The following is a 72,089-nucleotide window of genomic DNA, read 5'->3' on the forward strand; positions in this document are numbered from 1 at the left end:
TACTTCACCTCTTTCAGGAGGTAAACCCTTCAACAAATCATAGGAAAAACATCTAGAAAGACTTTCAAATTAATTTCACAATCACTGCGAGAAGACAAAGACAAGTAGGAAACATGATCTTTCATTTCCACATCAAAGTCCTTTAACACAGACCGACACCAAAGCATATATACATCACAAGACTTTTTATTTACAAGCTTTTGCAACTCAAGAGAACATATCAAAAGACTATTTTGTACATCGTGCTCACCTTGTATAACAAACTTGTTTTTAATATTCTAGTGAGTTTTGTTGGTAACTACGTTTCAAAGAATGTCCTAGTTCCCATAACCATTCCTCTTCCAAAACCAAGTCTCCATACTCCATATTCCTTATTTGGAAAAACATTTCTTTATGCCCTTGTGTTCCGGCTTCCAAAGTGGATACCAATGTATCCCATATCTTCTTGTCTTCATCATGAATCATGGAGACGATATATTGGTGACCTCTTGGCTATTGAGAAAGTTTTAATTTCTTGAAAAGCGCATACTTTACAAAATTATGTGGGGCACAGTTATCGAAAGTGTTTGGACCACATGGATTTGCCTGTCTTTATGATTCTTGTCAGGGCCTTTACCTTTTTCATCATCATTTTTTCTTTTTTTATTTGGACAATTGCATTGAGAATGGTCGAGTGACAAACAAGTAAAGCACAAGTTTCCTTTTTTGCCTTTGCAAAGTCCTCTTGGTTCAACCTAGGCCCTGTTACAACCCTTTTTCTAAATAGTGTCTTACCCTCAATGGCAAATTCCTTTTTCCTTTTAGAAAGGGTCCTAATATTCTCGTATCTGTGGATTTGGGCTCAGTCTGAGTGGGATTAAGAGCCATCAAGGTCATGTCACTGCTAACTACTTGTATCGCCATCTATACCTTCCTACAGAAATGGCAAGACCTTCATAGGTTATATCAACCACTCGATGCTAGTCTGTCATTGGGAACAAAAGCCTATAAATAGTGGATGAGTCTCAAGAAATGAGGAAAATTTCCATGGGATTGGGCTCAATTCAATAACATTTTTGTGAAAGAATTCCTCCCTGAAAATGAACTAGAAAGAAACTGGGAAGATTGGGATAAGCTTTGCAATGGGGTAGGCCTTTGCTTACTTACATTGCATAGTACAGAGAAATAATCATGAAGCTTCAAGGAATAGATTACTTTCACAAAACAAGAGGTTTTCTACGGGGAGTAGATAGACACTTCAAGTGACGGGTGAAAAGAAGTGCACCTAAAGTTTAGGAGGAAGCAATTAAATTTGCACAAATTTATGAAGATAATATTGGAGAAGTTTTTCAACACTAGGGAGCTCCATAGCTTCCCTATCCTCTCAAATGCTTAAATTTATTTGTATTTTTTTCCTCTCACATGCTCCTTTATGCGTATTTCTCTTTGTGAAATGTGTTTTGAAGTAGCTAATCAAGTAAGTTTACTAATTAAAAAGCTTAATCCTTGTGTTGTGCTCTTTGAATCTCCTATTGTTCTTTGGGTTATGCATAATAGTAGGTGTAGGATAGGAAGCATGCTTGGTAATCCACTCTAGCACACACATTGTCTCCCTTTGTGCACACATGGAGTAGATACTTCATTCTATGTTGCATTAGGTGAGTGCATTAAGCATTTGAGCTAACAAGCATAGTATATTGGCAAGAAAGAGCATTCATTGTGTTCCAAGTAGTGTAGGTCATTGATTAGGAATGGTAGAGATTACCATGCACACACAGTGCATTTCTTGAGACCACCAATGTAGTGGTAGGTGTAGATAGTGTTTGCGCTCTAAGTTAGGTTAACTTCCTTATTTTTGGAATTAAAAAGTGCAAACACTATATACAACAGTGGCCGCAAAACCTTCTTTTGGCACCGTTGTCAAGGAATGAGATACGAACAAAGCCTAAGAGAAGCATCATTGTTTGCATCGTGTGTTCCTTGGGCCTCATTTTCACTCACCGTATCAACATTAGATTAGGCATTATCCTCATAATCACTTCTCTGAGTTGGGGGAGGCTCAAAAACCCTCGTTTACATTTGTGATTGAGACACTCGTGCTGATTCGTTTTAGAGCAAGTAGGATTAGGAGTAAGTTTAAGAGTAGAATAGAGTTTTAAGGACAGTTAGTAGTTTAGGAAAGTGTGTATCAAGTGCCTTTTCAACATTTTGGCTTTGTTCTTACAAAACCCTAATTTTTATTTGTTTTTTTTGCATTCTCAACTTCCAATGTAGGTGGATAAGAGTTTACATCATCCTTAGAAAGAATTTTTAAACCAAAAGTAGACTACCAAAGCTTGAGAATCACTCTCAGATTATTTATGACCCCTTAGAATGTTATTTTCTTTGAGGAGTTCTTGAAATCTACAGTGTGCTAAAGGGTCTAAAAACCCTTGGGGACACGTAGAGCACCCTAGAACTCCATTTAGGCACTAGTGACAAAAAAAGATTTGAGAAATTTTTGGGGTCAAAGCCTCGATATTGCCAGTCAAATCGGTTGTCGAAGCCTTAGGGAGGCGCAACCTTGTCGAATTTGGCCAAAAGTTGCCACTAGAACTTTTTTTTTTTAGTTTTGTGATTTTTGGGGTGTTTACCACTCAAGTCTATCCTTTCAAGGCCACAGTCTCTAGTCTTGATAAAAATTTGATTGTGACAAAGAACAATCTAATTAGAAGACTGAACAAAAATGATCTGAGCCTCTGTCTGCAACACAAAATGACGAGTCACAAGGGTATTTTGCCATTATACAAGGGGGTTGTAACTTGCATGCCTTCACCAAAAGTAAATATACGCTTCATTGCCCTTATAAAACAAAAAAACTCCAAAAAACTAGAAAGGTTTAAAATCCCAACCTTGGGGAGTAATTTGGAAAAGAAAGATCCTTGATCTCTTCCTGCGGTTACGATTTGGTACCACACTAGATTTTAGATATGAAGTACCGTCTAGAGCTCTACTCATCGTAGCCGGACGGGAACTTCCAAGGATCCCTTAGAAATAATTTTTGAAGAGGGATTGGTGTCCAATTTAGAGGAAACCATCTCTTGTGATATCATTTTGATGGCTTCAATAACCAAACCCCTAGAGGAAGTTAGGCAAGTCCACTATGAGCATATCAGATATTCTCATACTAACCTTTTGGAAGCAGATGTGTATGTGACAATGATAAGGTCAAAGTTGTAAATATGGGAGGAAGAAACCATAACTTCCCTCTACCATTGGTGGTGGTAGAAGAAAAAATAGATTTTTTGGTCAAGCACGAGAAAGGCACCATCTTTCTCAAAAGCCACTTTTTCAAAGCCATGGACTCCTGGGGAGATTTCCCCATAGAAATGCTCCAACCCAAAGTGAGCCTACCCCTCTTGTCAACACTTCTTTTGTGTTTCCTAGAGAGTTCAACAAATTACAACCAACTCCATCTGCAACTATATGGATGCCTGACCTATTCGATACTCCTACTCAAAAAGATTCGGTTGATGGAGAGCCTACCCAATGTTATCTCCACTTCACCACATGGGCACCACATCCACCTCCAATTCTAGTTTTTCCTAGAGATGTGAGAGGCGAAGAGAAAATGGCTTTTCATTTGTGGAGCCAGCCCCCATTGTTCAACTTAATGAATCACAATACCAAGGCCCATGAAATCTAAGGGAGGACTAGGATGGGGGCTAAAAGACAAGAAAGAATAAAACACCCATGTTTCTTTTCTACCTGAAACACCTAAATGCTCACGGATCCTAAGGAGCCTCACTACCACAATGAGGAAAACTGCAAGTACTATCTAAGCATTATAACGGGACCATGGATAGGGAGACCATTTAATATAGGGGAGCTATTTGAGAGCTCAACCTCAACTTCTCGAGGCTACGACTTTAAGATATGTAGATTTCCATTTAGATGAGAAGGTTAGTGAACAAATGGACCTTGTGCTAGTTACAAATTATTACAAGGGGGAGATTATGTCAAAGTCGACGATGCAAAAGCGTAGAATCAAGGAGAGAGTGCATGAGAGACAAAGAGAAAGAGAGAGATACTTTTGAACCAACCAACTCAGCAATGAATTAGTGATTTACAATTGGGGCATGGGGTCTCCTTAAATACTAGCTTTGGGGGTGTTAAGTACCCCCCTAAACAAATTGCCCTACTATAACTTTTAACACCTTCTCTGGAGCTCATAGTGGACACAGGTAGTGAGACCAAGTCGATGAAGAAGCTACCATGGACACTCTAGAAATATCTATCTACTGCGGATTTACTATTATCAACGTGTCATCTAAGAAGAATGCAATCTTGAGCACCAGCTGTCTCATAGCAATTATCAATGTGTCACTTGAGAAGACTGCAATCTTAAGCTCCAATTGTCTCATAGAAAATTGAACTGCCGACCACACTACGTCCCCGAAGAATCCCCATTCGTGAATTGTGAACACATCACGTCCAAACTTTCCTAGACAATTAGCTTTGAAACACATCCGTGAAACACATCCGGCCCATAATCCAGCCAGCAACATTGGATTGGTGTACACATTCATAGTGTTTTTATATGTTGCCACTCACAAGCCTCTCCCTGGTTGAAGCTAGTGGCAACAGCATCCACCTGACTAGAAGGTTGGACTCCCTCGTGTCCTTCCTTGATGAGTCATTTATTACTTTCCTCATCATGCTTGCCTTTACCTTTGTCGAATTTTTTCTTTGCCTTTGGATCTGCAATCTCTAGACAAATGACCACACTTTCCACAATTGTAACAACGGCTAGTGTGGACTTCCTTTTGGAGTCTAAAGAAGCAAGTGCTTCACCACCTTTGTCAAAAATTCAAATTTTGCCTGGAGTGATTAACACCACTTCCTCCTCAATGAGAAAAGAATCGAGATCATCAAATTCCAGTTTTTCCTTTGTGATTCGCAAGTGTAGTGTCCTAGGCACCATTTCATACACCTTAAGAAATTTCTAGAGTACCAAAGTAGCTAAGTACTAGTCAATGCACTTTTCATAGCCAATAGTTGATCATGAATAAGTACTGGTCAATGCACTTTTCATAGCCAATAGTTGATCATGAATAACCTTTGCCTTCATAAGAAAAGACTGCACGGAACTTCCAGTAGAAAATTTGATAGTAAATAATTATTCAAGGGTGACCACTCTTATCATAGAATCTTGATCAAAAATTATGACGATCTTGGACCACACAACATTGGCAGTCTTCAAAGTCTGTATGGATGGAGAAAGAAAGAGATTTCGCAATGGGCGACATTGCCTTCAAAACCATAACCCCGAGAGAGAGCCGCATCATATCCAAGTACAAGTTTTATGATGTGACTAGCCTTCCAAAATGGTGGCTCATAAAAGCTAGGATTCTCATTTGACCAGCCAAAACCAACACGGATAAATAAAGATGAGATAATTACAACCTTATTTTCTTTATTGATGTTCTTGTGATTATAAATGTTCTTCACTTTGACGTTTGTTTCCTTGTTTGGACATAGACGTGGTTAGACTTGTTTAGATTGAACACAAAAACTACAGATTTGGGAAAGCTTGTATGCTCTGTAAACTTAAATATCCAACTCGTGATAATTAATAGAGCCTTTTGTTTCCAATGCCTCCTTTCTGGCTCGTGTCTGCCTTTGAGAGATCACAATGACAAATTATTTGAACAAACAATTATCTCCAGGCACCTACACACTACGAGCGTCGCTCCATTAGCACTCCAAGGCTATCCCGGTTTGTAGTGTAAATTCATGGAAAGTCATGGTTGTATTTCCATTGGATCTTGAATTTCAAGCTTAAAAATTGGGCATTTTTTAGTTATAAATCTTGGCAAATACCCTAGGTTTTGGCATAAATCCCTGTTGTTTCGACTAGTTTTCCCTTGAAAAACAAGGCCAAAAAGTGGGTTTTATTTTAGCAATGCTTCAAGGCAATCATTAGCAATGAACCAGAACTCCATGTTGCAATGGTCATTAGATGAAACAATATGGTCAGGTAGAGATGCTTGAAAAGAAGAACAAACAATGCACAAAGTAAAATGTCAAGCACTTTGTTCCCTTTCTTTGTGTCCCTCCTAAGCTAATGCTCAATAAAACATTCACAAGAACGAACCCATTTCGTCCCCATCTCTGAAAGAGAGAGAGAGAGAGAGAGAGAGACTTACTGACAAAAGACTGTAAAAAGCTTATGTTGCACTTTACAACAATATTTGAGTCAAAAGCCAGATTTTATGTACAAACCAGCTTCATATAGCTGAGACTTGAAAGCATCTAACGTCCAGACGTATGCACACGCTCTTTATTTAGTAGAACTCACGTTCAGGAAGTATCAAAGGCGCTATGAGGGACCATATGAAAAGACCAGCAGTGACCCATTGTGTGATCATACGCACCCAGACCGACGGCCAACCGACATCAATCAGCTCTGACCCATCACTCCTTGCATTTGTCCAGCCAGTCAAAAGCATTGCAGAGTACATGCTGGCAAGTGCAAAAATGAGATGAAAAAATGAATACACGTATGTCACCGGCTTGTGCTCGTCCTTCTCATCATTTTCCTCCTCTCCATCTCCTTCTTGCATTGGCAGCAAAGGTTTTTGAGTACCTGTTTGAGAAGATGTTAGAAAACACTCCAGCCAGAAGAAGAAATGCGGTACTCAGCAAATACATGGATTGGCCACATTCCCCTACAATGGAAAATGCGATATAGATACACGCACGCACGTGCACACACATATGTGAATGTATGTGCGCACGTTCTTTTTTTTTTTCTTTTTTTTGGGGGGGGGGGGGGGGGGGGGGGGGCAAGCAAGTACCTGCTCGAGGAGAAGCTGGAGCTGACAGAAGAGCTGTCGAAGATCCTGCTCGTACTGCAGAATACACAACTGACAGAACAGTTGTAAGCAAGCCAAGGACGAGGGTGCCTGACGACACAGCTTTCACATGATTATGCAGACCATTGCACTCATAATCACGGGGCTCGCTTGATAAGCCACTGTAGCCTAAGTAAGCACAATAGAGGGAAATGACCGAGGCTGGTAGCAAGCTTCCACCCACCTGTACAAGACATAAATCGAACAAAAACTTGAGCAACAGCCAAAACAGACAAGCCCAATCTACCAACGTAGAGAATTCTAGCATGCAGTACACACAGTATCCTTCCTGCATTTCCAGCACGCAGTTTTGTAGATGTTAATGAATATGATTGCTCTTTGTACAGGTTAGCTTGTTTCTCTTTTTGTTTACACACCAGCACAATATGGCCATTTCTTTGAGAAACACCATGAATTGCGGTAGGCTAATCATAAACACCAATCTAAAAAATCAAGTAGAAGTTACATAAAGAAAACGACGGACCTTTGGATGCAGAGAGATGACTGTAAACGCCAAAGCAAGAAACAGTGTCATAACAATGAAGAACAGGTTTAGCTGACAATCCTGCCCGGAAACGGTGAACCAATGAAAGAGGAGCCCAACCAGTGTGAAACTGGCCATATAGCAAAATAAGGATGCAATAAGTAAGGCGATATACCTGCAGAGTGAAAAAATTTAACAGCAAGTATTAGCCCGGATTGCTCTAAGCATACCAATCAAGCATAACCCTGCCCCTCTTCCCACCAGTCAGGTGTGGGCTCTACTGCATATTACTAAAACGATGAGTCAAACTACAACATGAACCCCCTCACTATACAGTATACAAATCCTGTTGTATTCCTTTGGGCCTTGCATAAGGCACCACAACAGTGAGGAATCAGGATCAACTAGATTTCTACCCTAACCAATCAAAATACATTGTTCTTGTTGAAAGAGGATGTCCAGATGAAACACGGGAAGATGCTATGAAGACTTTGAAATCCATGACTACTTGTAAATAAGAATTGGATGACACAAGAAGGGAACAATGCTACACTCAACTGATTTCTGAGGACAGCAAACAATTAAAGGCAGCTATCAAGAGCCTGAAGAACAACATTACCTAACTAGGGGGTTGGAATCAGGGTAATCAGCGTATATACATATACACATACACAGTTTTGTGTGTGTGTGTGTGTGTGCGCGCGCGCACGCGCGTGTGTGTAAAAGCACGCATGCACACCCCTATCTATGATCTATATACATACATAAGTGGGTGCACATGTGTACACATATACATATACATATATTTGTGTATAACAGATGTGGGGTAAACCTGGAACTCCTAGAGCATTTCCTTTCATACACACCCTTTCCCATTAGCCAGTTTCAAAAACGTACCAAAACTTCTCATCTTTCTGTACCCATGCTGCATTCCAGCTGTGCGTAAAATCCAGTAATAGAATGACTTGGATCAGAAGAAAGATACCCGCGCCAAATTTTGACATGCTCTCTGTAACAATCATAATTAATCAGTGCATTCACAATCACCGTTCAAATATTGCACTCACCTGTAAGAACAAAAAGCATACCATAAGCATAGATGACGCCATTAGGCAAGAAGAACATGAGGGCTATTAGGACAGCCCACATTATAAACTTCATCAGCCATCCACCATGGTGCCATGAATCCCGCACATCTTTCTGATCCTTCACTCCCACCATAAGCACAGCAAAGAGTAGGAAAAACATGAAGTTGCCAAGGCTCACGCGCACAACTGCCTGGGTTTCAAACCATTCCTTATCAGGAACATGAGTAAATGTGTTGATCCCTGTCAAACATGAGGAGCTGTTTGTAAAGTTTTTAAGAATAACATGTTTTCGCGACGATCTTTCAAGGTAAAATAAAAAGAATAGGCAGCTTCTAGCTGGAAGGCCAACAAGGGCATCTGCATGGCAAAGCCTCTGTGCAGAGTTTGCAGCTTGCATGTGGAATATACCCACCACAATCCAAGTATTAAACCTTGAAACTAAGCAGATGAAACTTGAACGCACTAATAATCTTCCACGATGTCCACATGATTTCAGGTACCCAATGCTATATCAAGCTTCAACCACTTCACAGGTGGTGAAGACTGCTAGAAATTAAACATGGATGAGAACTACCAAAACTAGAATAACGGTAAGAGAAGGGAATAGAAGGGGGAGAGAATAGCACAAAGGAACTAGATGCTGCTGCAGTTGGTGGAAAGTCATCGCCCCCATACATATCTCTTTTTACACAGCAGCAGAATACAGGAAATTCATAGTAAAATCTAGATACAACTAGGAATTTAATACCAGCAAGGCCCCCCTTCTTTGTGATCTGCAGACTTGCAAGAGACCACTGTATAAGCTCACAGCTGCTTCGTAAGAATAACAGCCAGCCCAAAAACTAGGCCCTCCAAAAAAAAGCAGCAAAAATAGTGTTGTTCCAGCGCTTTCAGCCAAGAAAAAAAAAGCAGGATACATGGAGACAGGAAAATCAGATGCAGCAACATTTGGAGAGAAAATTAGCTCTAGAAAATCATTTGGAGAAAAATAGAGTGTTAGGCTGAGGGGCTGACAATTCATGAGAATGATCAAGTGAAAATATACACACAAAAGATAACTTGTGGCAGGAGCGCTCGCTGCCTGCTGTGTCGCCCACCCTCCATCCTCCTCGCGCTGCCCCCCCTTCAGCCCCCGGCCTGCCCTGCCCGCTCTCGTCCGACCCCTGCACTGCATCCCCCTCACCCGCTGTCCCCCCATGCTCTCTCCCATCCCTCCCGCTGCTGCCCGCTGGCCAGCGCTCTACCCTGCTGGTCCCCCCCCCCAAGCCCCCCTGCCCGCTCACCCCCTTTGCGCACCATTCATTGTTCATTGCCCCCCCCAAACCCCTTAGGCCACACTCTGTTTTCGCCTCGACAGTGGTGATTCTTGGACATTACTCGCAGACGCTTCTCAACGGGTTGTTTTCACTCTGCCCCTTTCCACCACAGCAACAGACTCAGATGGAGGCTCATGCTCCATCCACCCACCATCCGACTTGCTCTCTCCCCGACAGAGCAAGCAAACCTCGCAGCAGAGGTGGAGCACCTCCAGGCAACCGCAAGATCATCGGCATCCGACCTAGCCGAGGGGAGGTGCGTGATCTCCTCCTGGCACTTTTCGCAAAGGTGGGCAAGATCAATGACATTCAGCTTCTCGGACGCGGCTACTATCAGATAGAGTTTGAGACCCCCAAGATGGCGTCCAAGGTCATTGCGATGAGCCCCCTAGCCATATGAGCAATTCGAGCTCATTTTCAACAGTGGCGCCATGGATTTGACCCAGCTACCGATGTTCTAGTCAAAGAGGCAGACCTCCCCATCTCAGTCTGCTTCCCCGCCCTAAGGAGAGAGTACCTCCCGCTTCTGATCCAAGATTGGCTCAGAGATTGGGATTGTCCTGGAGACACCTCGCACCAAGGCAATTGGCATACCTTCAGTACGCGTTCTGGTTCGAGACACCCACACCCTCCCGAAGGTCATTTTGCTACCTCAGATGGTGGTTGGCTTCGCCAGAGTGTGGAGTATTCGGGCCTCCCAAATCAGTGCTTCATTTGTAGACAGATGGGCCATCTCGCGAAGGCCTATCCACGGAGGAGGCCCCGACCTTCGGCAGACACAGACACAGACCCAACCTCCAAAGACTGGCCAACCTCAACAGACAAAGACACAGGGAGCTCAGGCAGGATCCTCCTCCGAGCCTGGAGCCCAAACACAGGAGGGTTGACAGCCGGTCCGTGGTCGGCGCCGCCACGGACCATAAGGCAGTCTGCCCCCCCTGATGGTCGTCCTACTCCAGGCAGGAGCAATGGGTTCCCACAGGAAACCGCTTTCCCAGATCCACCCTCCACCTTAGCTTTACCACCAACAGTCCCTCCTCCCCCCGAGCATTCTACCAACCCCCGCCCCCCAGCCTCCCGTTGTTCCCCCCCTCTCCTCCCACTCTACACACCAAGCCCCCTGTTTCCTCATACCTGCTAGGACTCAGGAGATCTCTTGGAAGCGCCTTCGCTTCGACAGTGGCGACCCATCATCATCCTCAACTCAGCCTACAAAATCCTAGCAAAGGCTCTGAGTTTGAGGATTTAGCCACTACTAGAGAGCATTATACATGGGACCCAGACAGCATTTGTCAAGGAGCGTAGTATCCTTGACAACATCTTTCCTTTTTGGGAGGTGTCTGTTGTAACTATGTCAAACTTTGTAAACAATTAATTTATTTACGAGAAAAGAATTATCTAATTAGTTGTGTGCCTCAGGTGCGCCCAAGTTTGGGCCAGAGCACCTCAGGGAGACCCTAGCAAAAAATACCCTGAAGCCCTAGTGATTGGGAAATCGGGTCTTCAATGAAGAGGTAGATAGTAGCCTCAGATTTCAGGCTCAGAAAATTATGCGCGCTAGTGCAAGCACAGGAATGAGATGGGGTCCTTAGAACACCAATAACCCTAAGGCCTGAAAAAATTTTACGGCCTTAGGATAAGTTAATTAAATTGTTTTAAATGATTTACGCTGAACCAAATGGCCGGACAAGTGCGAACAGGTAATGCTAGATTTCATTAGTAGCATCTGTGTGTGCAGTTGTGAGTTAAGTTTCACATTTCATTAATAGCCTAGGGACTTTTAAATGTGAAAGTTGAATGGTTTTAAAGTTATTAAGTGTGCCACTTGGCACACTTACCAATGCAAAACTAGCTCTCCCACTCTCACTCTCACCCTCTCTCTCTTCCTAGCGCCCCCTCTTCCTACTGGCTTGATAAGAGCACCCCCTCCCCCATTTCTTAGTGTTGGCAACGCTCCTTACCCCCCTACTGTGAGTACGCTCTACGCATTGGAGCCCTCCATGGAAGCTTGAGAGCAGCCCCTTGCGACATATGTGGTGACCTCGTGCTCCCATTGTCTAGAACAAGGGTTCTCATAGGCATAGCCAGCTTCTGGTGAAGTTTCATCGCAAGAAGTTGCAGCAGGCACTCTCTTCGTAGAGTGTGGTGGCTGTAAATTCTCTGTTTTCAATCCCTAATCAACTCTTTTAGGGTGAATTTCAACAAACATAGAATCTAGTTCTTCTCTACCTACACTACGCGTACACAAAGTTTGGCGCGATTCCATTGCGAAAAAGGTCTCTATTTCAGCTTTGGAAGGTGCTTAGGTAACATTTTCAGGTTATGTGCAGAAAATTACAGCAAGCATGTGTACGTGCATTTTGCGTGTTTCTCCCTTGTTTTTATTACAAGAATGATTATGCATAAATCGACACAGTTAGCGGAAGGTAGACTCTCATTTTCGAGAGCTTCCGTTGAGTTTTGTGGAAGATAAACGCTCGTTTCCGAGAGCTTCCCAAAATCTCACAACAGAGGGAAACCCTCTCAGTAGTCAGAGAGTAGTTTCCTCACTCTCTCAGTCAGAAGCAGAAAAGAAAGAATAGAGGACGCGCTTTTGCCCGTTCTTCTGCTTGTAAAGATTCTCCCTTAATAATAAAGATAATCTCTTTATGGGAGGGGACCAGCCCATCTTCTGGTCCCCAATGAAATGTCAAGCTTTCTCTCTCTCTCTCTCTCTCTCTCTCTCTCTCTCTCTCTCTCTCTCTCTCTCCAATTCTCTTGAGTATTTGAAGTATAATTAAAAGTCAGTTCACGCTTCCATATTTTTGTGATAGTGGTATCAAAGCAAGGTCATCTCTCTCTTCCTTAAGGGATTGATGACTCTTGGCAGACTGCAGAAATGGAAGGAGGCGAGATAGAGTTCTCTACCCTTCAACAACAGGTGACAGAGTTGCAAAAGGCTCTCTCCCATCTAGAAGTCCAGAAGATTCTCCATACCCTTGAGAAAGGGAAGGAGAAAGTGCAGATGGGGTCGGGAGAAATCCCGCAGAACCCAAAGACGCAAGAACCAAAGAAAGATCCTTTAATTGGAACCTCCCGCATGCACGAGAGGCAAAGGAAACCTCCAAAACGTTATGTGCGGTTTAATCCAAAGGTTCAAGAGCAGGATCCTCCTGATTCTCCTCAGTTTTCTTTCATGAGGGATCTGGATGACATAGTCGCTCCAGAAGACATGTTTCTTGACGATCCATCGCAGCAAGAAATGCATTCAAGGGAAAGGACTCGTGTCCACAAGGAGTCTAAGCATAGAAAGAAGGAGCATCATAAGAGGAAGCACCACAAGCAGAAAACATTCAAGTCAAGTGACAAAGATGTAATATTCGACACCTACAATGAACGAAGTGATAATGACAGTTTTGGCTTTCATCCGCCAATTTGAAGTTGCATTTGCAGAAGGGAACTTTAAAGAAAGATCCAAGCTTCGCCATGTCAATATGTACCTGAAAGGCACCGCCAGCAGTTGGTGGTTACCCCTGATCCTAAAAAAACGCAAACCCCAAGATTGGATTGCTTTCAAGGAGGAGTTCTACGCACAGTTCCTTCCTCCAGACTATGAGGAAGAAGTGAAGAAACAATTCTCACAGTCAGAGAACAAAACTGTTCCACGCTATGTGGATAGGTTTTGGGACATTCTCTTGAAAGTCACTCCATTCAAGAAGATTCAAGATTCGGAGAAGATGTGCAAGTTTGAAACAGGATTGCATGAAGCCTTGCAAAAGGCTATGAAGCTTTACCCTAGAGGTAACTTGCAGATACTTATGGAATCAGCTCGCATAGCTGATGGAATACATGACAAGGGTACTCCCAGGAAGATGGAGCAAAGCACCTATCATGCCAAGCAGAAGGCTCTCCATGAGCAACCTACCTCTACTTCTTCTCAAAAGAAGAAAAGAACCGCCTCCGATGCAGAAGCAAAGCCAAATCAGCCCAAGAAAGGGAAATATCTCTCTTGCTGAATTGCGAACCTACATCAGCGAAGGAAGATGCTTCAAGTGTGGACAAATTCGACATATGAAGGGTGATTGCCCTACTAAAACCCCGCAACCACCCTCTTCTAATGCAGTCCTGGATGTACATGGGAATACAACCAAGGCTGAAAAAGAAAGAGCTCTTCTCAAAGCATGGGATAGTATCAACAACCAACGCGCTCTTCTTTTGTTTGATCCTGGCAGTACAGACAATTTCATCTCTACAAAGCTAGCTGATGACCTGAATTTACAGCCCGACTGTTTTGGAGTTTCTATTCAAGCACAATCTGCTTTCAAAGGGCAGAACTCCAGCTCTACTCCAATCATAGGGAAGTTGAATTTAAAGGTCGACAACTACAAAGATCAAGAGTCTTTCTTATTAGCTTCACTTGAAGGGTGCGATGATATTTTGGGCATGCCTTGGCACTACAAGATGCATCCCATTCCTGACTATGTTCAGAAAACTTTATCCTTTGATCATAAAGAAAAAGAATATCTTGTACTTGAGAATGCAGGTGATTGGCGTATCCCCATCGCCAATCACATTGCAATCAAGAAAGTAATGAAAAAGTGTGTTTCAGCGTACTTGATTTTGCAAGAGAGAGAGATGTGTCTGCTTCACAACTTTCTTTCTCTTTAGAGAAAAAAAGACTTAAAGTTATTAGAAAGTTTTAAAGATTGTTTTGCAGACGAACTTCCAAATGAACTCCCACCTTCTTGACCTGAGGATCATACAATTGATTTGATCCCAGGAAGTTCTCCTCCAAATCAGCCCCCTTATCGAGTTAGTCTAATGCAACAAGAGGAAATCCTCAAACAAGTCAACGAACTTTTGGAGAAGGGCTTAATAAGGCCTATACTTCCCCAAATTGTTCACCTGTCTTGCTAGTACAGAAAAAGGACGGCACATTCCGCATGTGCATAGACTATAGATCTCTAAACAAGATCACAATCAAGAATCGATTTCCAATCCCTCGGATTGATGACATTCTTGATAAGTTACAAGGAGCAAGTATCTTTAGTCGTATATCATCAAATCCGCATAGCTCCTCAGGATGTGCATAAGACTTCATTTAGATCAACCTTCGGGTTGTATGAATTCTTAGTGATGCCTTTTGGCATCACTAATGCACCAGCCACATTCAATAGAATGATGAATAGAATCTTTCACTCATATAGAAGATTTACAGGAGTTTTCTTCGATGACGTCTTAATCTTCTCAAAGACGGAAGACAAACACTATAAGCATCTTGCATTAGTGTTTGAAGAATTACGCAAACACAATTCTCACAACCACGTGAGAATGGAGCCTGATAAGATTCAAGCAGTTGTAGAATGGGCTACGCCAACTACAGTACACATGATGTACGAAGTTTTCTCGGCCTCTGTTCCTATTATCGGCGTTTCATTTGAGCCTTTGCCGCCATAGCAGGTCCCCTCCATGATCTGACAAAGAAGCGGATTTCATTGCATTGGGGGCCTGGACAAAAACAAGCTTTTGAAAAGCTTAAGTATCTACTCGGTCACGGACGTGCTCTCACCGTCCCTGATCTTCGCAAACCTTTCGAGGTGTACTGCGATGCATCTGGAGATTGTGTAGGAGCAGTTTTGAACCAAGAGGGTCACGCCATAGCCTACGAAAGTCGTCGCCTTAAAGATGCAGAGTTGCATGCTTCCATATATGAGAAAGAGCTAATGGCAGTAATTCATGCTCTTTTCATTTGGAAACATTATCTGTTAGGAGCTGATTTTATTATCAAGACAGATCATCAGAGTCTTTCAATGTTCCATTTTCAGATTTTACACATTTCTGGAACAAAGAATGCACTTGCAGATGCTCTCTCCAGGCGTCCAAAGATCAATGCACTAACAACAATTTATCATGAGGAACTAGAATCTCTCAGTGAGATGTATCCTCAAGATCCAGACCTCGCTACAATTTGGGCAAATCTTCAAGCTAGTCACTCAAGCCACCTTATTCCATTAGGGATAATGCACTATATCATCAACAAGCAATATGCATAGCTCAACCCTTACGACAGAAGGTGATGGATGAAGCACATAATTCTCCTTATGCCAAGCATCGGGGAATTGCTGCTACCACTAGTGCCCTCGAAAGATATTTCTTTTGGCCAACACTCCGGGCGGACAAAGAAAAATATGTACGCGAGTGTTTAGTCAGCCACTCCCTGTGCTAACACGCCCTGGGAAAGTATTGCCATGGATTTTATTACGGATCTTGTTAGATCCAAGAATGGAAATGATGCAATCTGGACTATAATAGACAGATTAAGTAAGCAAGCACATTTCATTCCAGTTAAGAAGACGATCAAGGCTGATCACATGGCTAGAATATTTCTAGCCCAGATTTTTAAACACCATGGATTGCCAAAGACTATTGTCAGCGACGATAGGGATCCTCGCATGACTAGTCTATTTTGGCAGGCATTGTTCGAGAACTTGGGAACTAAGCTCGATTTTTCATGAACTTATCATCCTCAAACAGATAGTCAAAGCGAAGTCGCTAATGCCACTATTTTAGACCTCCTCAAGCGCTATCTTTCGGAAAGACAATCTGAATGGGAACAGTACTTGCCGTTAGTTGAGTTTGCGTATAATAATACCATGCATTCCTCAACTGGTAAAGCAGCAAGCTCCCTTCGAAATTATTTATGGGAAACCACTCTTACTTCCTATTATGGTCACCAAAGAAAACATCTTTGCCGCAGATGAATTTGTGCACAATATTGATACTGCCTACCAACAAGCACAGCAGGCGATCCTTCGTACTCGAACAACAGAACACAAAAACAGACAAGCACAGAAGGAATCTCAATCTTGAAAAAGGACTATGTCGTGCTTCGGTTTGAGAAAGCTAGATTGAAAAAGCGGGTCGGAAAAGGGAAAGTTTTATGAAAGTTATAAAACTTTCCCATAGATTTTACGGCCCTTTCAACATTATAGATAAAGTCAATGACGTGACTTTTAGATTAGATTTGCCTTCTCATTGGCGCATCCATAATGCTTTTCATGTAAGTCTCCTCCGACCATATGTTGGACCTCCTCCAGTGGCGCCAGTACAAGAAGATCCTCCAGAAGTCGAAGAGACTGAGGAAATCCTTCAACCCGAATAGATAATACACCACACTGAAAGACAACTAAAGTCCGGGAGCCTACATCGAAAGTATTTAGTCAAGTTCAAGAATTACACCCCTTTAGATGCAAAGTGGATGATTGAGCCCGATCTCAAGGACTACCCAGACATCTTGCACAGTTACGTTGACGCTCTACAATTGACCTCAATTGTAGAGCGAGGGATATAACTATGTCAGACTTTGTGTCACGTGACACATCCAACCCTATGTGTCCGTGGACAAGCTACAGCATGACCACGGTTCAGTTCAGTCAAGTCAGTCTAGCATAGGAAGTGATCTGGCACTTTTGTGAGTCTGTTCGCAGACCGTGCATGTCCAGACACTTAGATTAGATGCATATCCTCTGGTTGCACACAACATGACCATCAGATTCCAGTCAAATCCCATCAGTAGCATTTTTATAGTACATAGGCCTATTTTCCCTATTTTTGACATTTTTCACTTATTATTTTTAAGTGACTTTTGTTGGAAACTAGGTAGGGCAATTTTGCTAAGATAATATATAAGCAAACCAAAGCTAGCACTTTCTGGCAGAAGAGGCAGTTGGAGCACATGCTCAACACGCACCTTCTCAGCAGAACCCCAAGCCCTAGCGTTTTTGCTCCACAGCAATCACCTAGCATTTCTGGACCAGATCAGCCAACGTTTTTGCTTTTGCAGATCCCTGGCGACAGAAGACTCAACAAGAGACCTAGCGTTTTGCAATTGCAGGCCATCCGGCGACAGCAGAGCCATTTTCAGCCCTAGCGTTTTTTATTTGCAAATCAGCCCCAGCGTTTTGCAGATTTACCGCGACGGATCATCAAGAACCATCAGCATTTTCAGTATTAAGCCCTTGGAAGCCGCAGATCAAGTCCCGAACCTCGCAAATCTCACCTTCCCGCAACAGTTCCTCGCCGCACGGTCAGTTTCCGCAAGGTTTACAGTTTCAGCCCGGAAAACGCAAATTTCAGCATCTGTGTTTTCAGCGCATCGTCGTCGCATCATCGCCATCGACATCGTCATCGACATAGAGTCGGACTTCAGCAGATAGAGATTTGCAGATTTCAGCCCTTAGAGTTTTCAGATTTCAGCTGTCTCGTCGTCGTCGACATCATCGGCAAGTCCAAGCATTGTAGAGATTTGTGCAATCAATAGTAGACCGCTAAAACCGGCCTGTACTTTCAATAAAGGGCGGTAGACTTTAACTTAAACCTTATTTGCTTTCACCCATTTAATTTGTCGTCCACTTTACCTGTACTTTCAAGACACAACAAAGGGGAGAGGGATACAGGCTGCTAGATTGCACCTGTATGAGTAGACTGACACCAAATTGGCCCCTAACTTAGGGGCCCCTTTCGGTATTTCTTTATTCTTCAAAACAGGGAATAAACATTGTGGTTCCCTACAAGCTGCCCCGCACAAACTCGGCTGAATTTCCACTGTTCCGGCCCGATTTCGGCAACATAACTGTACTAGGACACTTCACAGTCAGTATTCCCACGCATTGACTGACTTTCCCGACACATACGGGCACTTTGCAAAACCTGGCGAGAATCTGCAGCACGCTGAATTCTCTGTTTTCAGCCCTGAAAATGCGCCAGATCACTTGTACAGCAGTCCCCTCGCGTCCCCGAACCTCTTGGGAGTATTAGGGACGCCAAAACCCTAAACCTGCAAAAATACACAGCAGGCTGTAATTTACTGTTTCGGGCTCCGTTTCGCATGCCGATCGCATCCGTAGCAAGTCCTCGAGCTCCCGCACTTGTAGGGCTACTTGCCCTTTGAATCGGACGAGATTTCTGGCGTGAAACCTCTCCGAATTCACCTGTACCTGCGGGAGGATTAGCCGGTAGCTAATCCAGTACCTGTGCAAGAGGCTCTTGCCTCGGCAATCGCGCATGAACCCACACAACTGTATATTGGTCAATTGAAAAGCCCACTAGAGGGGCATAACATACTGCCATAGGGGAGAGAGAGAGAGCAGTGCGTAGCGTGCAGGGCATCACTCCTGGCACCGCACTGTACATAGGAGGGAAAGGAAGCACTCCATAGCTCTTAACCTGTGACAAAAGTTGAAAACTGAGCCTTCCTTCTCTAAATTCAGCGCCAACTCCTCCTTGCATTGGAAAGTGCACCAAAATGTGCCACTTGGCGCATTTACAAGCATTTTCCCGTTTCGGGGTTGCCGCCTAAAAATCTCCCAACCGATTGCCCAATTGACTTCACGGCAAAGTAAGAAAATGTTCTCCTTGTCATTCCGGAGGTAATGACGCAAACACATTTTCAAGTCCCAAAATAGCAGTTCCCTAAATTTTAGGAGATGCTGCCATTGTATCTTTCTAGGTCATCTGACCCCCTTTGAACATTGCAGCCACACCCAAAACTGAAATGTAGCCTCTATAGCAAAGGATTCCACTTTGGCTAGTCAATGACCCCACTTTGGCTAACCATAGTCTTTGTCCAACCTTAGTGCTCTCTTGCCCTCAGGCCTGGACTCCCTCTAGACAGTTCCACACTAGCTATGCAATGCAGGGCAGTTAGATTTCCGGAGGGGTGTTTCCAAAAAGTGAAAGTAAATAGATAATAAGAAAGAAATCAACAAAAAGGATAAATAGCAGTCGCACGCTAGTGACATACCCCCCTCTTGAAATCTCAAACGTCCTCGTTTGCATCTATGTCGTACATGCTTACAGTCAACACTGATGTATTCAACACCTGTCGACACATGTACGACACATACATGTTCATTGTCAACCCTAGTGTATTCAACACCTTGTCGACACATGTATTGCCTGCGTGTGAACCCTATCCCAACGACATAGTGGTAGCTTCGCACTTTGCCATTGCTTTGAGTCACTACCTTTCCAATGACAAAATGGTAGCTGCACATTTTGCCACTGTCTTATAGTACACGTTGGATCCCGTAACACTTTCGAGCATACCCAAACCAACAGTTTAAGAATACAGTTACACATGTACTCTTTAATAGAAGCAATTACTGTATCCTTGACAAACTGACAAGAAATACTCTCTTCTATAGCACTAACCAAACTTTTGGACATTCCATAAGAGCAATTGCCAAACTGACAATCTGTACAGCTCTAACATTCATGTAACAGGTATTTCATTTGAGCTCACTTCAAAATACCATATACATCATTTGTTTCAGAAGCCATTGTCACACTGACAATCCATGTAGCTTTGAAACTCAAGGGGTCAAGGTAGGTTGTAAATCGAAGGCTTCAAGGTAAAGTGATAACACAGTTGGTGACTCTGCAAGTTCACCTTCTTCCATCCACTTAGCATCCATTGGTGGATAGTTTCTGAACTTTACCAAGTAACGTCTAGCAACCTTGCCTTTCACTTTTCTTTCCTTATGTGCCAAAATCTGTTCCGAGACCAAGATCTCGTCAAGTTCCTCGACTTCTGGCTGATCTTCAGCTGGCATATCTTCTGGCACATCACCCACATAGGGTCTGAGAAGACTCACATGAAATGCATTGTGAATCTTCCAACTGTCAGGCAATTTCAGCCTATATGCAACATCATTGATTATGTCGCACACTTGAAAAGGCCCATAGTAACGCATGCTGAGCTTTGGAAACAATCTTTCCTTGCCCTTCATCTTCTTTAACCTTGCCTTTTCAAAGCGTAAAAGCACCCAATCACCAAGTGAATATACCACTTCACGACGGTGACGATCAGCTGCTTTCTTCTGCTTTGCCTGAGTCTTTTCGAAGGCCACTTTGACCTTCTTGTACATTTCATCCATGTCCTGAACATACTTATCTGCTTCAAATATCTTGTCCTTTGTATGCAGTATGGAAGGAACTTTCTTGCCACCTTCAACTATCTCAAAGGGTGCCTTGCCAGTTGATGAATGCACTGTATTACTGTATGCATACTCCACCAATGGCAAATACTACTCCCACTTTCCTTTATGCTCTGACACATAGCACTTTAACAGATCTAGGACAGTAGAATTTGCCTCTTCTGACTGCTTATCTGTTTGAGGATGAAATGACGAAGAGAATTTGAGCGTTGTGCCCATATTCTCAAACAAGCCTCTCCAGAACAAACTTGTCATGCGTGGATCACGGTCACTAACAATCGATTGTGGCATGCCATGATACTTGAAAATATTGCTCATAAACAAGCGTGCCATCTGATCTGGCTTTATCTTCTTCTTGACAGGAATAAAATGAGCCTGCTTGCTGAATCTGCAAATGATGGTCCAAATACCATCGTTTCCTATCTGCGTTCTCGGAAGATCAAAGATAAAATCCATAGCAATACTTTCCCATGGTTTATCTGGAATAGGTAGTGGTTGCAATAACCCTGGTGCCGTTTGCCTGTCAAACTTGACCTTCGAGCATATTAGGCATTCTCGCAAAAAGGCATCCATATCTCTTCTCAATGTAGGCCAATAGAAGAATGTCTCAACCGCTTTAACTGTAGCGTCGATACCACGATGCCCTCCATACGGTGGGACATGACTCTCTTCCATAACTTTGCGTCGCAATGGCTTTGTGACACACAATCTGCCATGCATCATCATGAACCCATCTCTGAGAAGATAGTGTTCATGACGTTGTCCATCCATTAGCTGCTCGAAGACCCTTGCAAAATCTTCATCATTTGCATACTGTTCTCTCATATCATCAAGTTCATGATGATAAGGAATTGACATGGCTGAAATTTGTGGCTTCCTTGACAAGGCATCAGCCACAACGTTCTTCTTGCCTTCCACATGCACAATCTGAAAATGGAACATGGACAAGATATTTGCCCATCGCATATGTTTCTCAGATAACTTTGTCTGTGTCAAGAAGTATCGCAAGGTCTGATGGTCCGTTTGGACAACGAAATCTGCACCTAGCAGGTAGTGTTTCCAACTTAAGAGCGCATGAATCACAGCCAGTAACTCTTTCTCATAGACCTGCATGGTCATCTCTGGCCCTTGCAAAATTCTGCTCTCATAGGCTACTACCCTGCCATCTTGCATTAGCACTGCACCAATGCTACTACCACAGGCGTCACACTGGACCACAAATGACTTCCTAAGATCTGGCAACACAATGACTGGATCTGAAGTCATCTTTTCCTTTAAGAGATTAAAAGCTGAAATCTCTTTCTGTGTCCATCTAAAGGTGACTACCTTCTTTTGAAGAGCATGTAAAGGTGAAGCAATCTCAGTGAAATTTCGGATAAACCTTCTGTAATAGGAGCATAGTCCCAAGAAACTTCGGACATCATGCACCGTCTTCAAATCTGGCCATGACTTGATCGCTTCAACTTTTGCACGATTCATTCTGACACCATCCTTTGAGACAATGTGTCCCAGAAAGTGGATCTCTTCCAAAAAAAAATCACTTTTCTTTGCATTGATGAGCAACCTATGACTGCGTAGCTCTTTGAACACAATGGCCAAGTGATGCCTATGCTCCTCTTCATTCTTTGAGTAGATTATCATGTCATCAAAGAATGTACCAACAAACTGCTGGTGTGGATGGAAAATTATGTCCATCATCCTATTGAACGTAGCAGGAGCATTTGTGAGACCAAAGGGCATCACTAAAAATTCGTAAAGGCCAAACGTTGTTCTAAAAGCAGTCTTGTGCACATCCTCTGATCTAATGCGGATCTAATGGTACCCACTCTTTAGATCTATCCTGCTAAATAGTTGCTCCTTCTAATTTGTCCATAATATCATCAATTCTAGGTATAGGGAACCTATTCTTGATGGTATTCTTGTTCAGTGCACGGTAGTCTATGCACATACGCCATGAGCCATCTTTTTTCTGCACCAACAACACTGGAGAACAGAATGGAGATGAACTGGGCTGAATCAGCTCCTTGTCTAACAGCTCCTATACTTGGCTCATTATCTCTTTCTGCTGAGCCGCACTAACCCTGTACGGAGGCTTATTTGGTGGGCTACTGCCTGGCACCAAATCTATTGCATGGTCCTCGGGTCTCTCTGGCGGTAATTGAGACGGTAATGAATCGGAAAAGCAGTCACTATACTGTTGTAAAAACATTCACCTTTCTTTATCTAACACAGATAAATTTGATTCATCACAATCTAACACTTCACGTGCAAAAACCAAGTACGCAGAAAGATGCTTTTTCATTACAGAAGTAATAGCAGAAGCTAATACAGTGGGAATAGACTCCCCTTTAAGCTTTACATCCAAAATGTGAGTCTTTCCCCTGCTCTATACAGTGATCTTTTTGTTGTAGGCATCCATGATTCCCTGTACACGAAACAACCAAGGAATACCTAGCAACACATCACATCCGTCCAGTGGCATGATGTAAAATTCTTCAGCATCTACATAGGACTGGATATGTAGGCGCAACTTTCCAATGATGGGTGTCACAGCCTCTGTATGGCCCGGACATGCCAAACCTGCCTCTGCTGTATATCCCATCTCTTCAGGTCTGATTCCCAACTTCGAAGCCAATTCTGGGGAAATAAAGTTGGCTTTGGCCCCTGGGTCAAAGAAGATGAGCATTGTTTGATCCCTGACCTTTCCCCGTGCTCTATAAAGCTCACTTGCATCTGAATTTGGCTTGTCGCCCACCATATCTGGCACTAGACCAGCCATGGGCTTCTTTCTTTTCTTGTCCTCCTTGTCTTCAGAATCAGCTGGCCTTTTCTTGGTAGGACAATTGTAAGCAATGTGGCCAGGCTGCTCACAGATGAAGCATTTGTTCTCTGTCCTCAGGACCTTCTTTTGCTCTTCTGACTTGCAAGGAAAACGTCTTTTCCATTTCTTTGTTGGTCCCTTTTTTGATTCAGCCGTAGCTTTATCTTTCCTTGCGTTGGCTGACTCCTGAGTCCCTTTAGGAGCCTCGTTGGGAACGTGCTTCTTGGCTGAATTTTTCTTGCCTGATCCTGCCTTGACGCGAGTGTTAAATTCACAATCTTTTCCCTTGAGCAAACCATTGCCAATGTTTGCTACCTCCATAAGCTACGTCAAAGTAGTGACTTTTGTCTTCGTACAGTACTTTCTCAATCCTTTAGGTAGGCCACAACAGTATTTTTCAATCTATTCTGTCAATGGCACAAACCTATAGAAAGTTACTGGAAGTAGAGCTTTCCAAAACTTCCAATTGTAATCATCCAGATTTCTGCAAGTAGCAGCATTAAGCTGGTGCCATTCTGTCATGACATCCGCTTCAAAGTCATCAGATAACCATGCTGCTGCAAAAATCTGCTTGAAGTAAATCCATGTGGACGGAGCTTGCCCTTGAAGCAATAAAGTTGTCCACCATTGTCCCGCATTCCCTGTCAAGAAAGTGGCTACCTTGCGGACCTTTGAAGCCTCTATAAAGTTTCCCCCTGCATAGGCCTTGTCAAATTGCTGGAGGAATGAGAGAGCCTTCTTCCTGTCATCAAACCCTGTAAAGGTCATGAATGTCACACCTTTGCCACCTTCTTTGTACGGAGTTGGCTTCTCCAGCGGCGTTAAATTGTCATATGGAAGTGACTGAAACATGGGAACACTATTAGGGTTCATCTATGTTCCTTGGCCGCTATTAACTCGACCTGGAAATGCCATATTTGGCTGCTGATTTGTAATTCCAGCCATACCAAAATTTGCCTGTGGCATCCCAAATTGGCCCTGAGTGCTCTGAAACCCTGGTTGCATACCCATGACACTCTACATGGGGTTAGGCATCATCGTTTGAGCACCCCCGAACACTGTTCCTAGCGTGTAAAACTGATTTCCAAGTGCATGACCAGCCATGCTCTGGAATACCGATCCACCTCCAAAATAGCCAGGGTGTACTGAAGGTGGTGGAAAGACTTGTTGCATAGCCTGTAGGTTGCTTCCCTGCCCATTAGAACCAGCTATAGGTTGTTGAAAGGTGGCGGGCTGAACTGGTACAGCTTGAAAGACTGGCATTTGAGCCACCTGTTCTTGTACCTTAGGCACAGGTTGTGGAGACTGCATGTTCTCCGTCAAGTGTACAGGTGTTTCCATTGACTCTGCAGTATGAATCACCTGTGCTTGAGCCTTAACAGGCTTTTGAATATGATCCAGTGACCCAACTTGCTAAGACGGAACAGGAGGTTGCAGAAAGGCTAAAAACCTCGGGTTCTGCATTACTTGTGTGAACATAGCCACAGCAGTAGCCAACTGGGTCCTGTATATATCATCATCCGTCTGTGGTAGTCTTGAGGACTCACCCACTTCATGTGTATGTTGACCCTGTGAAGAGGAAACCTCTTCAGTCACATCATCTGGTCTGTCAGCCATAATTGCAATTTCCTGTGTCTGGTCTATGATCCCCTGTGTCTTCAAGCCCAACCTGACCAAGGCTCACTTCTATGGGAAAAAGTGATTTAATCCCGTCGATGGAACCATGAAACCGGCCTGTACTTTCAATAAAGGGCGGTAGACTTTAACTTAAACCTTATTTGCTTTCTACCATTTAATTTGTCGTCCACTTTACCTGTACTTTCAAGACACAACAAAGGGGAGAGGGATACAGGCTGCTAGATTGCACCTGTATGAGTAGACCGACACCAGATTGGCCCCTAACTTAGGCGCCCCTTTCGGTATTTCTTTATTCTTCAAAAGAGGGAATAAACACTGTGGTTCCCTACAAGCTGCCCCGCACAAACTCGGCTGAATTTCCACTGTTCCGGCCCGATTTCGGCAACATAACTGTACTAGGACACTTCACAGTCAGTATTCCCACGCATTGACTGACTTTCCCGACACATACGGACACTTTGCAAAACCTGGCGAGAATCTGCAGCACACTGAATTCTCTGTTTTCAGCCCCGAAAATGCGCCAGATCACTTGTACAGCAATCCCCTCGCGTCCCCGAACCTCCTGGGGGTATTAGGGACGCCAAAACCCTAAACCTGCAAAAATACACAGCAGGCTGTAATTTACTGTTTCGGGCTCCGTTTCGCGTGCCGGTCGCATCCGTAGCAAGTCCTCGAGCTCCTGCACCTGTAGGGCTACTTGCCCTTTGAATCGGACGAGATTTCTGGCGTGAAACCTCTCCGAATTCACATGTACCTGCGAGGGGATTAGCCGCTAGCTAATCCAGTACCTGTGCAAGAGGCTCTTGCCTCGGCAATCGCGCATGAACCCACACAACTGTACATTGGTCAATTGAAAAGCCCACTAGAGGGGCATAACATACTACCATAGGGGAGAGAGAGGGCAGTGCGAAGCGTGCAGGGCATCACTCCTGGCACCGCACTGTACATAGGAGGGAAAGGAAGCACTCCATAGCTCTTAACCTGTGACAAAAGCTGGAAAGTGAGCCTTCCTTCTCTAAATTCAGCGCCAACTCCTCCTTGCATTGGAAAGTACAAGCATTTTCCCGTTTCGGGGTTGCCACCTAAAAATCTCCCAACCGGTTGCCCAATTGACTTCACGACAGAGTAAGAAAATGTTCTCCTTGTCATTCCGGAGGTAATGACGCAAACACATTTTCAGGTCCCAAAATAGCAGTTCCCTAAATTTTAGGAGATGCTGCCATTGTATCTTTCTAGGTCATCTGACCCCCTTTGAACACTGCAGCCACACCCAAAACTGAAATGTAGCCTCTGTAGCAAAGGATTCCGCTTTGGCTAGTCAATGACCCCACTTTGGCTAACCATAGTCTTTGTCCAACCTTAGTGCTCTCTTGCCCTCAGGCCTAGACTCCCTCTGGACAGTTCCACACTAGCTATGCAATGCAGGGCAGTTAGATTTCCGGAGGGGTGTTTCCAAAAAGTGAAAGTAAATAGATAATAAGAAAGAAATTAACAAAAAGGATAAATAGTAGTCACACGTTGGTGACAACCACTCTCGCCGTAGAGAGTGGGGCCTTCTAAGGAGGGTTTTACAACGTCTCTGGTGTCGTGTTCTCTTCTCTATCTCTCAGTCTCATGCACCTTCACTCACAATATCCATTCACTTTGTTTGTGTCCATTGTACTCTCTCACTAAAGGAACGGAAGGCTCTCCCTTCCGTAAGTAAAAGGAACCTTGAGCACAGTTCAGAGCACTCATCTTGAGCAAAGTTCAACATTCATTCCATTGCACCTAACATTGGTATCAGAGATTTGGCAGTGTTCTGTATTACTCAAGGAAAGAACCAAAGAATTCTTTTTGCTTGTTGAGGTCGCACGAACCCGAGTTCGCTTGGGCGTGTCGATTCCTAATCGTGTTTTTGAAGAGTGACAAGAATCCCAGGAAAGAAGGGCTTGTCCAGCCTCCCCTGTGCCTCTTTTCACTCATTGAGAGCGGACCATGCACTTAGCGGTCGGCCCATCAACGTGAGGTGGGAAAAAGCAACCTTGGTGTGAGCGCAAGGCTTCCAAGGAGTGCGCCCGCAGAAAAGAGCAGAACTCGGGTGAAGAGAAGATCCTTCTCTAACACAGATTGCAAGCGAAAGAAGAACCTCAAGACCCGCAAGAACCTCAAGAACCCCAAGAATCAAGACCCACAAGAACCTAAGACCCCCAAGAACCCAAGTTCCTCGTGAACTTAAGCAACCAAGACCACAAGAACCCACAACTTCAGTGGATGGTCATCACTCGAGGTGGATACTTCCCTTGGAGGTGATGAGCATGAGAGAGACGAAGAAGAATTTTCCTCAACAGGACGTTTTTCCGACTGTAACTATGTCAGACTTTGTAAATAATTAATGTATTTACAAGAAAAGTGCACATCAGAATAGATCTAGCAGTTTCTGGGGCCTCAGGCACGCCCCAAGTTTGGGCCAGAGCACCTCAGGGAGACCCTAGCAGAAAATACCTTGAAGCCCTAGTGATTGGGAAATCGGATCTTCAATGAAGGGGTAGATAGTAGCCTCAGATTTCAAGCTCAGAAAAATTATGCGCGCTAGTGCAAGCACAGGAATGAGATGGGGTCCTTAGAACAACAGTAATCCTAAGGCCTGAATTATTTTTACGGCCTTAGGATAAGTCAATTAAATTATTTTAAATTGTCTATGCTAGACCAAATGGCCGGACAAGTGCGAACAGGTAATGCCAGAGCAGTGCTGGTACGGCATTGCGCTGGGGAGCAGCTAACATTTTCATTGGTTGCATCTATGTGTGCAGTTGTGCACTTATTTGCACATTTCATTAATTAGCATAAGACTTTTAAAGTCAAAAGTTGAATGGTTTTTAAATTATTAAGTAAGTGTGCCAACCCATGCAATCTCTCTCTCTCTCTCTCTCTCTCTCTCTCTCTCTCTCTCTCTCTCTCTCTCTCTCTCTCTCTCTCTCTCTCTCTCCATGCTAGCACCCCCTCTTCTGGCTGGCTATATGAGAGCAGCCCCTCCCTCTCTTGCAAGGTTGGCAGTGCACTTGCCCCCCTAGGTTGAACATCCTCTACGCAGTAAAGCTCTCCATTGAAGCTTGAGCAGCACCTTGTGGTGTATGTGGAGCCTCTGAGCACCCATCACCTAGAACAAGGCCTCTCATGGTTGTAGGCAGCTATGGGAGAAGTTTCATCACGTAAAGTAGTAGAAAACTCTCTTTCTCTCTTGAGTAGCTGCTGCAAATTCTCTGTTTTCAGCCCCAAATCACCTGTATTAGGGTGAATTTCAGCAAAGCCTTAATAGAATCTTGCTCCTCTCTACCTACTCTACACATACACAAAGTTTGGAGCGTTTCTGTTGCGAAAAGGACCTCCATTTCGGCATCGGAACGCGCTCAGGTAACAATTTCTGGTTATGTGCAGAAAATTACAGCAAACGTGTGTGGGTGTGTTTTGCATGTTTCTTTCGTGGGTTGACTGTACGAATGATTATGTCCGAAGAGACACAGTTAGCGGAAGATAGACTCTCCCTTTTAAGAGCTTCCGATGAGTTTTATGGAAGGTAGACTCTCGCCTAGGAGAGCTTCTGTAACAAACTTGGACACTCCAAGTCAAGAATCAATCGCGACAGCACCAAATAACCACTTCAAACAATTCACAGATCACAATAGATTTGCACTGGCCCGGCGGAGTTCCGTGCCTAGAGATATTGCCCTAAGACTGGCGCTCCTTTCGGTATTTCTTTTTATATTAATCAGTTCAAAGTACAAGGGAGTGACTCGGGGTTCACTCTCGGACTCTGCATCCAGATGCTCTGAGAAGTGAAGGCCCAAGCCACTTATTTAAAGGTTTACAAAGGGATGCCCAAAAGCAGAGCCCCAAAAGCTTCAAATCAATAGCAACTGCTCTCTCTCTCTCACAGAGAGTCAAAACTTGAAAGCAAAAGCATTCTCTCTCTTTCTCATTGCGTAGAGAAAAAGCAAGATTTGCGTCGCTCAAAACCAAAAAAACAAAAAACAAAAAAAAAATCACCTCCGCGATTTTCGAAAATTAGGGTTTTTGGCAAAAATTAGGGTTTGCAGGAATTTTAGGGTTTCTGATGTCCGTAGCCACGTCATCACTTTGTGACATACCCCCCTCTTGAAAGCATTGTAATCGACCGCGATTACGCCTGCAAAACCGACAAAAGCCATAAACTCGTCTTAGCAAACACTGACTGTTAGTACCTACGTACTAGGAACACACATCTAGCACATGTACAAAATCGACAGTCACATCACACGACATCACAGGACATCACATGACATTCAACATTCATTCGGATCTTAGACCGTGATTTGTAGGCAATGTAGCTAGCAATCACATCTAGGTCCAATCGGGACCTCAACGATGTCCGATTGACTAACCCCTATTGCAACCATGTCTATTCGAGATCAAGTAGACCAAAATGCTGCAGTCATTTCGTCTATCAGTTCTTGCACTCAAAAGAAGTCAAGAACAAATCAGTATCGTTATCAAGAATTCCATTTCATAAAGTCATCCAGCAGAATACTGTCAGCTCTCAATATCCCTGAAGCTCAAAGAGACATCAATGACTTTAGTATCAAAATCAAGGCATCTGTTGACAAAGGAGCGGAGTAACTCCCCTCTTGTGCATCCCACTGCACCAGATCTTCGACCAAGCTGAATTTCTGGATTCCGTTTAGAGTAGACTATGCTAAACCAAAACATCGAGGTAAAGTTTCACAATCCGAGGAGTATCTGCTAGGTCCTCCTCCTCCATCCACTTCGCATCAAATGCAGGAAAGTTCTTGAACTTAACCAAGAACCGCCTTCGGACTTTACCTTTCTTCGTATCCGTATGTGCCAAAATATGTTTCAGGAAGAAGGGCCTCCTCGTTTTCTTCCACTGCGGGTTGCTCATCAAGCTCCCCATCATCAGGCACATCACCCTTAAAAGGTTTCAAGAGACTCACATGCAATGCATTGTGAATCCTCCAAGTATCTGGCAGTTTCAATCGAAAGGAGACATCATTTATCTTTTCAGTGATCTGGAAAGGTTCGTAGTATCGCATACTAAGCTTTGGAAAAAGCCTCTCCTTTCCCTTTTTCTTTCGCAGGCGTGCCTTCTCAAAACGTAAGAGCACCCAATCATCCTCCTTCAATTTCAAGTCGCGACGATGGCGATCCGCTACCTTTTTCTGTCATTCTTGAGACTTCTGCAAAGTCTCGCGAACCTTGGCAAAAGCCGTATCCAAATCTCGCGAATATTCATCCGCTTCAAATATCTAATCTTTCGTGCTCAGGAAGGATGGAACCTTCGCAGCACTTCCAACAATCTCAAATGGCGTCTTCCCCGTCGAAGAGTGTATCGTGTCATTGTAGGCAAATTCCACCAAAGGTAAGTTCTTTTCCCATTGAGTCTTCTGATCCGAGATACAAGACTTCAATAAATCTAAAACCACTGAATTGGCAATCTCAGATTGCCCGTCAGTCTGCAAGTGGAACAATGACGAGAACTGCAACCGCGTACCAATGTTCTCCCAAATTGCCTTTCAAAACAAACTCATAAATCTGGGGTCTCTGTCGGAGACAATCGTCTCAGATGTGCCATGTAATGGGAAAATCATCGTGATCATTCTGTGTTCTCGGGAGATCAAAAATGAAATCCATTTCAATATTTTCCCAGGGGTGGGTGGGTATGGGTAAAGGCTGTAACAATCCCTGTGCCTTATGCCTGTCAAACTTGACCTTCTGGCATACTACGCACAACTCTTCCACATCCTTTTTGAGTCTCAGCGTCTCGGCCAAAAGAAGTATCTCTCTACCCCTTTCATGGTGGTAGGAATGCTGCGGTGACCCGTAAAAGGTGGACAGTGGCATTCAGTCATAACCTTTTCCCTCAACGGCTGTGTAACACACAACATAGTCTTTTTCATCAAGTAGCCTTCCTGAAGGGAGTATCCAGCTACTGTCTCCCCATCCCATATCTGTGTGAAAATATCTACAAAATCTGTATCTGTGGCATACTGATCGACCATATCCTCGAAGCTCCTATGATGTATCGCGGAAATAGCCAAAACCAACAGCTTCCAAAACAAAGCATTTGCCACCACATTCTTTTGTCCCTGCACATGGACAGCTGGAAGTGAAACTGTGACAAGATGTTCGCCCACCGCATCTGCTTTTCCGAAAGCTGCTTCTGTGGCAAGAAGTAGCGCAAACTCTGATGGTTTGTAAAGACGGTAAAATCCGCTCCGAGTAGGTAATGCCGCCACTGAGTAAGAGCATGGATAACCACCAAAAGCTCTTTCTCATAAATCTGTGCTGTCATCTCCGGCCTAGAGAACAATTGGCTCTCGTAAGCTATGACATGCCTTCTTGCATCAAGACCGCACCCAGACTACGACCATAAGCATCACAAAATACTTCAAATGACTTCTGCAAGTCTGGCAAAGTCAAATCTGGTCCTGTAGTCAATTTCTCTTTCAATGTCTGAAAGGCAGTCACCTCTGTGGAACCCCACGAGAAAGGGACTCCTTTCTGTATCAAGATATGCAAAGGGGAAGCAACCTCTGCAAACTTTCGTATGAACCGCCTGTAGTACGAACCCAGTCCCAAGAAGCTTCTACCTTCATGGACATTCTTCACATCGGGCCAATCACAGATAGTCTCTATCTTGGCCGGGTCCATTTGCACTCCTGCTGCTGAGACAGTTTCTCAAAAAAAATGTATCTCTGAAGCATATGATCTCTGTGTTCGGCTTCATCTTGGAGAAAACAATGATATCATCAAAGAAAGTGCCAACAAATAGCCTACACTCTTGAAAAGTCCTGTCCATCATCCGGTTAAATGTCGCAGGAGCATTGGTTAAGCCAAAAGGCATCACCAAAAACTCAAATAACCCAAAAGTCGTCCCAAAGACTGTCTTGTAGACGTCTCCCGGCGCGATTCGGATCTGATGATATCCACTCTTCAAGTCAATCCTGCTAAAGCACGAGGATCCCTGTAACCTGTCGAGTATATCATCGATCCTAGGAATCGAAAATCTGTTCTTGATGGTGATTTTGTTGAGAGCGCTATAATCGATGCACATTCTCCAAGATCCGTCTTTCTTCAAATCCAACAACAGTGGAGAGCAATACGGTGAAGTACTATGCTAAACAAGACATGCTCTTTCCATTTGGAAATATTATCTGTTAGGCGCTGATTTTATTATCAAGACAGACCATCAGAGTCTTCGCTACTTTCTCACACAGAGAAAGTTATCAAAAAAGCAGATAAGATGGGCCAACTTTCTTTCAATGTTCCATTTTCAAATTTTACATACTTCTGGAACAAAGAATGCACTTGCAGATGTTCTCTCCAGGCGTCCAAAGATCAATGCACTGACAACAATTTATCATGAGGAACTAGAATCTTTCAGTGAGATGCATCCTCAAGATCCAGACTTCGCTACAATTTGGGCAGATCTTCAAGCTGGTCACTCAAGGCCACCTTATTCCATTAGGGATAATACGCTCTATCGTCAACAAGCAATATGCATAGCTCAGCCCTTACGATAGAAGGTGATGGATGAAGCACATAATTCTCCTTATGCCGGGCATCGCGGAATTGCTGCTACCACTAGTGCCCTCGAAAGATATTTCTTTTGGCCAACACTCCGTGCGGACATTGAAAAACATGTACGTGAGTGTTTAGTCTGCCAAAAAGTAAATATGACAGACATAAACTTATGGCAAGCTTCAGCCACTCCCTGTGCCTAACACGCCATGGGAAAGTATTGCCATGGATTTTATTACGGATCTTCCTAGATCCAAGAATGAAAATGATGCAATATGGACTATAGTAGACAGATTCAGTAAGCAAGCACATTTCCTTCAAGTAAAGAAGACGATCAAAGCTGATCACATGGCTAGAATATTTCTAGCTCAGATTTTTAAACACCATGGATTACCAAAGACTATTGTCACTGATAGAGATCCTCACATGACTAGTCTATTTTGGCAGGCATTGTTCGAAAACTTGGGAACTAAGATTGATTTTTCATCAGCTTATAATCCTCAAACAGATGGTCAAAGCGAAATCGCTAATGCCGCTGTTTTAGATCTCCTCAAGTGCTATGTTTCAGAACGACAATCCGAATGGGAACAGTACTTACTGATAGTTGAGTTTGTGTATAATAATGCCATACATTCCTCAACTGGTAAAGCTCCCTTCGAAATTATTTATAAGAAGCCACTCTTACTTCTTATTATGGTTACCAAAAAAAACATCTTCGCTGCAGGTGAATTTGTGCGCAATATTGATATTGCCTATCAACAAGTAAAGCAAGCGATTCTACGTACTCAAGAGCAACAGAAGAGAAAAGCAAACAAGCTTAGAAGGAATCTAAATCTTGAAAAAGGACAATATGTCCTGCTTCGCTTTGAGAAAGCTAGATTGAAAAAGCGGGTCAGAAAAGGGAAAGTTGTCAAACTTTCCCATAGATTTTACGGCCCTTTCAAAATTACAGATAAAGTCAATGACGTGACTTTTAGATTGGATTTGCCTTCTCACTAGTGCATCCATAATGCTTTTCATGTAAGTCTCCTCCGACCATATATTGGACCTCCTCTAGTGGCGCCAGTACAAGAAGATCCTCCAAAAGTCGAAGAGACTGGGGAAATCCTTCAACCTGAACAGATAATACACCACTCTGAGAAACAACTAAAGTCGGCGAGCCTACATTGAAAGTATTTAGTCAAGTTCAAGAATTACATCCCTTTACATGCAAAATGGATGACTGAGTCCGATCTCAAGGACTACCCAGACATCTTGCACAGTTGAGGTCAACTGTTTAAAACCAAGAGGGATGTAACTATGTCAGACTTTGTAAATAATTAATGTATTTACAAGAAAAGAATTATCTAATTAGTTGTGTGTACATCAGAATAGATCTAGCAGTTTCTGGGGCCTCAAGCGTGCCCAAGTTTGGGCCAGAGCACCTCAGGGAGACCCTAGCAGAAAATACCATGGAGCCCTAGTGATTGGGATATCGGGTCTTCAATGAAGGGGTAGATAGTAGCCTCAGATTTCAGGTTCAGAAAAATTACGCGCGTTAGTGCAAGCACAGGAATGAGATGGGGTCCTTAGAACAACAGTAATCCTAAGGCCTGAATTATTTTACGGCCTTAGGATAAGTCAATTAAATTATTTTAAATTGTCTATGCTGGACCAAATGGCCGGACAAGTGCGAACAGATAATGCCAGAGCAGTGCTAGTACGGCATTGCGCTGGGGAGCAGCTAACATTTTCATTGGTTGCATCTATGTGTGCAGTTGTGCACTTATTTGCACATTTCATTAATTAGCATAGGACTTTTAAAGTCAAAAGTTGAATGGTTTTTAAATTATTAAGTAAGTGTGCCACTTGGCACACTTACCCATGCAATCTCTCTCTCTCTCTCTCTCTCTCTCTCTCTCTCTCTCTCTCTCTCTCTCTCTCTCTCTCTCTCTCTCTCTCTCTTCATGCTAGCGCCTCCTCTCTTGGCTTGCTATATGAGAGCAGCCCCTCCCCCTCTTGCCAGGTTGGCAGTGCACTACCCCCCCCTAAGTTGAGCGTCCTCTACGCAGTGAAGCTCTCCATTGAAGCTTGAGAGCAGCACCTTGTGGTGTATGTGGAGCCTCTGAGCACCCATCACCTAGAACAAGGCCTCTCGTGGTTGTAGGCAGTTGTGGGAGAAGTTTCATCGCGTACAGTAGTAGAAAACTCTCTTTCTCTCTCGACTAGCTGCTGAAATTCTCTGTTTTCAGCCCCTAATCACCTGTATTAGGGTGAATTTCAGCAAAGCCTTAATGGAATCTTACTCCTCTCTACCTACTCTACACATACACAAAGTTTGGAGCATTTCTGCCGCGAAAAGGACCTCCATTTCGGCATTGGAACACGTTACAATTTCTGGTTATGTGCAGAAAATTAAAGCAAGCGTGTGTGCGTGCGTTTGCATGTTTCTTTCGTGGGTTGACTGCAAGAATGATTATGTCCGAAGAGACACAGCTAGCGAAAGATAGACTCTCGCTTTTGAGAGCTTCCGATGAGTTTTGTGGAAGGTAGACTCTCGCCTACGAGAGCTTCCCAAAATCTCACAGAAGAGGAAAGACCCTCTCAGTAGTTAGAGAGCAGTTCTGCTACTCTCTCTGTCAGAATAAGAAAAAGGACAAGAAAGAATAGAGGACGGGCTTTTGCCCCGTTCGTGTGCTTGTAAAAATTCTCCCTTAGTAATAAAGATATTCTCTTTATGGGGGGGGACCAGCCCATCTTCTGGTCCCCAATGATGTGTCAAGCTTTCTCTCTCTCTCCAAAGTCTCTTGAGTATATAAATTGCATTTAACAATCAGTTTTTTCTTCCGTATTTTTGTGACACCGACCCTACCAAAGCTCTAATACCAATGTAAGGTGCAACGGAATGATTGTTTGCGCTTTGCTCAAGATGACTGCTCCGAGCTGTGCTCAAGGTTCCTTTTGTTCTTATGGAAGGGAGAGCCTTCCGTTCTTAATGAGAGAGTGCAATGATCACAAACAAAGTGAATGGACACAGTGCGTGCAAGTATATGAGACTGAGAGATAGAGAGAAGAGAGATACGACACCAAAGACGTTGTAAAACCCTCCTCCGAAGGCCCCACTCTCGTCGGCGAGAGTGGTCTACTTATGATTGCACAATCTGGTACAAATGAATGCAAGTGACTGATGCAAGTCTAGGCTATGTCGACGATGACGACGGGGATGACGAAGTCGACCTAAGGGCTGAAATTTGCAATCTTTCTACTGCTGTCCAAAAAAGCTATGGGCTGAAATCTGCTACAAGTCCAAAAACACTGATTCTGGGGGCTGTTTCTATGGGTCTTTGTCGCTGAAAATCTACAGGTTTAGGGCTGAAAACTGATGATCTTCAAGGCTGAAAACTGATGGTCTTTACGGGGCTGAATCTGCTACACTTCAGGGGTATCTGGCTGGTCTTGATCTGCTGCTGGCTGAGGCTGAAAACGCAAGCTTGCTGGTGTCAAAACGCCAGCTGCTGTGTTCCAAAATCGCTAGCTGATGCCTTGCAAAAACGCTAGGTTGAGAGGGTTCCTGCGGTGAAGGCTAGAGCAAAAGCGCTAGGCTGGGAAGTTTCTTGGCGATGATACTGGATCAAGAACCGCTAGGCCTAGCTGATGTCAGAAAACGCTAGGGCTGGTGCTTGGAGAAAACGCTAGGTGAGGGAATCTGCTGCTTGAGGGGAAAGTCCACCAAGGTTCTTGTGAGAAGTTGCCTGCTGAGCTTGGCTCTTATTGCCTCTTTTGCCAAATAGTGCTAGCTCTAGTTTGCTTATATACAAACTTAGCAAAATTGCCCTACCTACTTTTGTTGGGAAGTCACTTAAATTAATAAGTGAAAAATACCAAAAATAGGTAAAATAGGCTAAATGCACTGAAAAATCCCCTTGACTGATTCTGATGGATTCTGATGGGAATACTGATGATCATGCTCTGTGCAACCAGAGGATATGTATCTACACTAAGTGACTGGGCATGCACGGTCTACGAATAGACTCACAAAAGGGCCAGATCACTTCTAATCTAGACTGACTGGACTGACTGAACCCTGATCATGCTGTAGCTTGTCCACGGACACATAGGGTTGGATGTGTCATGTGACAAAAGCGACATTGACCACAGAGAAGGGCAGAACCATTGTACTTGATATTAAACTTAAGGGCGAGTCTGTCCCTATTGTATCGGCTTCGGCCATTTCAAAGAAATCCAGTCTGTTTGTTTACTCGATCTTTGTGAAAGTGTTGAGTGATGAGGATAGGACAAATATGTCTGAACTTGATAAAGAACACCATGATATTCTCCACTCTCATGCCGATTGTTTGCACATAAGGACACAAAGAATAAGGGTAAAGTAAGAAGGCGGTTCTTGGTTAAATTCAAGAACTATCATGCATTGGATGCGAAGTGGATGGAGGAGGAGGACCTAGCAGATACTCTTCAGTTTGTGAAACTTTACCTTGAAGCTTTTGGTTTAGCATAGTCTATTCCAAATGGAACCCGGAATTCAACTTGGTCGCAACTCTGGTGCACTGGGATGCACAAGAGGGGAGTTACTGTGCTCCTTTGTCGACAGATGCCTTGATTTTAGAGTACTAGAGTCACTGATACCTATTTGAGCTTCAGAGATACTGAGAGCTCACAGTATTTTGCTCTATGACTTTATGAAATGGAATTTCGGAATATGAAACTGATTTGTTCTTAACTTGTTTTCAAGTGCAGGAACTGATAGACGAAATGACTGCAACATTTTGGTCTAAAAGATCTCGCATAGGCATGGTCGCAATAGGGGTTAGTCAATCGGGCATCTATGAGGTCCCGATTGGATCTAGATGCGATTGCTAACTGCATTGCCAATAAATCATGGTCTAAAATCCGAATAAATGTTGAATGTCATGTGATGTTGTGTGATGTCTAGTGATGTCACGTGATGTCATGTGATGTCGTGTGATGTGACTGTCGATTGGTACATGTGCTAGATGTGTGTTCCTAGTGTGTAGGTACTAACAATCAGTGTCTGCTAAGGCAGTTTATGGCTTCTGTCTGTTTTGCAGGCGTAATCGAGGGCGATTACAATGCTTTCAAGAGGGGGATATGTCACAAATTGGTGACGTGGCAGCCAGTGTACACCCACACACCTCCAGCATGGACAATCCCAGTCCCAGAATGCTGATGTGGCAGAATGCTGACGCGGCTGGCTGTACGGTAGCACTGCTGACGTGGCAGGGCTCACATGTGGCTGCTGTACGGCCCCTCGCGTTTTGCGACGGAATTTGCGGAAGCAACAAGCTACGACAGTTTTTGCTTTTTTTGGCAACTTTTGACCTTGCTTTTTATTCTACGCAAGAGATGGGAGAGGGAGAGAACTCTTTTGCTTTATTTTTAGGCTCAAGAGAGAGAGAGCTTGAGAGAAAAAAAAAAGAACTAGCTTTTGCTTTATTTTGAAAGCTATTGATTTTCAACTTTTGGGCTCTGCTTTTAGCACCCCTTGTAATTTATAAATAAGTGGGTAGGCCACTCACAACTCAGAGCATCTGGACGCAGAGTCTGAGTGTGAGCGCCTGCCCGTACTCTTGTACTTTGAACTCAGATTAATACAAAAAGAAATACCGAAAGGGGCGCTAATCTTTGGGGCCAATATCTCTAGGCACGGAACTCCGCCGGGCCAGTGTCGAATAAATTGTGAACTGTGAACTGCTTTGAAGTGGTTATTTGGTGTTGTCGCGGTAGATTCTCGACTTGGAGTGTCCAAGTCTGTTACATAACTGGTGCAAAAAACATAAAAGCCCCAAAATGGCTAAAAATGTGCGCAACCAGCCAAGCTTAGAAAATGACCGACCGGACGCGTGCTAAAGTGTCCGCCCATGCAACCTAATTGATGTGCGATGGGTGGCCAACCCAAGACAATCACTAGCCGTACAAAATGGCGAAGCAACGATGGTGTAACTCTTAAGACTTTTGGGCAGCACAGAGTGCCTTGTTGGCATTGTCTTGGATAGCTTTGCACGGTGGGATCTTAGACTCCTTTTTTTTTTGGGAGAGTTTTTTGACAAACGACTTGGAAGGAGAAGCCTTAAGTGTCACAAGACGGGCACCACGTGCCAATAGAAAAGAACAAACTGAACAGACTTCATTTTTTGGGAGAGTTTTTTGACAAACGACTTGGAAGGAGAAGCCTTCATTTTTTGGGAGAGTTTTTTGACAAACGACTTGGAAGGAGAAGCCTTAAGTGTCACAAGACGGGCACCACGTGCCAATAGAAAAGAACAGACTGAACAGACTTTTAGCACTTCATTAACAACTATAGCTGAAAGAGAGAGACGACATGCGACACAGAGTGGGGAATTCCACCCCAGAGAGTATTGGCCCCAAACCTTGGCGCCCCTTTCGGTATTTCTTTATATTGCATCAACACAGTACAAGCCAATACTCCAGACTTTGCACCTTCTCCAGGAAGCATGCTAGAGAATCACCCCTAACCTCATATTTAAAGGCCCTAGGCCCCAAAAGCAATTTACAGTAAAAAGCCTTCAAACTCAAAAGCATCTGGTCCAAAAGCAAAGCCTAAAAGCTACCAATGTAAATCACGGAAATCCGTACAGCCTGCCACATCATCAGCCAACGCAAAACGCGAAAATCCGTACAGCCTGCCACGTCATCATGCTAGTGCAATTTTCAAAAACTGCCACGTCATCAGCTGCGGGTCCTGCTTTATTTTAATCTTTATGTCACTTGGGGCCCCATCAGACGGGGTCCCCATAAGTTGGTAGGACTTCTTCTTTTGTTACTTGTTCTTCTTAGGGTTTAGGTCCCTTGGCCGACATCTGCAAGTTGGCTCCATTCTTTAGGCTTTGACAAGTCAGCAATTTGTTACATCTCCCCTTCTTGAAAGAGAGTAATCGTGTTAGGTACAGCGGAATGATTGTTTGCGCTTTGCTCAAGATGAGTGCTCCGAACTGTGCTCAAGGTTCCTTTTGTTCTTATGGAAGGAAGAGCCTTCCGTTCTTAATGAGAGAATGCTATGATCACAAACAAAGTGAATGGACACTGTGTGTGCAAGTGTATGAGACTGAGAGATAGAGAGAGAAGAGAGATACGACACCAGAGACGTTGTAAAACCCTCCTCCGAAGGCCCCACTCTCGTCGGCGAGAGTGGTCTACTTATTGATTGCACAAGTGGTACAATGCGGATGCAATGGACTAATGCAACTTGGGACTATGCCGATATGACGACAACGACTTTAGGGCTGAAATCTGTGGTCTTCTAACTGCTGAATTTCGGGGCTGTTTTGGTGGCTGAAAATGACTTTTGGCTGCGTTTTCGAGGGCTGAAAATGGCTATCTTCTGCAACCAGCTAGGGTTGAATCTGCTACTATCCAATAGGGCTGAAAACGCTGACCATCTGATGCGACAATGGCTGAAAACCAAAAACGCTGGGCTGCCTTGTACACCGAATGCTGAAAATCCAAAACGCACGCAGCTCTGGGTGGTTCTAGCAAAAACGCTAGGCAACTCGAGATGTTGGCGATGGTGCCAAGGGAAAACGCTAGGATGCTGGTATTGCTAATGCTAGCGATCTGCAACTGAAAACGCCAGGGATCTGGGGGGTGCTGAGGGTGTCCAAAAACGCTAGGGTTGATGGGTTCTTGCTGAGAAGGTGCCTGTTGAGCGGGGAGCTCATGCTGCCTCTTCTGCCAGAAAGTGCTTAACTTGGGTTTGCTTATGTATTAACTTAGCAAAATTGCCCTACCTACTTTTGTTGGAAAGTCACTTAAAAATAATAAGTGAAAAATGTCAAAAATAGGAAAAATAGGCTAAATGCACTGGAAATTTCCCCTGATGGAATCTAATGGATTCTGAAGGGAATACTGATGATCATGCTGTGTGCAACCAGAGGATATGCATCTATACCAAGTAACTGGGCATGCACGGTCTACGAATAGACTCACAAAAGTGTCAGATCACTTCTAAATCTAGACCGACTGGACTGATTGAACCCTGATCATGTTGTAGCTTGTCCACAGACACATAGGGTTGGGATGTGTCACATGACAAATTGTCCACAATCACAGCATATCTACAAAACAACTCAAGTTAGCTTTTTTTTAAAAATAAAAAAAAAAAATCGAGTCATTCCGAGGAACAATCAGTTTGCTCTTTTTGTTAAGGAGTTAGCTTCTCCTTTCGGCTCTTTTGATCAAGGAGTTAGCTTCTTCTTTCGGCTGTTTTTGATCAAGGAGTTAGCTTCTCCTTTCGTCCAAGTCAGAACTCTTAATATTCCAACGTAGTAAAATTAGCCACCACACCCAAACCGTACTGATCTTCCACGGGTGTCTTCATGCACTAAAATTACAAACCCAAGCAATCTCATCCAATCAGGAATATTCAGTAGTTGGCACATCACAATGCAACACAAATGCTCACATATGCATGTTACAAGACATAGAAACATAAAGTCACCGATGAACACTCCTCCCGCATAACCTAACAAGGTCCGAGGCGGGAGATATTCAACGACTCCCTCATCACTCCTCCCCCATAACCTAAAAAGGTCCGGGTCTGGAGATTAGAGGCCTTTTACAACCAAACGCCCCCCAGACCGCAGCCTGCGTCGTTTGGAGATGCTGAGAGTAACCACTGCTCAGACTTCTTAATACTCCTCCCACACAACCCCCATAACCTAAAAAGGTCCGGGTCTGGAGATTAGAGGCCTTTTACAACCAAACGCCCCCCAGACCGCAGCATGCGTCGTTTGGAGATGCTGAGAGTAACCACTGCTCAGACTTCTTAATACTCCTCCCACACAACCATACAGGTCCGGGCCGGGAGTCACAATAATAATTATTTTACAAGCATACAACCAAACGCTCCCCAGGCATCGACCTACGTCGTTCGGAGGTTTTCAAACATACAACGAAACGCTCCCCAGGCATCGGCCTGCGTCGTTCCGAGGTTCAAACCAAAACAATATTTCTCACTTCTCCACCCGAGAGTAAAATCACCAATCATTGAAACCGGTATCAAACCAGAGTCAAACAATTCAAATCGGCACCAAAACAGGTTCAAAACAAATACCATCCATTTCAAACAAATTCCAAACAGGCTCACCAAACAAGTTCAAACAGAACTCAAACTTAAAAAGCAATCTCACATCAGTCAAGCTCGAAAAGTCGACTAATTTTCCATCTTGAAACCTGCATCTAAAAATTAGGGTTAGGTTCATTCCATAGGGTCGTAGCCGAGCACAACATGGTCCATCAACTCTTGGACAAACAGTGTTTCTTTGGTGGCGATGGTAGTCCCAAGATAGCAATCGCACTGGACCTCCAAGGTCGTTTGATCGTGAAGAGACATCTATTGAGAGATGTCGTGAAATTTCAAGATATATTTTCTAGGGTTTCCATGGCAAGCATTTCAAGATACCCGACTCTGCCAGAAGTTGCACTTTGAAGGAAAATGTCAAAAACCATATAACTTCAGGCAAAAAAAATTCTTGAAAGCTTGCCAAGTCCTTGGAAGTGTGCGGGTTGCTAGCTATAGACATCTGCATGGTACTGTATATGAGAAAAAAACAACAGCTCGAAACAAATCTTGGATCCTTCTCTTGCAAGTGATCTTAATGGCTTATGCCCTGTAAGACATGAGTGGTGCAGACGGGAGCTCGCCAAATGCGCGATGAAGTAAGGGTGGGAGTGGCTAATAGGTCCGGGTTGGATACCTCAAATAAAATTCCAATAGCTCTGTCTGCTCTTTTGTAGGACCGGTATGCTTTCAGAAAAGCACACGCCTGATGCTTTGATACCGCTGTCACAAGACGGGCACCACGTGCCAATAGAAAAGAACAGACTGAATAGACTTTTAGCACTTCATTAACAACTGAACTGAAAGAGAGAGACGACACTCGACACGGAGTAGTAGAATTCCACCCCAGAGAGTATTGGCCCCAAACTTGGCAGCCCCTTCAGTATTTCTTTATATTGCATCAACACAGTACAAGCCGGTACTCCAGACTCTGCACCTTCTCCAGGAAGCATGCCAGAGAATGAGCCCTAACCTCATATTTGAAGGCCCTAGGCCCCAAAAGCAGTTTACAGTAAAAAGCCTTCAAACTCAAAATCATTTGGTCCAAAAGCAAAGCCAAAAAGCTGCCAACGTAAATCACGAAAATCCGTACAACCCGCCACGTCATCATGTCAGTGCAATTTTCAAAAACTGCCACGTCATCAACTACGGGTCCTGCTTTATTTTAATCTTTATCTCACTTGGGCCCCATCGGACAGGGTCCCCATAAGTTGGTAGGACTTCTTTTTGTGTTACTTTTTCTTTTTAGGGTTTAGGTCCCTTGGCCGACATCTGCAAGTTGGCTCCTTTCTGTAGGCTTTGACACGTCAACAATTTGTTACATTAAGAGGCCAATTTTTTGGAGAAGCCTTGTTTTGGCAACGCGGCTTGGATCGTGCGGCCACCCATTGGAGTAAGAGAAGGAAGCTAGATTTGTAGACCTTGTAGAAGCAACATGGCCCCCCTTTGCTCGAGGTCTAGCGACATCGACGACCAAATCCAACTATTGGCTATGGAAAGCTAATCAACCATCATTCATTAGCCCTTGAAGGAAAGCCTCTATTGTTGTCATTCAGCCCCTCATCCACAAAGAATTGAGTATTGCATTGAGCACGAGATCTGCTTTGTTTTGGCGTCTCAGATCTGCGTTGTGCAGCCAGCATTCAGCCTCTCACATCGGGTGTGCAAATCACCCCCACATCTTCATCATGGTGGCCATTTGCAACCCACATTGAGCCAGATTTAAAAAGATGCATCAAATCAGCCCCAAAGTTGCTTCATTTTGAAGAGTTTTTGCGGCTACATCATCCATTCCAGTCGAATCGAGTCTTGCATTGAGGTATGGCATTGGTGAGTTAGCAGCCTATGCATAGGCGAAGTTCTTAAGGAAACCATTGTTTTGTTTGGCTCGAGATTGTGTAGCCAAAAGCAAGTGGACGAGTTTGCTAGAGGACAAAGGCAAAGGCAAGGTAGACAAGGACAGCAGTACCAATACTCAGTTAGCTGCCTCGGTACCCACGAGGTCCGACGACAGTTATTATAAAATGTGACATGACGCTTTGTTTGGCTCGGGAGTTTGAAGCAGACAAAAGCAAGAACTCACAAAGAGACAAAGACAAAGGGAAGTTGAACAAAGATAACGGTGAGAGTAGATTTCTAGTCATAGGGCAATTGCCGCCACTAGCTTCAATCAAAGACAAGCTTATGAGTAGCAGAGAGGGGCAAGAAGTGCTTCATATAATTAATTTGGACCCTTGTGTTGGAGTTCAAGTAATCGGTGTTTGAACCCGTGGGTCGGAGTTCAAGGCATATGCATCTGGCAAGGAACCAATCGGACGTATCTAAAACACTATGGATGAGTCACACCAATCTATTGGTGTTGGTCAGATTATGGACAAGATGTGTTTCAAAGTTCATTATCTTGGAAGTATTTCGGACGTGATGTTATATTTGATAGCTTTGCATAAACCAATGGGACTCCTTGCCATCCATGCAGGTGTTATCAATACAGCAATTAATGTTTGGCCAATCGATGCGAACATCCAACAAGCATAGGGATACCTTCCACATTTTGCTCATAGGATGCCTAATTTAACATAGCTCAAGGAGCACATACTAAGTTGCACGAAACGTTTCCAAGCTAGAAACATTGACTTGCACAAAACAGCTTTGAAACAACGATGTATCCAAGTGAAGGTAGAGAAACGTACAAAGATCCAAGATGTATTGATAAATATATCAAGAAATACATCATAGCCATATCAAGAACTCATGGGCATAGTCTTAATGAAAGCTATGGTTCTTCCTAACCATGTTAGGATGAAAATCTTGCAAAAAAACCTGTATGTTACAAGAGAATGTGTTTGCTCTCTATTTGTTATGCACAGCACATTTTTTATCATTGGTTATGCAGTGTTACAGAATTTAGATAAGAGGCCTTCTTTTTAAAAAAAGTGAACCCCACTTAGCGTAAGTTTCAATTTTTTTAATTAACTACATCTTCTACTACGACTCCATATGTTTCAAGAGGCAAGGAAGCATGTATCCTACCCGGAAACACAAAAATGGCGTTTCCACGCCTTTAGAGAGCGTTTCCTGCAACTCAGAACACATAAGCGTCATCTCCTCAATGTCCTACCTGCATATATTATATGTACCATCCTCAAAATAGTAAAGATGAGCATCTCCACAACAACCATAACCATAAACTACACTCCTTCGCATGTGGTTCCAAGATACCATCCACATTAACCTTTCAAGGGCTTTTGGTCCAAGGTCAAACCTATAAAGAAAGAAGTTGAGATCATCAGATAAAAGCGCCTTCATTCAACCCATATAGGCCAATTAGAAGACCCCATTTGAGTATGGAGCATATGTACACTAAGAAGAACCTAGGATAACCAGTCCAGCACTTTGCATACACCACTTTGTAACACAGGAACTTAAGCCCTTTTGGATGCGCTATGCTTAGCAGCATCAACATTTGTCAGTAGTGTGGGCCATCATCAAGCATATGGCAGGGCTAATCTGGCAATTATTGCTACATAAGGAGTAAATCTGCAAGTGCTATTCTGCCAGATTGACTGTAAACAGAGTCTGATACAGGTGACATACAGTCAAAATGGAAAACCGCAATTTGATGATTCAATGCTGTAGGTTAAGGCAAAACAGAAACCGGAACATTGAGGGGCTAAGAGTGTTACCAGAGGGTTAATGACTTACATGGAACTTTCTCCAACAAAGGTGCAGCAAGTTCTCTGAAAATGAGGGCGATGACCAAAGAAAGGGCAAAGAGGCCACAGTAGGCGATCCGAGCAGAACGACGGCTGATGCCGCCGGCCACAGAGCGGCATGCTTCACAAGCACACGACGCGCAGCAGGATGTCAAGCAAGAGACGACCAACCCCATCTCTTCTGTATCACAGTTGTGGCGATCTTGGAGACTCGTACACAGAAACTTTCTTTTTAAGGAACGTCGACAAGGCAGTCGTGCGTGTTTGGGTGCCCGTGCCTGATGACTAAATGGCACGGCGTTGATCTCATGGCTGGGGCCATTGAAGACCCCGGACAGTTGAGGGCGTGGAGCCGACGGCAAACAAAAATTTGGCGGCGAGTAACCCCCCGAATTTGAACTTAGACGGGCGTTCAGACAGCCAAAGGCCCAAATCGGGCACGCGTGTGCATTTCATTGAAAACTAGGTGTTTTTGGTCTGCCCAAAGGGCAAAGACTATAGTGATGCAATGTCTTTTTGCTGACCAAAATAGAAAAAATAATTGAGTTGTATTTTTAAGCATTTTTTGCTAAGCCAAAAATGTTGATTGGTTGAATTAAGATAGTGGGTACTCATTTAAATGAAGAGTGTGTAACTCTAATAATGACATGTCTTGAGTTTTGAAATATTAAAGATTTTGGGTTGCCTTGGACTTCTTTAATTCACTCTCTTGGTAATTTGGTAGTGGATGTCATAAAATCTAATATCTAACCAACCCAAATGATTTTCTCATATTAAATTGATCGCTTAATGTGGGAGAATAAACGGGAACAAGTGTTAAGATATAGATATGTGCTTATAGATCTATCTCAACACGAGGCCAATAGTAAAGGGGCCCAAATGAGAGATGGTCTATCAAAGAGCAAGGCTATCCAATGGAGCATAAGACCTTAGGGTTAACTTCATTGAAGACCTCCAATAATGTGTGTAAAAGTCCTTTGACCTTAGGTAAGCTAGGGCTGAGCTTGAGGTGGGAACCCGGCCCAAGCTCGAGGTGCTTGTTCTGCTTGAGGTGCTTGACTGGCTCCATGCTTGAGGTGCTTGATTTGCTGCATGATTAAGGTGCTTGAGGTGCCTTGAGAAGCTTGCCTGAGATGCTTATGGGAACACCCCCTACTTCAAGTGCTTTGTCATGCTTGATGATTAAGGGGCTTGCTCATCCAAAGTCAAAAAGATCCCTACAAGGAGGGGGGCGAGCCTACAAGGGGGGGGGATGAGAGAGAACACACACACACACACATGGGAAGCCCAGTTTGAAGAGGCAGCAAGGACACTTGTCAAGTTCCTCTTCATGTTGCCCTCATGCTGTGCCTGAAGCCTATTGGTTGGCCACCCAAGGGGTCCAATGATAATAAAGGATATTTAATTAATTGATTTTGCATTTATCAAGTCCTCTCTCTCAAAGGGGAAAGGGGGACACTTGTCCCAAGGCTACCCCTGTTGCTTGTAATGGCTCTTGCTTGTGATTGGCTAGGCCTGGAGGGGTCCAATGAGCTTTCATCATGAGCTACAAGGGGGGGTCGACCATGCAAGCTAGGGGGTTGCTTAGGGGGTATACTCACCCACACACACACACACACACACACACACAAAAACAAACACTCTCATTGTGTACTATGCAAAGTGCAAGAGCTCCCTCTCCTTCTCCAAGCAAGTAGAGGTTGAGAGCCTACACCAACACTCTTGGCTATGGAGTGCAAATCCATCCAAGAGCCATGCTTCAATGCTTGAGCTTGCCATCTATTTCTTCTTCATTACTATGCTATTATGTATGCTAGCACAAGAGTTATGATAAGTGAGGAACTAGCTCTTTCTTGTATGAAATGTTTCTTCTTCCTCTTCCCTACCCTCATTCCCTTCTAGCTCTCTCCACCTTCGAAGGTGTTTGAGGTCTTGGGACTGAGGCTTGGTATAGTTAAATCTTTCTTCAAGTTTAGGTTATGCTATGATGGTGATGCATGAAGCTTTCCATCTTCATTGCTTCACCTAGGTCACAAGGAACACAAAGAATGTATTGTAACAAGTCTCTCTTTATGGGAGAAATCATAATACAAATGCCTATTGGAGGGGGGACCGGCTCCACATAAATCCGGTCCTCAACTGTTGTCATGTTCTCTAAATTCTCTCTCTTGCAAAAGTATTGTCTATGCCAAGTTAACTAATTGCTATGATTATGTTGCTATCTTCAATTATGTCTACCCACTATGCTCACAAAATCTTTCTTGAAAGTACTCTCATTAAATTTCGCTACTCTCAAATTGAATAGGCAAATTCCATTACAGTGGAGCACTAGTGTGGTAGTGGGGCTGCGAGCACTGTTGAGTGTGTGCTCCCTCTCTCTTTCTCTCTCAACTTTTTCTTGTTCTCTTTCTAAACAACGAGGAAAAGTCTCCATCAGGAGTCCTCTGACTCATCACGTCTCTTTTCTGCCTCAATCCCAACACGCAGCCCTTCTTGAAGATTGTTGCCGCACCATGTGGAGAGTACGGGTTGCTTGTGGCTTCAATATACCTTATTACCTGTTTTTGCAACGCTAGACCAGGGTTGGCATTGCTCAGGACTCAGTGAGCCTCCTTAAGTATCATTTGCGATGCCTTGACTTCAATAGTCGCTCGTCGCCTGTTGAAGTTGCCCCCTTCTTTGTGGTCATGGCTATGGTTGCAACGACCTGCCTTCACCTTCGTGTGTGTAAATCGCTTCTCTGTAGAGCTCTTCTACTTCTCGATCTTCTAGCTTCTTGCTCTGCAGGAGGAGGTGCAGCTCGTGTGGGTGTTGATTGCAGAACGCTGCGGCCAGGAGGAGCCGAGCAAGAAGAGGGAGGGGTCCTAGCGGGTTGAAGGAGGGGAGAATGTGTAACATTTAATGGCCTAATAACTTATGTGTAGCGGAAATTAGCATGAACATAGTGGGCATTTCATTAGAATAGATTCCTAATGAGAATTACAAGAGTGCTTGGGTGGAGAGAGCAACAAAAAGCATAACACCTAGTTAGATAGCATCAACAATACTTTCAAAAGAGAGAGAAATTAAGCTATTGACAACAGTTGAGGACCGGATTTGCATGGAGCCGGTCCCCCCTCCAAAAGGCTTTGTATTATGGTTTCTCCCATCAAGAGAGACATTGTACAATACAATTCTTTGTGTTCCTTCAAGACTAGCTAGTGCAATGAAGATGGAAGCTTCATGCACTAAGCAAAACACTTAATCAAGCACAACTTGAATTATCCCCGTTCTCAGACCCAAGACCTCACACACCTTCGAAGATGGTGAGAGCTAGCAGGGTATGAGAGTAGATTGAGAGGAAGAAGGAGTATCTTACGAGAAAGATGTGCATCTCCTCACATAATCACTCATATTAGCATAGCTTAGCTTAGTAATTAGCTTGGTAGAGAAGATGAGCATGCATTGAAGCTTGGCTCTTGGTTGGATTTGCATCCACATGCCAAGAGAGTGTTGATGTAAGCTTCTATCTCACAAGCTTGGAGTAGGTGATGAGCTCTCCATTAAAGCTTGGGAGGAGATAGAGTATTCTTTCTTCACACATGGTCAAGTGTGAGTGTGTGTGTGTCAATGCCAAGCAAAAATCAGCCCCCTCTCTCTCTTGGGCGATCCCTTCCTGCTAAATTGGTCTGGCTTTTGCCTCATTGGACCTCCCCAAGTCAAGCCAATGGGTGTTAAGCAGCATAAGTGATAGCCTTCTGACATGTGTCCCCCTTTCCCCTTTTGTGAGAGCTTTAGGTAATTAAATAATTAAACTAAACTCTCATTGGAACCCTTTGCCTCCTGGCCAATAGGAATCAGGCAAGCCATTGGGCTCCTGAATGCTCATTGGACCCCTTGGGAGACTGCCCAATAGTCTTCTAGGAGACTTAATTCTCATTGGTTTCTTTTATTAAATGTTTTTAAATTAATTAAACTAGATTTACTCTAGCTTAATTCTCATTGGTCCACTTCAAGGGTCTTCCAATAGGAATTGGGCACACCTTGTGGGCATCTGGCCTAGGGAGCTGACATGTGTCCCTAATTCCCTTTGTGTAAAGGGAGCCTATGTGTGTGTGTGTGTGTGGCTTTCTCTCTCATCCCCTACTAAATGGGCTCGCCCCCTCCTTTGTAGGCTTTGAAGAAGACTTTTGTACACACACTAAGCATCCAATTTTCCCTAGGGTTGACCTTTGGACACAACCTTTGAATTTTGGAACCTTAGCATTTTGGAAGTCTTAATGGGCTGAACCTTAGGGTCTTTTTAGCCCATTGCTGCACATGGCTCTTTTGCAGATGGCCCCCCATTTTGATCCCTATTTTCCCTCCTTTGGATCCCTATTGTGGCCGGTCTGCTAGCTTAACCAATATTCTAGCTTTTTCTCCCCTGGTACCTCCCCACATTAAATGATCAGTTTAATATGAGAAAATCATTTAGGAGAATTAGATATTGATTATTATGACATTACCTCTCTCTTGAAATCATAGTCGTCCTCGACTATGGTGTAGAGAAGATAAAGCATATTCATGAGTCCTTTTCTTAGTGGGTAGAGGATCCCTATGTTACCCTACGACATCATTCCATAATGGATGACTAGTCCATTTGGCTCTTGAGAGCCTAAGGCTGCCGCAAGCATGTTTGCACATCAGTCCTATCAGTCTTCCATAGTAGAGTGACAAGCTCTACTTGGTGTTTGGGAGACGTCGTCTCCACAAACTTGATCTAAGCATGCATACTACTTTACTTTTGTGCACAAATAAAGAAAAAGAGAGTCTTATAAGACAAAAACTTTGTTCATTTTTAACATTTTGTACATTTGCTTACTCTTGGGAAGCATTGTAAGCATTGACAAGGTTTAGGTTATCCTTTAATTGTATGCCTTGCATCCATCTAGCATCTTCAAAAGGATAATTCTTAAACTTAATAAGATATCGTCAGATAGTCTTACCACCTCTTAGTACCTTGTCTTCATGTCGGAGAATGGACTCGGGCTGTAGCACCTCCTCTTGGTCCTCGATCTCCGGTGGGTCTTCAATAGTTGGTTCTTGAGGTGGCTCTCCTTTGTAAGGCTTTAATAGGCTCACATGGAAAGCATTGTGTATGAGCCAATGATTGGGCAACTTGAGTTGATAGGCCATCTCATTGATTGGCCTAAGAATATGAAAGGGACCATAGTACCTTTTTGCTAGTTTAGCATAGTACTTTTGGTGGCCCGTAGGATTCTTGCCCATCGTGTGCCTCAATCGAGCCTTGGGAAACTTTAACAAGACCCAATCGTTTTCTTTAAAGGCTTGGGCTCTTCTGTGCTTGTCAGCAGCAGCCTTTTGCCTTTACTGTGAGATAGAGATAGCATCCTTAATCTTTTGAAAAGATTCTTGTAGGTCTCGGCTATACTCATCTGCAGCGAAGATCTTCCCATGTACCTTAAGTAGCAAGGGACTTTTTTATCTTCCCTCAATTACCTTGAAAGGTGCTTTTCCTGTGGAAGTATGTACAGTGTTATTGTAAGCATACTCCACTAAGGGTAAGTACTTCTCCCATTGGGATCTTTGATCTACTTCCGTTACATAGGCTTTTAGTAGATCGAGAATGGTTAGGTTAGCTATTTCACTTTGGCCATCAGTTTGTGGATGATAGGCCGAAGAGAAGTTTAGCCTTGTTCCTAAATTCTCAAAGAGACCCTTCCAGAAATTACTGGTCATTCTAGGATCTCTATCCGACACTATGGACATTGGCAAGCCATGGTATTTAAAAATTTGTGAAATGAAGAGGGTTGCCATTTGATGGGCTTTGATAGTCTTTTTGACAGGTATAAAATGAGCTTGTTTACTGAACCTGTCTACTGTCGTCCATATTCCCGTATTCCCATGGATAGACTTAAGCAATCCAAAGATAAAATCCATGGATATGCTCTCCCATGGTGAATTAGGGATTGGCAAGGGTTGAAGCAATCCAGGTTGCTTCCCTCTATCAAATTTTGTCTTTTGACATACCACACATTTGGAAACATACTCTTGTATGTTCACTTTCATGGTAGGCCAAAAGAAATATGTTTCAATTCCCTTTAAGGTAGACTGAATCCCTCTATGCCCCGCATACGGGGGAGCATGAGATTCATACATTACTTTCTCACGCAGGGAGTTAGTAACGCATAGTCTATTGCCATAGAGAAGATAACCATCTTGTAAAGTAAATGGTTCTTCTTTCTTCCCTAATGTAAGGGCTGAAATCACATCTCTAAAATCGGGATCAATAGCATACTCATCTATCATTGAAGATAGATCATTGTGAGTTGCTATGGAAACCGCATTCACTCTCGGCCGTCTTGAGAGTGCATCGGCTACTTGATTATGCTTGCCAGCAATGTGAGCAATATGAAAATGAAATTGCGAAAGGAAATTTTCCCACCTCATTTGTTTGTCGGAGAGCTTGGTCTGCGTCATGAAGTACTTAAGACTTTGGTGATCCGTTCGCAGAATGAAAGGAGTCCCCAATAAATAGTGCTTCCATGAGTCTAAGGCATGTAGAACTGCAAGGAGTTCCGTTTCGTATATGCCTACAGCTTGCTCAACAGGGTCGAGCCTTCGGCTCTCATAGCCTATGGCGTGCCCTTCTTGGAGCAAACCAGCTCCAAGGCAATCACCACAAGCATCACATTGGACCTCAAATGGTTTTGAGAGATCCGGTAGTGTAAGCACAGGTTGAGAGATAAGCTTTTCTTTAAGCTTTTGAAAAGCATTGTTCTCCTTAGCAGACCATGTATACCTAACGCTTTTCTTTGTTAGGTCATGTAATGGTCCCGCAATTTGTGAGAAATTTTCTATGAAGCGTCTATAGTATGCACACATACCTATGAAGCTTCTTAGTTCATGAAGATTCCTTGGTTTAGGCCATCCTTTTATTACCTCTAACTTGGATGGATCCATTTGGATGCCATCTTGAGAGATAATGTGACCTAAATACTGAATCTCTTGTAAGAAAAATTCACTTTTCTTTCGATTAACGTAAAGTTTATTCTCTCTTAAAACTTGAAATATTACCTGGAGGTGTTGCTTGTGTTCCTCCAATGAATTAGAGTAGATGATAATATCATCAAAGAACACTCCAGTGAAGGTTCGATGAGGCCTGAACAGCTTCTCCATCAAGCGGTTGAATGTGGCTGGTGCATTGGTCAAGCCAAAAGGCATGACAATGTATTCGTAAAGACCAAATGTAGTACGAAATGCGGTCTTTACAATGTCTTGATCAACTATCCTTATTTGATGATAGCCACTTTTTAGGTCAATCCTACTGAAGTAGGTCGATCCTTGTAGCTTATCAAATAGGTCTTCTACCCGTGGAACGGGAAACCTATTCTTGATAGTGATCCTATTTAGTGCTCTATAGTCGACACACATACGATATGTGCCGTCTTTCTTTTGCACTAATAGCACAGGTGAGCAAAATGGAGATGAGCTTGGCCTAACCATACCCTTCTCAACTAACTCATGCACTTGCCGCATAATCTCCTCTTGTTGAGCTTGAGAAACTCTATAAGGAGGTTTATTAGGCGGTGAACTTCCTGGAAGAAGTTCAATTGCATGGTCATCATTACCTCGTTTAGGAGGTAGCTCACAAGGGATGTCGTCAATAAAAACATCTTGAAACCCCTTGAGAAAATTGGATAACTCTAATTCCTTTTGGTTGCTTTTATTTTCTTTTGTTAAAGCATTAGGTTCATTTTGAAAATCTTTAACAAAAATTATGTACACAGAAATAGAGCTCTTTATTGACTTGTTGAAAGCTGGTGTATGTACAATGGGGATGGTGTTACCCATTTCCTTAGCATCTATATACGTGTCTTTTTCCCTGAACTTAAAGGAGATTCTCCTTTTAGGAAATTTAACATCGGCAGCCAGGCGGTCAAACCATGGTGCCCCTAGGATTACATCCTCATGCTTGAGAGGAGAGATAAAGAAGTCCTCTTTGTCCACATAGCCTTGGACATGAAGCCTCAATTTCCCAATTAAGGGAGTGACTGAAGCTTCTTGCCCCTTGAAGGCACTGTCTGCGGGTAGAACATCTCCCATCTCGTAGGATTGTATGCCTAGCTTGGTGGCTAACTCCATAGATATAAAATTGTGAGTAGAACCAGGGTCAAAGAGAATAAAAGCATCATGTTCTCTTACCTTTCCCCAAGCATGGCATAGAGGAGATCCTTTGTGGTGAGTTTGGTGAGTCTCCTCCTCTTGGATTTCAACCAAGGAAGCTCTAGGAGGATCTTGGCGGTTGTTCTTTTGGGGACAAGCGCGGTACGCATGCCCTTGTTCGCCGCACTTGAAACACCGGTTATCCTTACGATAACGCTCAAGCTCTTCAGGAGAGAGTTTATTCTTACCTTTGTAAACTCCCTTCTCTTTAGCTTTGTTGGAGTTGCCCTTAGGAGACTTTTGGACATTGTCCTTCCCCTTAGGCTCATTGGAACCCTTGTTTTCTGGGGGCTTATTATTTCTTTTTGCCCCCGTTTGGAAATTGATTCGAGAGGCCACCATAGTGTGGTGTATTACCGCCGATATGGTACGTGGTCTTTGCGAGTTGACATACTCCGCCATTTCTTCGATTAAGCCCGCACAAAATTGTTGCTTTTGCTCTCCAAAATCCAACTTTTTGAAGACAGTGGCTTTGAGTTGTAGGTCCCAAAACTTGTCTACATATTTGTGGATGGATTCATTGGGAGAGAGCTTTAAGCTTCGCCATTCGGTGAGTACTTTGTCTTTGGCATCGGTGGCCAAAAACTGCTTCATAATGGAAGCTCTTAAAGCTTTCCATGTTCGTGGAGCTTCACCGTTGGTTCGTAGGCTAGACCACCATTGTCTGGCGGACTTTTGAAAGTGCATAGCTACATGGCGTAGCTTAGAGGATTCCGTGAAGCCCTCATCTCCAAACGCCGCATCGAATTGCTGGATAAAGGCCAAGACTTTGTTCGTGGCACCAAAGGTACCGTCATAGGTAAGGAAAGAGACGCTCTTCCCTCCCTCTTTGAATTTTTTCAGCTTGGACGACCTCTTCCATGCGGCATAGGATTTCCTATGGCCTCTTATTTTTTATGGTTCAAAAGTTGCACCATCACTTTCTTTAGAAGGTGAAGAATTTGAAGAAGGTGGAGAAGAGGGTGACCTCTTTCTCGCCTTTTTCTTGTCCTGATCTTTGTCTTCTTCACCATAGCTTTCATAAGAGGAAGAGGATGAAGAAGATGGAGAAGAGGGTGTCCTCTTTCTCGCCTTTTTCTTCTCTTGCTTTCTATCATCCCTCTTCGAATTGTGGTGAGGAGAAGAATACGATGGTCTTCTCCGCTTTGGTGGTGATGGAGAACGTTTACCCGCCGTCTTCGTGGAGCCATCTCCGCCGAGGTGGCGGGAGATTCGCTTCTTTCTCGTTCCTTCAGTGGAGGCTCTTGAGTTCTCCTTTGGGAAGGAGATACATCATCAAGAAGTAAATTCTTCAGCCCTTCATAAGGATTCTCTTCTTCTTCCCGAATCGGAGAGAGACCTCTTTTGGTAGTCTCACAAGGAGGCTTCCTAGGTGTTCTCTCGTCATGGTGATTAGCTTGGAGAATCCCGTGAGCACGGAGCTGCCGTTGCACTTCACTTTGGAGAGATGGATTGCCCATGGCTTGTTGAAGCCTAGAAACAAGATAGTTAACAAGCATTGAAGCATCATTAGTAGCTTGCTCATGAGCAAAATCAAAGTTATCAACATTAATTTCACTCTCTTTACTATTGTCAGCCATTCTAACAACTTTTAGGTGTAAACTTTTTAGGTGTACTTTGGCACTTAAAGAGAAACCTTGAGCTCTGATACCAATGTAACATTTAATGGCCTAATAACTTATGTGTAGCGGAAATTAGCATGAACATAGTGGGCATTTCATTAGAATAGATTCCTAATGAGAATTACAAGAGTGCTTGGGTGGAGAGAGCAACAAAAAGCATAACACCTAGTTAGATAGCATCAACAATACTTTCAAAAGAGAGAGAAATTAAGCTATTGACAACAGTTGAGGACCGGATTTGCATGGAGCCGGTCCCCCCTCCAAAAGGCTTTGTATTATGGTTTCTCCCATCAAGAGAGACATTGTACAATACAATTCTTTGTGTTCCTTCAAGACTAGCTAGTGCAATGAAGATGGAAGCTTCATGCACTAAGCAAAACACTTAATCAAGCACAACTTGAATTATCCCCGTTCTCAGACCCAAGACCTCACACACCTTCGAAGATGGTGAGAGCTAGCAGGGTATGAGAGTAGATTGAGAGGAAGAAGGAGTATCTTACGAGAAAGATGTGCATCTCCTCACATAATCACTCATATTAGCATAGCTTAGCTTAGTAATTAGCTTGGTAGAGAAGATGAGCATGCATTGAAGCTTGGCTCTTGGTTGGATTTGCATCCACATGCCAAGAGAGTGTTGATGTAAGCTTCTATCTCACAAGCTTGGAGTAGGTGATGAGCTCTCCATTAAAGCTTGGGAGGAGATAGAGTATTCTTTCTTCACACATGGTCAAGTGTGAGTGTGTGTGTGTCAATGCCAAGCAAAAATCAGCCCCCTCTCTCTCTTGGGCGATCCCTTCCTGCTAAATTGGTCTGGCTTTTGCCTCATTGGACCTCCCCAAGTCAAGCCAATGGGTGTTAAGCAGCATAAGTGATAGCCTTCTGACATGTGTCCCCCTTTCCCCTTTTGTGAGAGCTTTAGGTAATTAAATAATTAAACTAAACTCTCATTGGACCCCTTTGCCTCCTGGCCAATAGGAATCAGGCAAGCCATTGGGCTCCTGAATGCTCATTGGACCCCTTGGGAGACTGCCCAATAGTCTTCTAGGAGACTTAATTCTCATTGGTTTCTTTTATTAAATGTTTTTAAATTAATTAAACTAGATTTACTCTAGCTTAATTCTCATTGGTCCACTTCAAGGGTCTTCCAATAGGAATTGGGCACACCTTGTGGGCATCTGGCCTAGGGAGCTGACATGTGTCCCTAATTCCCTTTGTGTAAAGGGAGCCTGTGTGTGTGTGTGTGTGTGTGGCTTTCTCTCTCATCCCCTACTAAATGGGCTCGCCCCCTCCTTTGTAGGCTTTGAAGAAGACTTTTGTACACACACTAAGCATCCAATTTTCCCTAGGGTTGACCTTTGGACACAACCTTTGAATTTTGGAACCTTAGCATTTTGGAAGTCTTAATGGGCTGAACCTTAGGGTCTTTTTAGCCCATTGCTGCACATGGCTCTTTTGCAGATGGCCCCCCATTTTGATCCCTATTTTCCCTCCTTTGGATCCCTACTGTGGCCGGTCTGCTAGCTTAACCAATATTCTAGCTTTTTCTCCCCTGGTACCTCCCCACATTAAATGATCAGTTTAATATGAGAAAATCATTTAGGAGAATTAGATATTGATTATTATGATAGAATGGGAGGAAAGGAGGCCGCATGGGTTGCCATGCCAGAGCACCATATTCAAGTGGGGAACTGCAAGATCACAAGAGGAGAGAAGGTGGATGAGTTGCAGAGGCTCTTTGATACAGATCGAGGGAACCCGTGAGAGCGGTTGAGGAGTTGAGGCTATTCTACCTATAGCTAGGAGGGCAAGTCACCGGGTCAAGGGAGCTAGAGGCAGGGTTGAAAAAAGACCGGTTTGGAAGAGTCCTCAGTCAGGAGGAGCCAAGAGGAGGGCCCATGTAGATGGTGCCGAGGAGCAACTAGCGAATCAAGAACCAATGCATACAAAGTGGGGCTTGAAGTGTGGCATGTAACAGGTCCACAATGAGAGTGTGTCCAGCCAATGGGAGAGCACTTTTCATGATTCAGAGGGCCAACCTACAAGAAACTTGCCAACAACAATTATATCATACAAGGGCTGATGTGAGAGCAGTGTTGTGAGTAGGAGGCAAAGCACTAGAGGAGGGCTTTGCATAAATGAGAAGGACCCACCAAATAAGGTGTATGATTTAAGAGCATCAACAAAAGAGCCTTCTATATCTCCTTTCTCTAGTACATAAACTATAAAATGTTCTTCTCTTCCTCTATGTGTATAAAAGTGGAGGAGCTCACTCCACTTCGTTGGAAGGATGTTTCTGTACAGGATTGGTCAATATGAGGTTGGTATGTAAGAGTATGTCTGTCTCTGTCTAGTTTTGGTTTCATGGGTTTGTGTTGCTCAGTTGTCCTGCATAGCAAAACTTTGTAACCATCAACAATAGCTTTCCATACACCTCTTCAAGAATCAAAAGTATCGGATCCCTAAAGCGCGCATGTTCTTCACAATAGAAATAAGGCAACGAGGGGGGAGAGAGAGAGAGAGGCTTTCAAGCTTTTGGGTAGAGTGGACGTAGTGCTTTGGGAGTGGCAAGCCTAATAATTCGGACGAAGCCGAGAGTTTACCTATAATGATTTTGCATGCATAAATGCACATAGCCCCCCATGTGTAGAGTCATGACTGGAAGCATAATCTAGCCGGGGTCCACCACCAACCTTAGTGTTAATGAAAACCACGAGAGGTTCAATCCCAAGTGGAAAGATGGGAGCTCATGCATCAATTAAGAGATTTCTCACTTGCAAGACAAGGTTAAAAATTCTATAGTTACACAAATTTAGTTCCTACAAAATCACAAACCAATGGCAATCTCTTGTTGCATAGCAAACCTGTCCAAATTGGCTTTAGCTTGAGGACATTAACTTCAAAGTTTTTATTGCAATGAAATATCTAAGTGAAGGCTAGATTGGGCAATGGGGATTTCGAGACTTGATGGATGTTGCTAAGAAGATATAGATTGGGCATCCAAGGACTTAATGAATGTTTATATGAACAATTATTTCCACAACACACACTAGATGAGCTAAGAGCTTGCCAAAATAATCTCTTAATTTTATATTTAATGCAAAGCCGACATAAATGAAGATACAAGCTTTCTTTGCCCCTAATTATGTATTTTACTTAGTTGTTTCATTTTATGGCAGGCCTTGTGATTTTATCACTTGTTACATTTAGTTATTCTTGTCTGAGTTTACTCTCTAGATGTCCGAGTTTACAAAATCCAAATCCGACGGCGCCACATGTCTTTGCTTTTGTGCGTGCATTTCTCCTCCGTGGATCCCATGACTGGGGGGTCATTTGAGACCCAATGTTCTTTAGTCCTGAGGGTGTCCGCGCGCGCGCGTGTGTGTGTGCGTGTTTTTGTTTTGGTACAAAAAAGTGTGTGTGTGTGTGTGTGTGTGTGTGTGTGTGTGTGTGTGTGTGTGTGTTTTGGCCTTTCCCCAGAAGGCAAAGGCCGTAATGTTGCTTGACTAAAACTCTAAAAATTTAGTGCTATTAATTATTATCGGTGGAGAAGCTAGTCTTGTTTGCTTGACCTTGACCTCAATCGGGTCAGATGAGCACGACAAAAATGCTGAGCAACGAAGATGGTTATCCACCTCTAGTTCACACAAGACGGTGGAACTTCTCTACATGCCTTCATGCAAACTGACACAACTGATCTGTTATTGGTCTAATCAATAGCCTCAAGCTTTGTTGGCACAACAGATCGGCACTAAATTGTATGCATTAGCACGGTAGCTCGTTCTTCTGAGGGGGGGGGGGGGGGGGGGTTTCTCGGTAGAGAGATGGTGGGCCAGGAAGACGCTTGTTCTATGATTCGTCAATGTTATTGTGCCACCTAGCAGAGTCTTCTTCTGCCTTTGCCTCGTCTAAAGTGGGCCCTACTAATCAATTCCTTGGCAAAATACTTGTAAAGGATTTGAAATGTTCTAGAAATCTTGGAAAAAATTTGTTGGTTTATGTGCAATCGATGTGTGACCTTGAGCATGTGCATTAAGGATAAATTAATGAGAGACTAGCATCAAATTATTGACCAAATGCACAAGAACTCCTAACATAGTAGGAACACTCCCAAGAAACCTCAAGGATCTATCTGATGAGTCTTGAACTTAAGTCCTATTGTTGAAGAGGAAAATGAAATATGAAATCTAGGAAACTTGGGTGATAGAAAGGCTATTCTAGTTTCCTCTTCCAATTCTCACACACGCATACAACAGACTACTCTGTATGGTCTGCAAAACTCCACTATGCATCATGCTACTGTCAGTCATCACACGACTGACAACCCCTGTTGAAAAGGCTCTCACTACATCTGCTAGGTCGGGCCTCGACACTAACAAGTCGAACATGAGACACCCGAACGTTGATGAAATCTATGGAAACTTGGTTGTACTCACCTCCCCTGCGCTATTTGCAATCATTGCATCATCAAGACTAACCATCGTGTATGGATGTGTCAACACCGACATTGGAAAACCCACATCCTTGTCACCCATAAGCAAAAGTATGCATCCTGGTACCAACTCATCAGCCTCTAACATGAGCATATCAAATAAATCCATGTCTGTCATCTTTGTCTGTGTCTCTAGGGAGCATACCTGCTCTACTGTTGCCTGCACAAAGTCTAACAACGCCTGCTGTGTCTCACTAGAGCACTGCCGCTCTATCTCTGTCTCTACAGAGTCTACTGACACTTCATGCACAGCTAAATGCTCTGTCTCGTGAGCATGGTGGAGATCACCCATGAAAGAAATACGTCTCGTCTCTCGCTCAAAGCATGCCAACAACAAAATTGAGACTATGTCGTCTCGTACCTCAGACACATGCATAGGATATACCAAGCTGTTGTGGGCTCCTCTGGCAATCACTAATGAACCGCAATACATCTGGAAAGATTGCTCTCTAAGCATTGTCTGACACCCAAAAGCTGCTAGTTGTCTTATTGAGATCAAACTCTATCTCAGCTGAGGAACGTAGCGCACATATCGTAGCATGTATGATGCACCACTAGGCAATGACAAACAAACATCTCCTGCACCCTCTATGTCACATGCTGAACATGACACCCAAAAGCTGCTAGTTGTCTTATTGAGATCAAACTCTATCTCAGTTGAGGAACGTAGCACACATATCGTAGCATGTATGATGCACCACTAGGCAATGACAAACAAACATCTCCTGCACCCTCTATGCCTCTGGCAATCACTAATGAACCGCAATACATCTGGAAAGATTGCTCTCTAAGCATTGTCTGACACCCAAAAGCTGCTAGTTGTCTTATTGAGATCAAACTCTATCTCAGCTAAGGAACGTAGCGCACATATCGTAGCATGTATGATGCACCACTAGGCAATGACAAACAAACATCTCCTGCACCCTCTATGTCACATGCTGAACCATTAGCAAGTCGCATGCAACCACGTTTCCCACTAGAAAATGTGCTAAACCACTCACAACATGGTGTGACGTGGAAAGAAGCATCGCTATCTATTAACCAATGTGGAAAATGTGTACTATCCATATACATATCTAGAAGAGGTACACTCGACGCAAGCATGACATCACCGTCACTGGCATAGATTGCCACTGTAATTGTCTCTCTAACATGTCAAAGCCATATCTGCATCATGCATACATCTCTGTTGCTATCTCATACCTCTAAAACAACGACGCCTAATGTGTCATGTGTGACCACAATGCCAACATCGTACGTATCGGCAAGAACGAGACCGCCGTCTCTCAAGAGTCATTGTTGTAGACTCTAAACTGTCACACATATTTGCAACCATAAGTCAATGTCAAAATGGCAACAAAGTGGGAGATTACTCGACCACTACACAATCATGAAAACCATGACCGATCGCATCAAAACCGATGCTCAAATATGCATAAAACGACTCCACAATTTGCTATCCGCAAACATAAACTGGGAGAAACTACTCAACCGAGGTTAAAGAGCATATCCATATACGCAAGTAGAGAGCAAACTAACTCAAAAATGTATCCCACAAGAGAAACTGCCTGCAAAATTCTGCAAAAAAACCTATGAAACCTGTGACTGACAAAGTCTGTAGCCACACTAGCATATGCAATCCTCACTCCTGCAAGAGTGGGCACAAGAACACCAAATTGTTTTCAAGCTGACAAAACCTGTCAAAGTGAGAGTCCAACTCGACCACTAAATTCATATCTCAAATGGAAACCTTGTCCACTAATCGTTTACAATCAGCCATTTCATGAGTTTTCGTTGCCCCAGTTTCCACTTCTAGTTCAAAGATAGAATTCACCATTTGGAAGGGTATTATGTCGAAACTGTCCTCATTGCGAAATTTTGTGGGTGTTAGTTCATTCACACACACATCTAGAGCCTCCAATATCTGATCCCATCCAAAGGGTTTGAACAAATCCTTAAGAAACGGTTCTTGCATGTATCTTTTATCCCTTATTGATTGCTCTAGGATGCAATATTTCTTTCTCAGGCTTCCACATTCAAAAGCTCCACACATCCAAGTATGTGTTTGTTTTGTCAACCAGGTAGGTAATTGTTTGTCAAAATCTATAATTACATCAAAGTCTTCTACTTGATTAACTATCTGTAACTATGGTCCTTTGTGTTACTACTCAATGCCAATGAGTAGAAATGCCAAAATGGCTCCACAATCTTACATACAATTGCAATCCACACTCAACGTAGATCCATGGAGTGAGTGTGCATAAACAAGCACCATAAGTGTTGCAATCCGAAAACCTGATCAATGCAAAAACAATGCTCTCAAGAGAGCTCACCGGCACTCAAAAGTGCTCACTAAAATGCATGTATAATGGGCATCAACCATGCGCCATAACCATATAAAAACCGATTTGCAAAGACCATAAATCCACGCACAAAATCACTGCCAAATTATCATGTAAAAACCTGTGAAAGAAGCTCCACCTGTGTGCTCCAAAAACCATGTCTCTCAAGAGACCGCTTCAATGGTGTGTAAACGCCTCCGTACTTCGTTGCCCAAATCTACAAAAAAAACCCTCAAACCGCAAGCTCTGCACAAGCTACAATTACATATTTAGCTCAAAATTTATGCACCCAAGTGGGAGCACTTGCCGTGCTTCCAAAAGTGCATCAAACTCGCACACTATGCAAAAACAAAAAACCTACAATTTTTGTATATAATTAGTCTGAGCTGAATATCTGCAAAACAGTGAAGAATTTGCAAAAAGTTTCTTCTGCAAAGTTCTAGACCACGTCAAAACGGATGGGTATAGTGAGAAAAATATTCAAACCTATCTTCTACAAGGAGAAACACAAATCTAAATACAATGATGTTGTGGACACAATTTTTAGGGCAGCACCTTCACTCACACACAATCTTTCACACTGTCTTCTGAGCTTCCACAAGAGCATACATCACTCTTAGCTGAGCTCACAAGCTCCCATTGCATTCTCACAAAGCTTTAGAGATTTCTTTCTCTCTCCATTGCCGAGAGCGAGCAAGCTATCGTCTCGAAGCTCTCGAAGTCGCCGTGCTCTCCACGATTGCCATGCGCTCTGATACCAGTTGAAGAGTGTGTGTGCACGGATGCGTGCGTGCATGGTGCTGTGTGCGTGTGGAAGGAGAGAGTACATAGTGTGTGGGTGGAGCAAGACTCTACTATGAGCTGCCCCTTATTCTTTGTATGTGTACACAAGAATAAGGTATTAGTGGGCAGGTGCCCATAGCCTAGGAGGTCGGGCAAGGCACAGACGCCTATACCTCAATAGATCGTCGGTGCCGAACCGAGTCAAATCGGTGCAAAACTTTGAAGCCGATGTCAAAACGGCTCTAATTGCCAATGTCAAGGCCGCCTCCCACAGTCGGATGGGAGTCTTATCGATGTGGGTAAAACGTGTTCTCTCTTTCTCTCACTCACTCGCTCTCTCTCTCTCTCCTTCACCCTTTGACTTGGGTGCGTGTGAGCGGGGTGTCGGAGTGTTGGGGGGCATGGTGGGATTGAGAGCTTGCACACATTTGTGTGTAAGTCAAAGGGATTTTAAAAAAATTCAATTCTCCGTGAATTGTCAAAAATGGCAAGTCGATGGTCCGACTCTCTCTCTCTCTCTCTCTCTCTCTCTCTCTCTCTCTCTCTCTCTCTCTCTCTCTCTCTCTCTCTCTCTCTCTGTTCTACCCCGTTTGCGTCTGAGTGCTCACAGCTGTGCCCGATCCTCTGAGCGTGTGTGTGATGCACGATTCTCTTTCTCGACTTCAGAGCTGCTACTAAGAGCTTGCTTGGATTCTATTTCTGTTGCCCGACTTGCTTTGATTGAATCGGACCTCACAGGTCTTAACCCGATTTTGTGCTTTGCCTGGCTCGGTAGACCTACTCATGAATTCCTCAATCCCCAATTGCTTTGAAAATCTTGCTTTGAAGATCTGGTTCCTTACTGTCAAAGATTCCTTCGAATGTATGTTGCCGAGATTCCCTTGCTTTGCTTAAGCCTTCGACTTCAATTTCCCTATCATTGCTCTGCAATGCTTGATTAGCCTCAAGATTCTTCAACCTGCAGATCCGGACTCTCTGCAGAAGTTACCAAGCTCCCAATCCCTTTCTCAACTGGGGTCGCTACACACACCGATAGCGGGAAATGTCGGGGCTGCCTCTCAGGCTCTGATAACTCTTGGTGGTTGTAGGATGTGCAATGCAAAAGAGGGAAGAAGAGAAGGGGAAGGGGATAAGGAGCATACATAGTCTTGTTGGTGGAGCTCTAAGAGAGTGGAAATTGTCATAAAATCTAATATCTAACCAACCCAAATGATTTTCTCATATTAAACTGATCATTTAATGTGGGAGAATAAACGAGAACAAGGGTTAGAATATAGACATGTGCTTATGGATCTGTCTCGACACGGGGCTAAGGTTAAAGGGGTCCAAACGAGAGATGGTATGTTAAAGAGCAATGCTGCCTAATGGAGCTTAAGGACCTTAGGGTTAGCTTCATTAAAGACCTCCAAAAGTTAGTGTTAAAAAGTCATTTGACCTTAGGCAAGCTAGGGCTGACCTTGAGATGGGAATCATACCCAAGCATGATGTGCTTGTTGTGCTTGCTAACTAAGGTGCTTAAGGTGTTTGTGGGAACCTTGCCCAATCTTGAGGTGCTTCTCATGCTTAAATGACTAAGGTTCTTGAAGTGTTCAATTCAAACATGATCTCTCAAGAGGCATAAACGATTTTCAGGCTTAAATGACTAAGGTGCTTGAAGTGTTCAATTCAAACATGATATCTTAAGAAGCATAAAAGACACATGTCAAGATCCTCCCCATTTTGCCTTCATGATGTGCTTGAATCCTATTGGATAGTTTTTAAAGGGGTCCAATGAGAATTTAGATGCATAAAAATAAATAATTAAGTTCTTTCTCTCAAAGAAGAAAAAGAGGACACATGTCCAAATGATATAATTAAATAATACGAGAGAGAGAGAGAGAGAGAGAGAGAGAGAGAGAGAGAGAGAGAGAGGGGGTGGACCAAGAATGAGACTCTTGCACACACAAACACACACACATACACACACACACACACACACACACACACACACACACACACACTCTTATTGTGTGAAGTGCAAAGTGCAAGAGCTCCATCTCCTTCTCCAAGCTTGTTGAGAAGTTGAAAGTCTACACCAACACCCTTGGCTATGGAATGCAAATCCAACCAAGAGCCATGCTTCAATGTTTAAGCTTGCCATCTTCTTCATATTCATTACTATGCTATTATGCTATGCTAAGCAAGAAGAGTGATGATAAGTGAGGAACTATGTCTTTCTCCTATGAATGATTCTTCTTCCTCTTCCCTACCCTCATTCCCGGCTAGCTCTCTTCACCTTCGAAGGTCTTTGAGGCCTTGGGACTGAGGCTTGGGATAGTTAATTCTTTTTGCAAAGTTTATGTTATGATTGTGATGCATGAAGCTTTCCATCTTCATTGCATCACCTAGGTCACAAGGAACACAAATATTGTATTGTACCAAGTCTCTCTTGATGGAAGAAATGGAAGAATCTATAATACAGACACCTTTTGGAGGGGGGACCGGCTCCACGTAAATCCGGTCCTCAACTGTTGTCATGTTCTCTAATAATCTCTATTGCAAAAGTATTGTTCATGCAAGTTAATTAAGTACTATGTTTATGTTGCTACCATCAATTAAGTTCACCCTGTATGTTCTCAAAGTAATCTCACAAAAATGATCACTCTAATTGTCTTAATTTCACTATTCTCAAAGTTCATAGGCCATTTCCATTACATTGGTATCAGAGCATTTGGTTTCTCTTTTCTTGCTTAAGAAGGGAGGTCCTTAAGTAGCCTATGAATGGTTGATTTTGTTAATTATATTAGGGTAAGTGGGATTGGGATCTATTATTGGTTTTGTTGAGTCCACTATGTCGGGAGCTTTGGTCTTAATTATGGGGTCTTTTTAAAGTTGCCTACAGATTTATCATTATTGAGCCATAAGAAGTCCAAAAGGAGCTAGCCCTCGACCATTCTGCAATATTAGACCCACTCCACTACTCTCTATAATTAACTAATTTGAGTCGTGGGTGTAGATACTTAAGTGCTGATCTTCAAAGGCTAAGAGGAGTAGCAACTAAGGTTTTGAATTGCCAAATAATACACTAAGTAAGCACATAAGTATAATTAGCATGGCTGACAATAACCAAGAGACTAGAATGAACATTGATAACTTTGATTTTGCACATGAAGGTGCTAATGCTGATGCCCCCATGTTTGTCAATTATCTTGTTACTAGGTTGCAGCAAGCTATGGGCAACCCTGCTTTGCGAGCCAAAGTTAACAACTTTGTGCTTATGGGATTTCCCTTCCTCTTCAAGAGGAGAGAGAGATTAGGAGGCCTCTTGATGAGACCCCCAAAAGAAGACTCTCTCCACTACGAGAGGAGGAATCCAAAGAACAAGAAAGTAATGAATCCCTAAGTTCCTCTAAAGACGTGGCTCCACAAAGATGGCGGTCTAGACGATCGCCAACTCCTCCCAAGAGGAAACGATCAACACATAGTCCTTCTCCTCGTCACTCCAAAAGGGAAGAGAGGAAACAAAGGAAGAAAAGGTCCCCCTCTTCTCCTTCTTCTTCACCTTCCTCCTCTTCCGACAAAATCTATGGCTATTATCCTAGAGAATACAAGAGGGGAGGACATCGCAAATCATAACCTGCATGGCGAAGGTCACAAAAGCTCAAGAAGTTCAAAGAGGGAGGAAATAGTATCTCTTTTCTCACCTATGATGGCACCTTTGGTGCCACCGAGCCTTCATCCAGCAATTTGATGCGGCCTTTGGAGACGAGGGCTTCACAGAGTCCTCCAAGCTATGCCATGTAGCTATGCACTCTAGAAATCGGCTCATCAACGGTGGGCTAGCCTTCATGGCAACGACGAAGCCCCAAAGACATGCAAAACTCTACGAGTTTCCATCATGAATCAATTCCTTGCAAGCGATGCAAAGGACAAAGTACTTACTGAATGGCGCAATTTGAAGCTTCTCTCCCATGAGTCTATTCACAAATATGTGGACAAGTTTTGGGATTTACATCTCAAGGCTATTGTCTTCCAAAATATAGACTTCATCGAGCAAAAGCAACAATTTTGTGCGGGATTACATGAAGAAATGGTCGAGTATGTCAACTCCCAACGGCCTGGTTCTATCACCTAAGTAATCCACCACACCATGGTTTCTTCCCGCATCAATTTCCAACAAGGGGCTAGACGGAATGTCAAGCCCATGGAAAACAAAGACAAAAGTGATGCAAAGGGGAAAACCAATGCCCAAATTTCTTTCCAAGGCAATTCTAATAACAACAATTACAACAATCGATCCAAGGAGAAGGGAGTTTACAAAGGTAAAAACAAACTCTCTCCTGAAGAGCTTGAATCTTTTCGCAAGGACCATAAGTGTTTTAAGTCTGGGGAGCAAGGACATGGCTATCGTTCTTGCCCCAAGAGAAATGCACGAAGTGAGACTCCTAGAGCTTCCACCATCAAAGCTCCAAAAGAGGATGCTCATTGCAAAGGATCACCTCTCTCCTATGCTTAGGGAAAGGTAAGGGAACATGATGCCTTCATCTTCTTTGACCCTGGATCTACTCACAACTTCATATCAATGGAGTTGGCCACCAAGTTGGGCAATCACGCTTTTGAGATGGGAGATACTGTAACTACTGACACAACTTTCAAGGGACAACAAGCCTCCATTACTCCCTTGATTGGGAAGTTGAGGCTTCATGTCCAAAGCTATGTTGACAAAGAATACTTTTTCATCTCTCCTCTCCAACATGAGGATGCTATCCTAGGGGCACCATGGTTCAACCGCATGGTTGCCAACATGGGAAAGAGCATGTATATAGATTTTAATTAGTCTGGTCGTACTATACCACTTGTAAATTCACCGGCTTTTGATAAGTCAATGAAAAGCTCGGTTTCTGCGTACATGATTTTTGTCAAAGAATCCACTAATGATGCTAATGATTTATCAAATGAAAATGGTAGGAATCAAGAAGAGTTAGACTTTTCTACTTTTCTAAATGGATTCCAAGATGTTTTTATCGATGATATTCCTATGGACTTACCTCCAAAACGAGGGGATGATGACCAACGAATTGAGATCCTACCAGGAAGCTCACTGCTTAACAAGCCTCCTTATTGAGTTTCCCAAGCTCAACAAGAGGAGATCATGAGACAAGTACAAGAATTGGTAGACAAAGGGATGGTAAGGCCTAGCTCCTCTCCCTTTTGTTCTCCAGTCCTTTAAGTGCAAAAGAAAGATGGTACATACCGTATGTGTGTGGAATATCGAGCACTAAACCATATCACTATCAAAAACAGATTTCTCATGCCTCGGGTAGAAGATCTCTTTGATAAGCTAAACGCTCTATCTACTTCAGTAGGATTGACCTTAAAAGTCGCTATCACAAGCATTGAGGAAGAACAAGCTTTTTCTCAACCAAAATAAAAGAGTTTTTTTCCTTCAAGAGATTCAATACTTAGGTCATATTATCTCTCAAGATGGTATCTGCATGGATCCATTGAAGTTAGAGGTAATAAAAGCATGGCCTATCCAAGGAATCTACAAAAGCTAAGAAGCTTTATCGGTATGTGTGCATACTATAGACGCTTCATAGCAAAATTTTCTCAAATAGCAGGACCATTACATGACTTAACAAAGAAGAACGTTAAGTATTCATGGACTGCTAAGGAGCAAAATGCTTTTGACAAGCTCAAAGAGAAGCTTACCTCTCAACCAATCCTCATGCTTCCGGATCTCTCAAAGCCATTTGAGGTCCAATGTGATGCTTGTGGTGATTGCCAAGAAGGGCATGCCATAGCATATGTGAGCCGAAAGCTCAATACGGATGAACGGGTCTTGGGCATTTATGAGAAAGAGATTTTAGCTGTTCTACATGCCCTAGACACATGGAAGCACTATTTATTAGGGACTCTATTAATTTTACGAGCAGACCACCAAAGTCTCAAGTACTTCATGACGCAAACCAAGCTTTCCAACAAACAAATGAGGTGAGAAAATTTTCTTTCGCAATTTATTTTCATATTGCTCACATTGTTGGTAAGCACAATCAAGTGACCGATGCACTTTCATGACGACCAAAAGTCAGGGCAGTGTCTATAACAACTCACAATGATCTATCTTCTATGATAGATGAGTATGCTAATAACCCTGACTTTAAAGATGTAATGTAAGTCCTTGCTTTGGGGAAGAAAGAGGAACCATTCACCTCTTGCAGGATGGTTACCTTCTCCATGGCAATAGGCTATGCGTTACCCCATGTGTTACCCACTCCCTTTGTGAGTGGGATGAGAGGTTTTGTTCCATCTCTTGTGTGAACAACCCCTTCCACCTCATGTGTCAAGCCATGTGAAGAACCTCTTACAACCTTTGTGTAAAGCACAACCACTTGAATTTGTGCATAGGCATCCACATCTTGTGCTCATGTGTCAAAAGGTTGTCTCTTTTGTATAAGCCTATATAGAGGCACATTTTGCTGAATAAAATGTAGGTCTATCATTTTATAACTACACTCTACTGTACTGTGTGCCCAATATCAAGCTTTAAGTTTCTCTCTCAAGCTCTACACTAACCTCTCCAAGCAGGCCATTAGCATGAATGACACAATAACCTATCCACCTTAACCTAACTAGTGGTATCAGAGCATGGCTTAGATTAGTATTTTCTAATCTATTTTAGATCGTAAGCATCCTCACTATGCTAGCTTGCATTGGCCCTCTCTATCTAAACCATTGTACTTATTTTTGGTTGATTTTTGCACATAATTAGATCCTCCTATTTGCATTGAAGTGCTTGTGTGGAGTTTCTAAATTTTATTTCAAATCGAGCCCGCTGCTCAAGCGTGGATTAGAACTCTGAACTTCATGTGTGTGTGCACGTGTGTCTCCTTCAAGCCAAGGCTAAAAGTCAATTGACTGTCACGTGGATGCATTGCCCTTTTTTCTTTGCATGACACTCAACGTGCTAGAATTCTTTACTGTCCTTGTCTTTTGCCACCACCTACAACTCCTTGCACCCTTGCCATTGTGAAGCACCTAACCCCGTCCTCGCTATCAAACACTCACCACCAGGTCTGCATCCCAACACGCTTACACTACGCAATATCATCATCACTTGCCTTGCAATACCCACACCTTGTGCTCTGCTCTCCCACATCCACTCTTTAAGCTCGGTTCACCTGACGACCTCCTCCCATCGCTTAGCTTAGAGCCAAAGTGCTGGTCGATCATTTGCAGCCAAGTGCCTCACCACGCTGCCCAATCGGCCCCGTTTTCTGCTTCTAGCCAATTACGCCCCGGGGCGGTCACTTTTTAGAATGTGTATGCTATCACGTGAGTTAATTGGAGAGGATTATTAAAAGATCAAAATGTATCAAAATGTATACATATAGAGGGGGTGGGGGTTTTTTTAAATAGGCACGTAGTGTAAATATAGTATGTATATTGAGGTATTATTAATAACCTCTTGAATGCACGTGATATAGGAAGCTTTTGATAAGTGACCGCCCCGGGAATTACACCCACTTTTCGTACACCATTTTGCAAGATACCCATATAACCAACAACTGTAGTCCACCTTGCATTGGCAGAAATTCTCAAACTCGGCTTGCTAGTTCTAAACCTACTCGACATACAATTGCAGTTCTCATCAACTCCTCAACCCGAAGTAGAAGTCGACCCAAGCACTACTCAAATTGCGCTAATGCCCGACTCATCTGCTACTCTCGGCCCTGCTGTATCATCATCGCGACACCCGTATGTGCTCGCTGCCTCGTCCTCGATGGCCACCTCACACCGTTCAACTTCTCGCCTATCGACATCAGCTCGTCAACACGCCCCAGTCCTGCTCATGACCCCACCTACCTCGATCTGCAACTCACGAGTCACGACGACCTTGGGCTGTAAGGTGGCATCGTTTTTTTTTGGGATTAAATTTCATTGTAAAATTTTTAGATTGTATTCCCACACTTAGGAATCGTTTCACACACTGTGGCGAAGCTCAAGAAGGCACCATTCCCACACAAAAATTAACATTTTCCTCCACCATAGGGATTTTCCTGTGGATTAGAATTTCATGTGATGGCGCACATACAAACACATGTTTATCTCATGAGGAGGCTTCACAAGAATGACACAAAGCATGACGCATCTCTCATTGTAATGTATGTAGGTAACACACTTTTGTAAACGGGATTAGACACTGCCTATATGTTGAGTATACGGTAAGACCGCCTGTCAACATGAGCACACACCATATGAGTACCACATTGCTATGTACATGTGCATTGCACCATTAGCCAAGACCGCTTCATCTCAAGAGGGGACCAACGACTACAATATGATGAACGAAGATCAACATGAACATGAAAATGATAAACACAACATCGACACAAGATATCGACGACTCTGACAACATCAAGACAAAAGAAGGGCAATTGGGAAACGTTCCCCAACATATTCAACATAATTTCAAAGTCCTTTGCATAGCATAAATAATTTGAGGGCTTTTTCCCATGTGGTTTTTCTCTCTATTGTACATATATGTGCATCGTGTCTTCCTTTGCATTTTGCATTGGATCAAAATATCAACAACAACAGCATCATAGTGTGGCAAAAACAACGACGACATTACAATAACTTTTGCAGTATGTGGGGGATAAAATCCTCCAAAACAAACATCATATGAGCTGTGATGTGAGCATTCTCTCGATTGTACCTTACCCTCTATTTGTGCTAGGGGAGGCTTCTGTGTGCCTACACCTTGATGTTTGTATGCCTACACCCTTTGTGTCTAGGGGAGGCACCTTTGTGTTGAAGGGGAGGCTTGTGAATTGTGTGCCTCACCCTAGTGTGTTTTGAGGGGGAGGATTGTGTGAGTGATATGCAATAAAAACCCACATAGGGGAGGATTGTTGGGATGCGAGGTTTTGTTGCATCTCTTGTGTGAACAACCCCTTCCACCTCATGTGTCAAGCCATGTGAAGAACCTCTTACAACCTTTGTGTAAAGCACAACCACTTGTATTTGTGCATAGGCAGTCACATCTTGTGCTCATGTGTTAAAAGGCTGTCTCTTTTGTATAAGCCTATATAGAGGCACAT

The 72,089-nt window shown here is 43.4% G+C and overlaps 1 protein-coding gene across 1 annotated transcript; it reads right to left on the reverse strand.

Moving 5' to 3' along the window:
- Positions 1-6,163: 6,163 nt before the first annotated feature.
- LOC147459456 (uncharacterized) lies at positions 6,164-45,842 on the reverse strand. The gene is made up of 6 exons (XM_086510727.1): positions 45,552-45,842; positions 8,448-8,687; positions 8,257-8,368; positions 7,360-7,534; positions 6,819-7,059; positions 6,164-6,607 (listed from the first exon to the last, which is right to left on the reverse strand). Exons 1-6 carry the CDS (start codon positions 45,736-45,738, stop codon positions 6,306-6,308), a joined length of 1,257 nt encoding a protein of 418 aa, XP_086366853.1. The 5' UTR covers positions 45,739-45,842; the 3' UTR covers positions 6,164-6,305.
- Between the last annotated feature and the right edge of the window lie 26,247 nt (positions 45,843-72,089).

Source organism: Adiantum capillus-veneris, chromosome 4 (genome assembly GCF_014529385.1).
Source record: "Adiantum capillus-veneris isolate H3 chromosome 4, ASM1452938v2, whole genome shotgun sequence".
Classification (NCBI taxonomy): Eukaryota; Viridiplantae; Streptophyta; class Polypodiopsida; order Polypodiales; family Pteridaceae; genus Adiantum; species Adiantum capillus-veneris.

What these genes read in the sequence shown, in the direction of transcription:
- LOC147459456 (XM_086510727.1), bottom strand. Translation starts at nt 45,738, where the DNA reads ATGGGGTTGGTCGTCTCTTGCTTGACATCCTGCTGCGCGTCGTGTGCT. An exon ending in TGGCGTCATCTATGCTTATG is followed by an intron (nt 8,369 to 8,447) that starts GTATGCTTTTTG and finishes TGATTGTTACAG; the next exon opens with AGAGCATGTCAAAATTTGGC. An exon ending in TCCAGCTTCTCCTCGAGCAG is followed by an intron (nt 6,608 to 6,818) that starts GTACTTGCTTGC and finishes CTTCTCAAACAG; the next exon opens with GTACTCAAAAACCTTTGCTG.